General features: G+C 42.8%; 1 protein-coding gene across 1 annotated transcript; it reads left to right on the forward strand.

Moving 5' to 3' along the window:
- Window positions 1-15,746: 15,746 nt before the first annotated feature.
- On the forward strand, window positions 15,747-59,143 carry LOC129854988 (protein inscuteable homolog). Its single transcript, XM_055922209.1, has 12 exons — window positions 15,747-16,163; window positions 32,575-32,923; window positions 34,467-34,519; window positions 34,635-34,758; window positions 36,638-36,751; window positions 46,855-46,980; window positions 53,455-53,626; window positions 54,218-54,396; window positions 54,711-54,777; window positions 55,737-55,892; window positions 56,728-56,804; window positions 57,712-59,143. The coding sequence occupies exons 1-12, from the start codon at window positions 15,757-15,759 to the stop codon at window positions 57,838-57,840; spliced, it is 1,953 nt and encodes a 650-aa protein (XP_055778184.1). The 5' UTR covers window positions 15,747-15,756; the 3' UTR covers window positions 57,841-59,143.
- The last annotated feature ends 12,946 nt before the right edge of the window (window positions 59,144-72,089 follow it).

The following is a 72,089-nucleotide window of genomic DNA, read 5'->3' on the forward strand; positions in this document are numbered from 1 at the left end:
CCTCCCTCGTCTGTCCCCATAGCTCCACAGGAATCAGCGACTTTTGATAACAGCAACTTCAGAGGCCACCCCCCAAAACAGGCCACCCCTCCCCCCTCCAATGCATTCTCCCACCCACTCATTTCCAGCATTGCTCCGCAAGAGCCTCTGCCTGTCACATCAGCATCCCGTTTGACACCTTTTTGTGTCATTAGCTGCCCAGTGCGACTTTCTGTGGTTAGTGCTGTAGGACCTGAACTATAATAGCTATTGTATCAAGTTATTGTTTGATAGTGGATAATGGAATTTTAAAGGGTGCACTTCCAGGACTATAAGGTACTTCGTGAAAATACAGTGACCATGAGATTATATCAAGCTGTAACCCTTACCCTTTACATTCACTTCAAATACTTTTCAATTCGACCATATTTGAATACCATCAAAGATTTCATAAACCTCTTAGGCGTCAGGTAAAATTATGAATTGAATGTTGTGCATCTCCTACAGAAATGTTTGTGTTTTACCCAAAAGGCTCAGACTTTTCTTTTTCCATCTACGCGGGCTGGCATCGGTGTCTCACATGGGTCCGGCGGACCTGCTCTCACCTGGGGCCAAAGCCAGGCCACTGGTACTTTTCAGCTGTCATTTACATAGACATGACAAACTGTGGACTTTAACACCTTCTCACAAAGAAAATGTTTTGATTATGCAGAGGTTGTTGATTCTGCTCTTCACAAGTCCTCACTGTCATCAATTATAGCTATGGAAAAACAATTTCTGTAGTGTAACACTGGTGTAAGAGTAAAAAAGTAGCTTTTCACCTGAAAAGCTGATTACGTGAAGCTAGGCTGACTGGGAGCTGTCGCTGCTTCCCGTGGTCCCTTACTCTGTTTGACTGCTCTGTCTGAAATGATTGAGCTGAATTTTGAAGGCTATATTATTTTGACAGACCAATTTAAAGGCCTCATGTGGGAGGTGTGAGAATTAATAAAACATGGCAGTGTTGCTATTTCAACACAAAGCCCCATTTAGACACACTAATACAAAATAGGGAGACACGTTGAATGTCCACAACTGATTCTCATTGCACACCTTTTTAATAACAAGTGTTGGAGAACTTTTCTCGAAATTCAACTTTATTTACTTTACTGTACTTTATTAGGCTTAGTTGACAGGGACAATGCACATTTACGTAAATGTGCCAGAGTTACTCAGCCGTCTAATTTTCAACAGTAGTCCCAGGGCTGGAAGATAAAAAGTATTTCCTGTATTCGGAAAGAGTGCTGCTTAAATATTATACCCAATCTTTTCTGCTGGTGCAAATGTGGTGCAATCCTAACTACCAGAGTTGAGCTCCAAAAACATCATAGCTTTCCACTTCTAAATGCGAAGCTTCTTAGTTCACCCTTACCTTATGAATCGGGAGGTATTTCAACTAAACAAGGGAAGCTTAAGTGGACAGGCTAGCTCCGTTCCCATGTGACCATCTCATACAACAACACAGTTTAAGCACAAACAGAATATAGAGATTGTCCTTAGCTGAAATATTGTGGTACTTTCTCTTTAGCATTTCATTCACATACTTGTTCTCACTCTCTTACTCCTATGGTGATATGTAAACTAGCTAGCTATGCTAGTTATCCCTATGGCTCCTCCTGGACACAAAAGCTGTGGAAAGTTCGACTGCTATGTAATATCTGTAATATCATCATGTGACACGGTAGGAATCTTAGTTTTGGTCAGTGTTTCCCCTAGGGCCCTTATTAAGGCGGATTTTCAAAAAGTATAAAATCACCCCTTAGACCTGTGTAGAGGAGAACTCTTATACCTGACGTTTGTGTTTATGCAAGCATGCATGCATGTGTGTGTGTGTGTGTGTGTGTGTGTGTGTGTGTGTGTGTGTGTGTGTGTGTGTGTGTGTGTGTGTGTGTGTGTGTGTGTGTGTGTGTGTGTGTGTGTGTGTGTGTGTGTGTGTGTGTGTGTGTGTGTGTGTGTGTGTGTGTGTGTGTGTCTGTGGTGTTGCTGCAGTGTTTGAAAACCATGCTGTTTTAAAGTACTGTTTGAGGTGTGGTCAATTGTACTAAGCTATGTGTTTACTTTGATTATCAGTGTCTGATTATTCAAATGTGACAGACTATTTCTATAATTGGGCCCAAAACCTTTAGTTGGTGATGGGGAAATTAAGAGTCCTGAAGCACTGAGGCTTTCCAGCCAATTGTGTCAAAAATAAGTTAATTACACAAGGCTTTGACCAACACAGTGTACAGCAGTGGCACCTTGTGGTCAAAAGAATTTAGAGCAGCCAAATTATTATAGATGACGTCCCACACGCTGCAGCATGTGCGCAGAGTAGCCTTTTTGTCTTATACCGAAATCAATACCAAACCAATCAGGTGGTTGTTCGTTGAATCAAAGCTTCGGATATCAGTGATCACATGCTTCTGATAAAGTGATACAGGCATCGGCACATCGCTTCGAATTAAACTGCTTAGCAATTTCGGTGCATGCCTTCCGGAGCTCCGGTATCAAACGTAAAATCACTACCTGTAGTTTGAAGATACAGTTATGTTACAGATAGCATAATATTTATGCTACGTGATTTCATACACATCATTTGCTCAAAACTAGCCAGCAGTTAACGAAGTCCATGGGCCTAATAGAAGCAATTTCCCCCCTCTGTTAGCATTGGCAAGCCATACGATAACTCAAACCTAAAATACCACTGCTACTGTTATCTGGGTAATGCACCACTTTTAGACTTACTTGATATCTGCTGGAGGGGATTTGTATATCCTGGAAAGAACCTGTAGATCTTTGCAACATTCTTAAAACTAGGGCAGGTTATTTAGCCGACTAGCTAGCACACTGATTATTTGGTCGTTTACTATTTGGTGTTAATCTGCTTAGCCACCTCTAGCATAGCTATTTTTTTGATATGCTGTCTTGGTTCTTTTCACGCAGTTTCCACCGGTGGAGTTATTGCAAGGTTCTGTCAGTATAATGTCATTGTAGACTCAGAATTATGATGGTTGCCACGGGTCGCACCGCAGATATTGAGATGAGTGCGATGCAATACTTTTCTCTCACACAGTATCTGTACATGGTCGAGCTTTATGCTTTAACAACGTGGTAGCTACGGGACCAGAACAGCAACATTTAGTCTCAGGCTTCTAGGCTCGTAGCTGTTGTTGAAATCGGTCCAAAATTCTGTTGACTTAGTGCATCGCTGAGTCTACCTTTAATTGTGTTAGCATTTGCCTAATCTTTCGTAGACAGACTATGTAAACATAAATGGTACCATAGAGCTGTCATGACACAACAGGGGACGCGTGAGATCAGCAAAATTAATTCCGGTGCTTTGGTTTTTCGTCACTGGTTATTTGGACCAATCACGATTTTGCAGGTGTAGCATCTTTCAAACTTGGAAGGGGAAGGAACATTTGGCCCATAAACTTGCCCGTGAATTGCAAAGAGAAAAGGTGGAGATCTTCGTTCCAGCTTAGTTCCTTGTTCTTTAAAACGTATGGACCCAGAACTTATTAGAACATCTGACCTATTACACAAGACTTTAGTTCTGGGTTAACCGAGATTAGCATTGACCAAATACAGTATCTTTGTCATTATGGCTAAATTCACCTTTAGCATTGAGACACAAACACCACCATGGTGGGCAGTGGCTATCACTAAACCTCCCATAGCACTTCAGTAGTCTGTTCCAGCATTGCTAGCTTTTGTTGATAGCATGCTATGGTTTTTGATAGCTGCCTCTGGCACTGTGACCAGGCTCTGTTAGCGCTGCCTATGGGTCTCAAGAGGACAGAGCCCACATTGAGACAGCCCACTGTGTCTAGACTAGAGCAGAGCAAGGTTCCGTCATGTTCCCACCACCCACCCAGCAATCCTTCCCAGGCCTTCCCCTCCCCATGACAGGCCTGTGGCTGAGGTTGTGACTACGGTCTCCTCCTGTGAACCTCCTCTCACAGCTGAGAGGACTGGCAAGACAGTATGCTGACCGGTCAACCCATACTGTGCATATCAGGTCTATTTAAAGTCCAGTGAGGGCAGATAGCTGCTTTAGTTAGATACTGGGAACCCACTCTCCCAAGGGAAAACAGGACTGTGAGGGATCGGTTTGAGAACTTTGTCTTGCACCACTCTGAACTTCGACAGTCACAACAAAAACGTTTCATCAGGGTTATTTTATTAGATGGTAAGTAGGTTTGTTTATTTCTTCTTAAACTGCAATTTTTAAGGCATTGCGATTTTATTTCCTTCAGCAACCTAATAAGGAGGCTATAAGGCTGTATTTAGCTTTGTGTTTTTGGCTTGTTTTTTACGACCCGATTGCTGAATGCAGTCAGTGGTTTCATGCAGAGACTGAAAAGGGCTGAATGTTCCCCCACAATGCCTTAAAAAGTCCTGAACATGTATTTTTAACTGACACTGCAATTACTAATACCACAGACAATGTTTACACTATCTTTCACAAAAGAAAGGAAAATAGCAATGACTGTGTGTGTGTCAATTGTAAGGTAGCTGAGTTTTTAAATGGCCGACATTCAGAATTTTTTTAGTAATCAGAATAAACTTACAGTTAGGTTGTAACCTTTTGTGCAGTGTATGTCACATGGTTTGCAACCCCATACTGTTAAGGTACTTGAATATGTTGTGAATTAGCTAGATGGATCTCGTGTACGAGGGATGGATACTACATAAGACATCACACATGCATACACACAAAGTGCCGCAATATATTAAAGTGCACACCAGAGTGATTTCCCTCTGCAGTCCTTAGACACAAAATCCACTTGCCGGTTATTTTACCCCACGTGACATGGCGAAAACAGAAGTGTCCTTTGTTTCTGCACCTAAGACAACCACCTTCTCCATTGCAGAAAGACATTGGGGCGTTCAGATTTCCCTCTAGACTTGAAAATAACTGACCATCCCAGGGAGCAAGATTTGTCACTTTTATTTGCAATCAGTAAAATGCCTATATGTCAGAACAATGACATGTTCTAATAGTAGCATGTTGTGCAAGTAACAACCTGGCGACGGTGGTAACACGTTAAAGGTATACTACCATCTTCAGGGTCATCGCTCAATACGTCTTTATGTTTATACAATCACTTATGTTGTTTACAAGTATATTAACTGAAGGTCATTTTTAAGTTGGATTTCATTAAAATAAAGAGTCACGCTTAGAAGGATTATTCAACAAGAACTTGAATTTAGGTACTTTTGAATGTTACTCTGTTATAACATAGTTATTACATAGTTACTAATAGTTACATAGCTACTAAGTCCTTGCAAAAAATGTTGGTCATATACACATATTTAGCAGATGTTATTGCGGGTGTAGTGAAATGCTTGTGGTGTAGTGAAATGCTTGTGGTGTAGTGAAATGCTTGTGGTGTAGTGAAATGCTTGTGGTGTAGTGAAATGCTTGTGGTGTAGTGAAATGCTTGTGGTGTAGTGAAATGCTTGTGGTGTAGTGAAATGCTTGTGGTGTAGCGAAATGCTTGTGGTGTAGTGAAATGCTTGTAGTGTAGTGAAATGCTTGTGGTGTAGTGAAATGCTTGTAGTGTAGTGAAATGCTTGTAGTGTAGTGAAATGCTTGTGGTGTAGTGAAATGCTTGTAGTGTAGTGAAATGCTTGTGGTGTAGTGAAATGCTTGTGGTGTAGTGAAATGCTTGTGGTGTAGTGAAATGCTTGTAGTGTAATGAAATGCTTGTGGTGTAGTGAAATGCTTGTGGTGTAGTGAAATGCTTGTAGTGTAATGAAATGCTTGTAGTGTAATGAAATGCTTGTGGTGTAGTGAAATGCTTGTAGTGTAATGAAATGCTTGTGGTGTAGTGAAATGCTTGTAGTGTAATGAAATGCTTGTGGTGTAGTGAAATGCTTGTGGGAAATTGACTACAGGCTCAGCCATAAACGTTCGACACTTCCTCACGCATCATTGGAGATCATGGACACCAAAGAGATCACTTTCAGTATGCCAGCGCTTGACTTGTCACTTCCATATGCACCATGGGAGCTGTGACTGGATTGATTAAATCGGACACATTCGACACCTCTCCTCAATTTGTATGATAATTCAGATGAGTGTTTTTAAGGAGGCGACTTGTCTATTTAAATGGAATGTCTTTCTTTTTTGATTTTCTTGGCCACCTGTAGCAATAGTACAATGGTTTCGGTCCTTTTTCGATTGGATAACAGATGTTGCTTAAATATTGCCAAAGGGAAATTGTCTATATGTAATATCAACATTGTGTGAGTTTAATTTATTTAATATGTCCAATATATTGTGAATTCCATTCTATTATTTTCTGTTACTATGTAAAATGACTTGTGCAATATTCATATTAGCGATTAAACAACTAGAGCAAGATCTTTGTCTTGTCATCATGGGGTTGTGGTATTGACTGCATATTCATTTGGCACCGTGACACTATCAGATTTGCTCTCTCTAAGGTGCTTAGACTGCAACGAAACAGCTCTCACTTTTTCCACCCTCTTACTCACCCATCCCCTCCCCATGTCTCTTACCTTCACATAGTCCCCCCTTTCTCATCCATCCCCGGATGCCTCTTTCCTCCACATAGTCCCCCCTTTCTCATCCATCCCCCCATGCCTCTTTCCTCCACATAGTCACCCCTTTCTCATCCATCCCCCCATGCCTCTTTCCTCCACATAGTCCCCCCTTTCTCATCCATCCCCCCATGCCTCTTTCCTCCACATAGTCCCCCCTTTCTCATCCATCCCCCCATGCCTCTTTCCTCCACATAGTCCCCCCTTTCTCATCCATCCCCCCATGCCTCTTTCCTCCACATAGTCCCCCCTTTCTCATCCATCCCCCCATGTCTCTTTCCTCCACATAGTCCCCCCTTTCTCATCCATCCCCCCATGCCTCTTTCCTCCACATAGTCACCCCCTTTCTCATCCATCCCCCCATGCCTCTTTCCTCCACATAGTCACCCCCTTTCTCATCCATCCCCCCATGCCTCTTTCCTCCACATAGTCCCCCCTTTCTCATCCATCCCCCCATGCCTCTTTCCTCCACATAGTCCCCCCCCTTTCTCATCCATCCCCCCATGTCTCTTTCCTCCACATAGTCCCCCCTTTCTCATCCATCCCCGGATGCCTCTTTCCTCCACATAGTCCCCCCTTTCTCATCCATCCCCGGATGCCTCTTTCCTCCACATAGTCCCCCCCCTTTCTCATCCATCCCCCCATGTCTCTTTCCTCCACATAGTCCCCCCTTTCTCATCCATCCCCCCATGCCTCTTTCCTCCACATAGTCCCCCCTTTCTCATCCATCCCCCCATGCCTCTTTCCTCCACATAGTCCCCCCTTTCTCATCCATCCCCCCATGTCTCTTTCCTCCACATAGTCCCCCCTTTCTCATCCATCCCCCCATGCCTCTTTCCTCCACATAGTCCCCCCCCTTTCTCATCCATCCCCCCATGTCTCTTTCCTCCACATAGTCACCCCCTTTCTCATCCATCCCCGGATGCCTCTTTCCTCCACATAGTCACCCCTTTCTCATCCATCCCCCCATGCCTCTTTCCTCCACATAGTCCCCCCTTTCTCATCCATCCCCCCATGTCTCTTTCCTCCACATAGTCCCCCCCCTTTCTCATCCATCCCCCCATGTCTCTTTCCTCCACATAGTCCCCCCTTTCTCATCCATCCCCCCATGCCTCTTTCCTCCACATAGTCCCCCCTTTCTCATCCATCCCCCCATGCCTCTTTCCTCCACATAGTCCCCCCTTTCTCATCCATCCCCCCATGTCTCTTTCCTCCACATAGTCCCCCCTTTCTCATCCATCCCCCCATGCCTCTTTCCTCCACATAGTCCCCCCCCTTTCTCATCCATCCCCCCATGTCTCTTTCCTCCACATAGTCCCCCCTTTCTCATCCATCCCCCCATGCCTCTTTCCTCCACATAGTCCCCCCTTTCTCATCCATCCCCGGATGCCTCTTTCCTCCACATAGTCACCCCTTTCTCATCCATCCCCCCATGCCTCTTTCCTCCACATAGTCCCCCCTTTCTCATCCATCCCCCCATGTCTCTTTCCTCCACATAGTCCCCCCTTTCTCATCCATCCCCCCATGTCTCTTTCCTCCACATAGTCCCCCCTTTCTCATCCATCCCCCCATGTCTCTTTCCTCCACATAGTCCCCCCTTTCTCATCCATCCCCCCATGCCTCTTTCCTCCACATAGTCCCCCCTTTCTCATCCATCCCCCCATGTCTCTTTCCTCCACATAGTCCCCCCTTTCTCATCCATCCCCCCATGCCTCTTTCCTCCACATAGTCCCCCCTTTCTCATCCATCCCCCCATGTCTCTTTCCTCCACATAGTCACCCCCTTTCTCATCCATCCCCCCATGTCTCTTTCCTCCACATAGTCACCCCCTTTCTCATCCATCCCCGGATGCCTCTTTCCTCCACATAGTCACCCCCTTTCTCATCCATCCCCGGATGCCTCTTTCCTCCACATAGTCCCCCCTTTCTCATCCATCCCCCCATGTCTCTTTCCTCCACATAGTCCCCCCTTTCTCATCCATCCCCCCATGCCTCTTTCCTCCACATAGTCCCCCCTTTCTCATCCATCCCCCCATGCCTCTTTCCTCCACATAGTCACCCCCTTTCTCATCCATCCCCCCATGCCTCTTTCCTCCACATAGTCACCCCCTTTCTCATCCATCCCCCCATGCCTCTTTCCTCCACATAGTCCCCCCTTTCTCATCCATCCCCCCATGTCTCTTTCCTCCACATAGTCCCCCCTTTCTCATCCATCCCCCCATGTCTCTTTCCTCCACATAGTCCCCCCTTTCTCATCCATCCCCGGATGCCTCTTTCCTCCACATAGTCACCCCCTTTCTCATCCATCCCCGGATGCCTCTTTCCTCCACATAGTCACCCCCTTTCTCATCCATCCCCGGATGCCTCTTTCCTCCACATAGTCCCCCCTTTCTCATCCATCCCCCCATGTCTCTTTCCTCCACATAGTCCCCCCTTTCTCATCCATCCCCGGATGTCTCTTTCCTCCACATAGTCCCCCCTTTCTCATCCATCCCCGGATGTCTCTTTCCTCCACATAGTCCCCCCTTTCTCATCCATCCCCCCATGCCTCTTTCCTCCACATAGTCCCCCCCCTTTCTCATCCATCCCCCCATGTCTCTTTCCTCCACATAGTCCCCCCTTTCTCATCCATCCCCCCATGCCTCTTTCCTCCACATAGTCCCCCCTTTCTCATCCATCCCCCCATGTCTCTTTCCTCCACATAGTCCCCCCTTTCTCATCCATCCCCCCATGCCTCTTTCCTCCACATAGTCCCCCCTTTCTCATCCATCCCCCCATGCCTCTTTCCTCCACATAGTCCCCCCTTTCTCATCCATCCCCCCATGCCTCTTTCCTCCACATAGTCCCCCCTTTCTCATCCATCCCCCCATGCCTCTTTCCTCCACATAGTCCCCCCTTTCTCATCCATCCCCCCATGCCTCTTTCCTCCACATAGTCCCCCCCCTTTCTCATCCATCCCCCCATGTCTCTTTCCTCCACATAGTCCCCCCTTTCTCATCCATCCCCCCATGCCTCTTTCCTCCACATAGTCCCCCCTTTCTCATCCATCCCCCCATGTCTCTTTCCTCCACATAGTCCCCCCTTTCTCATCCATCCCCCCATGCCTCTTTCCTCCACATAGTCACCCCCTTTCTCATCCATCCCCCCATGCCTCTTTCCTCCACATAGTCCCCCCCTTTCTCATCCATCCCCCCATGCCTCTTTCCTCCACATAGTCACCCCCTTTCTCATCCATCCCCGGATGCCTCTTTCCTCCACATAGTCACCCTTCTTTTAGTAAATGTCCCTAATTCTCTTGTGAATAACACAATTTGTCAGAATTTTCTCGACACCAATATCAGCACAATGGCAACAATAACATTGTTCAATAGCCCCCCCCCCCCCCCCAATTCAATCTGGACACACTAATTTGCCTATTTGCCATTTCACACATGCTAAAGGAATACCAGGTGAGCTGTGTGTTTTGTACAGTGTATGCTCATGTGATGGGACCAGATGGGATTAAAAAAATTTTTTTTAAAGGGGTGGATCAGCTTAATATTGCGGAAAGAATGTTGCTTCCAATGTAATTGTCTGCATCATTTCCAATCCCCCATATTTTTGGGGGTAAATATATATATCCATACACGCATGCATACATATACACATATATACATACACATACCTATATAGACATACATACTTTTTTAATGAATATACCTTTATTATTATTCCCCGCAACCCTACCACCGATCCCCCAATTGGAGTAAACTGATAAACACTTCTGCTTTTACCTTCAATTTATACATCTTATACCCATTTTATACCCATTTTACAGATAGACAATAGTTCTCTCTTGTTTGTTCTTAGTCCTTCCTCTATTTCTGTTGTCCATCCAGTTTTATTTCCACTTGTAACTGTGCTATTTCACAAAAGCTCTGCACCTATACACATTTCACAGATCCCGTATGCCCTACATTGTTTATCTTGTTATTAGTCCCACCCTTCAGTTCCACTCAACCCTTCCCATCTATCTTCCAACATCATCCATTTCGGATTTTTATTTGCCATATATTTTTCAACTGTGCTGTGATGCTTCACAAAAGATTTGAACCTTCCTATTCTCATAGCTTCTACAGATTGTAAATTAAAAATAAACATTTTTGCTAAAATAATTATTATATTATTGATTGATTGACTATGGCTTTTCAAATCCCCCAGTATTGCTATCTGTAGCGTTAGTTCTAGGCAAATGTTGCAATTCTTCAGCCATTCCTGGACCTGTGACCAAAAACGAGCTACATATGGACAATACCAAAATAAATGATCTAATTACTCTGCCTCCTCACAGCAGAATCTGCAGAGCTGGGAAGATTGTATCCCCCATATACTGTATATAACATTCTATTAGTTGCAAGAATTTTGTACAGTAATTTAAATTGAAAAATTCGAAGTTTTGAATCCGGCGTTGTTTTGCGTATCAATTCATAAACCATGTGCCATGGAATGGGTACATCGAAAATCTCTTTCCAACTATTTAGCATATTTAAATGGCACAGCTGTCAGTTTTTTGGTCCTTAAATGAAATTGGTATATGTTTTTATTTATCACACTTTTCTTTAACCATTTATGTTCTTTAATATAGGGCCGACATACAAGTTCCTTACTTTTTTCCCTCTTCTACTTGCCTCTTCCATTTTTGTGGTAATGCTGCAATTAATTGGTTGTAATTTTGGGTAGAGCAGACATTTCCATATGTCTGTGTTAGCTGCATGTGTGACATAACTCCACCAGTCCTATTTATGATATCATTCACAAAAATTATACCTTTTTTTAAAATTTCTTTGATAAATACAGTTTTTTTAATCAATTACTATATTTGAATTTAACCACAATATTTGTTGTACTATTTGTTCCGTCCTTTCTGGTGGATTAAAACTGACATTGCAACCAACTTTCTAAGGCTTGTTTAAAAAATAAGGATATTCTGGAGATTATTTCCTTTTCAAACAACCGAAAGTGAGCAGGTGTAATCTGAATAAAGGGAAAAAGGCCCTTCTTGAACATAGGATGAGACATTCGTACCAATTTACTAGGGAACCAGTTTGGATTTAAGTATAACTTTTGTATGACTGATACATGTATGACTCTCCCCTTTAGTGAGAGGTCTAATGCTTTAATATTTAATAATTTCTGCCCTCCAAATTCATATTCGTTATATAAATAGGCCCTTTTAATTTTATCTGGCTTGCCGTTCCAAATAAAATGGAATATTTTTTGTTCATATAATTTAAAAAGCAGGTCACTAGGTATAGGCAAAACCATAAGCAAATAGGTAAACTGTGATATGACTAAAGAGTTAATCAGGGTGATTTTTCCACAAATAGACAGGTATTTTCCTTTCCATGGTAGGAAGATCTTATCTATTTTTGCTAACTTTCTATAAAAATGTATTGGAGTAAGATCATTTCTTTCTTTTGGGATTTTTATACAGAGTATGTCCACATCTCCGTCAGACCATTTAATTGGTAAACTACATGGCAATATAAAATGTGTATTTTTTAGTGATCCAATACGTAATATGGTACATTTATCATAATTTGGTTTTAATCCAGAGAGGATAGCAAAGGTATCTAGATCCTCTAAGAGGCCGTGGAGAGACTCTAGTTGTGGTTTTAAAAGAAAACATGAATCATCAGGGTACAATGACACCTTAGTTTTTAAGCCACGGATTTCTAATCCCTTAATATTAATGTTTGATCTAATTTTAACAGCTAACATTTCGATGGCAATAATAAATAGATATGCCGATAGTGGACAACCTTGTTTTACTCCTCTAGATAGTTTAAAACTTTCTGAGATGTAGCCATTATTTACTATTTTACACCTAGGGTTACTATACATAATTTTAACCCATTTTATAAGAGATTCCCCAAAATTGAAATATTCTAGGCATTTATATATAAACTCCAGTCGTACTTTATCAAAAGCCTTTTCAAAATCAGCTATGAAAACCAGGCCTGGTGTCCCCGATATTTCATAGTGTTCTATTGTTTCCAGTACTTGCCTTATATTATCTCCAATGTATTGTCCGTGTAAAAAACCTGTCTGATTAGGATGAATAATATCTGACAAAACTTTTTTTATTCTATGCGCCAAGCATTTTGCTAGGATTTTTGCATCACAACACTGAAGTGTAAGAGGTCTCCAATTTTTTAAATGGACTGGATCTTTATATATACCACTTGGGTCCTGTTTCAGTAATAATGATATCAGACCTTCTTGTTGCGTGTCTGATAATCTACCATTTATATAGGAGTAGTTAAAACAAGCTAATAATGGTCCTTTGAGTATATCAACAAAAAGTTTTGTATACTTCCACTGGTATGCCATCCAGCCCTGGAGTTTTCCCATCCTTAAAGGCCCCAATTGCATCAAGCAGTTCCTCCTCTGTAATTTGGCCTTCACATGTGTCTTTCTGTACAGATGTTAATTTTACATTATTAATAGGAAAAAATTCCATACAATTAGTTTGAGTTAGTGGAGATGGAGGAGCCTGAAACGAAAACATATTCTTAAAGTACTTTACTTCCTCTTTCAAAATATCATTTGGTGAATCATGCTTGACTCCATCATTTGTGACAAGTTTTAATACATTTTCTTTGGTAGCATTTCTATATTGAACATTGAAAAAGAATTTGGTGCATTTTTCCCCATATTCCATCCAGTTCGCTTTATTTTTATAATATATTACACTGGATCTTTCTTGAATAAGTTCCTCCATTTCTTTTTGTTTTTCCTCTAACTTATTCTGTGCCTCTATGGTACCGTTTTTATTGCTATCTAACTGTACTGTTAGTCCTTCAATTTCCTTTGTTAATATGGACTCTTTTGATCTAAATTGCTTTTGTTTTATAGATGAGTACTGAATTGCATGGCCTCTAAAGGCACATTTAAAAGTGTCCCATACAATAAGGGGATCTGCTGTACCCATGTTATGTTATAAACTATTCTGTCCTAGTTCTAAACAATTTATCATCTAGTAGACTTTGATTCAATTTCCATTATCCTCGCCCACGTGGAAATTCTGTAAGAGTAATATATATGCCAATTATGTGATGATCCGACCGCATTCTGTCCCCTATCAACACTTTTTAAACTTTTGGTGCCAGAGAGAATGGTATAAGAAAGTAGTCAAGACGACTAGCTTGATTAAGCCTCCGCCATGTATATCTCACTAGGTCAGGGTATTTAAGTCTCCATATATCCACTAATTCCAATATATCCATGACATTCATGATTTCCTTAAGTGCCTGAGGGTGATAGTTTGTAGTATGATTTCTTTTCCGGTCCATAGAGGTATTTAAGACCGTATTAAAATCTCCCACTATAATAATAGAGTCTAGTGTTGCTTGTAGAGTTGATAAATTCTTATATATATGTTCAAAGAAGCTTGTTCGGACCGTATAGGTTAATAAGCCATATCTGTTTATTGTCCAATAACATATTTAAAATAATCCATCTACCTTGATGATCTGTTTGGACAATTTGCACATTTGGATCAAAATAATTGTTAATTTAAACCATCACCCCTTTTGAATTTCTTTGCCCATGGGAGAAATATATTTTGCCCCCCCAGTTCTTTTTCCACAAAACTTCATCTAAAACTGTTGAATGGGTTTCCTGTAAACAATAGATATTATAATCCTTCTCTTTTAGCCAGGTAAATACTGATCGTCTTTTCTTATTATCTGCTAAGCCATTACCTTTGTAACTGGCTATACTTATTTCACCACTTACCATAATGAGACACAACTTTCAATTATTTTTATCAAAATATATGTTTGTGAACGTCCTATTAAAAAGTAACATAATGATTGAGTGTCTATATAGTTGTACCATGATATTTGCATTTCTACTAAGTAAACCTCCAATTGGTCCCTACTATTCCACCCGCTAAAAGCCCTCATCTCGAGATGGCTTGTCATCCCAATGCCCGGCAGACCACCCTCGACCCCCTGTATCCCAATAGCCCTGAACCGACTGGGATCCATGCTTTGAAAAGAGCACACAGTGCCATTTACCAAATTGAAGTAGATCAATTGCCATATGCATTTCCATCGCTCTCACCTCGATTTTTATTATATATAGCTGTGGATCATCCTCTATTGTCCCTAACATCTTTTACTTCTTCCTTCGCAACAGTTGTGGGATACACACATGCACCCACACACACTCAGCCCTTACCCCCACACAACCATAAGCTCACTTTCTCAACAATTGCACCATCCCAGAGCCCAACTCAAGATAGGTCATGATTTACAGATGGGATGACCAGATGGGAATTAAATAAAGGGTTTACAGCCCTGCTCTTTTATACTTTATGTTAGTAACATCTATTGATTCAACAACACTCTCTCACCATTTAATAAGGCAAACCACTGCAGCTAAGCCTGTTCCATGTCACTGGGCCAGAGAAGTTGTGGCTACGGGTATCATATGTAGCTACTATATGTGCTAATCATAGTCTCACAGTAAACATGACATCTGTCATCATTCCACAGCAGGATGTCATTAACTAAATGGATTACAATATGAGACCTGCCCCCCCCCCCCCCCCCCCCTCATGCCTTGACAGGGTTTAAAAATGGACTAATCTAAATGGGATACATCAATAAAAAGGGAGAATAAAGTTGCAGGCACTTAAGCGCTCCCTTGCTTTGGCTCAAAGTGGAGTCACTGGCTGGCAGCCAGCCAATAAATTAGAAGATAAGAAATATTACTCCACTGGCACAATGGGGCCTGTAGCAATTCAAAACCGGGGCGCTTTATTGATAATTGAATTACTCTGAGAGTAAAAAGACAAGACAAGAATAGAAGGCTTTGGGTGTAGATCAATAAGGAGCGATTGTAGTGGATGCGGTGCCATGGCAAGCTACACAGCCAGAAAGGCAGTGTGTGTGCGTCAGCTCGTGCGCATCTGTCTGTGTATGATCATGTTAAGTGTTCAGGTCTTTCCATTAAAAATTTTGATTTAGGGTTCTAATAAAGTATAAAATTGTCAAGCGGATAAATGTTGCGATAAATTGGGTTTTACTCACTCTACATTACTATATGGTGGAATAGAGAGAAAACAATGTGTGCTTATGGTTTGTATAATAATGATCATATCTAATGTTTTTTATTGCAGGTGCTGTGCTGAAGTGGTATGGACACAGATAGAATGGCTAGTCGGCAGAACTCCAGAATGGCTTGTTCTCAGAGCTCCAAGATGGCTAGTCCTCAGAGCTCCAGGATGGCCAGTCCTCAGAGCTCCAGGATGGCTAGTCCTCAGAGCTCCAGGATGGCCAGTCCTCAGAGCTCCAGGATGGCCAGTCCTCAGAGCTCCAGGATGGCCAGTCCTCAGAGCTCCAGGATGGCTAGTCCTCAGAGCTCCAGGATGGCTAGTCCCCAGAGCTCCAGGATGGCTAGACCTCAGAGCTCCAGGATGGCTAGTCCTCAGAGCTCCAGGATGGCTAGTCCTCAGAGCTCCAGGATGGCTAGTCCTCAGAGCTCCAGGATGGCTAGTCCTCAGAGCTCCAGACACAGTACCTCTGTTTCATCATCTCCAATGAGGTAAGTGCACCCAACTTGCACCATGCCGATATGACATAAAAATATTATTCTGTAGCTATGGGAGTGTCATCCTCCCATCACGGTCCCATGAGACAGACACACATATTCAAGCACACACAGATCTACACATGCATACACAAACACATGCATACACAAACACATGCATACACAAACACATGCATACACAAACACATGCATACACAAACAAACAGGCTGCACAAGGGCACAATAATGTTGTGTACACCGATGCTACTAATAATACTGCTCCTGCTAAGAAATAACCTCAGCCTTTCATCTGCAAGTGGGTCTAAAAACACATGGCCCGTGTACCAAATGGCACCCTCTTCCCTAGGGGCCCTGGTAAAAAGTAGTACACTACAGTGCCTTTAGGAAGTACTCACACCCCTTGACATATTCCACATTTTGTTGTGTTATAGCCTGAATTCAAAATGGATTAAATACATTTTTTCCCATCACCCATCTACACACAATACCCCATAGTGAAAGGGAACCAAGTTTGGGATACCCTGTTTTAGGTAATTGTCCTGCTGAAGCTGAATTCATCTCCCAGTGTAATGGCAGCCTTCCCTCTCTTCACGAGAAGAGAGGGTGTAACAGGGATCGGACCAAGACGCAGCGTAGTTGGTGCTCAACATATTTAATAATGATAAACAGTGAACACTTAACAATTACAAAATAACAAAATGTGGCAAACCGATACAGTCCTTGCTGGTGCAGAGAAAACACAGAGACAGGAAAGAACCACCCACAAATCCCAACACAAAACAAGCCACCTATATATGATTCCCAATCCGAGACAACACAAAACACCTGCCTCTGATTGAGAACCATTAGGCCAAACATAGAAACAGACAAACTAGACACACAACATAGAATGCCCACCCAGCTCACGTCCTGACCAACACTAAAACAAGCAAAACACACAAGAACTATGGTCAGAACGTGACACCCAGTGTCTGGTGTTAAGCAGACTGAACCTCTAAGATTTTTCCTGTGCTTAACTCCATTCGGTTTCTTTTTTATTCTGATAAACTCCCCAGTCCTTAATGATTACAAGCATACCTATAACATGATGCAGCCACCACTATGCTTGAAAATATGGAGAGTCGTACTCAGTAATGTGTTGTATTGGATTTGCCCCAAACATAACACTTTATATTCAGGACAAAATTGCTATGCCACATTTTTGGAGTATTATTTTAGTGCCTTGTTGCAAACTATGCATGTTTTGGAATATTTTTATTCTTTGCAGGCTTCCTTTTTTTTCACTCAGTCAATTCTAATATTTTTGGTTATGGAAAATATATTTCACAGGGTTTTAGATGGTTTAATGATTCTCTACACTATACATGCTTGTTTTGTCACAAACTGAAATTTGGCGAACTATTAGAATTTGAGCAACCAGGAAATGGAGGAGCGATTTCCGCACAGTATATCTTTAAAAACACTTTTACAACTAAACTTGTTTAGGCTTGCCATAAAAAGCCTGGAATAATTAAGGACTCAAGAGATGTTAGCTTCTCAATTGTCATTCATTTGTACAAAATTCAAAAAACATAATTCCACTTTGACATTATGGGGTATTGTGTGTACACCAGTGACAATTGTTTTTAAATACAGGCTGTAACACAACAAATGTGTAAAAAGTCAAGGGGTGTGAATACTTTCTGAAAGCACTGTATGTAGGGAATAAGTTGCCATTTGGAACACAGCCATTGTATTTTTCCTTTTCTCCTGTTGATAATGTGCTTTAATTGTGACAATATATAGATTTTGATGTGAGGGCACTTCTCTTCGAGTGAGGAAAAAGGTACACAGTGGTAGTAGTGGCATTCGTGGACGACAGGAAAAGGTGGGCCGAACAGGCCCCCATTAACGGGGCTGTAGCGGAGCGAGAGTTTCAAGTTCCTTGGTGTCCACGTCACCAACGATTTATCATGGTCCAAACACACCAAGACAGTCGTGAAGAGAGCACGACAAAAACTTTTCCCCCTCAGGGGACTAAAAAGAATTTGGCATGGGTCCCCAGATCGTCAAAAAGTTCTACAGCTGCACCATCGAAAGCATCCTAACCGGTTGTATCACCGCCTGGTATGGTAACTGCACGGCATCTGACCGTAAGGCGCTACAGAGGGTAGGGCGTACGGCCCAGTACATCACTGGGGCCAAGCTTCCTGCCATCCAGGACCTATATAATAGGCGGTGTCAGAGGAAAGCCCATAAAATTGTCAGAGTGACAATTGTGTGACCCAGTGACCCAAGTCATAGACTGTTTTCTCTGCTATCGCACGGCAAGCAGTACCGGAGCGCCAAGTCTAGGACCGAAAGGCTCCTTAACAGCCCCCCCCCCCAAGCCATGAGACTGCTGAACAATTAATCAAATGGCCACCGGACTATTACATTGACCCCCCCCCCCCCCTGCTGTTTATTATCTATGCATAGTCACTTCACCCCTACCTACATGTACAAATGACCTCTAACCCGCACACTTACTCTGTACCGGTACCCCCTGTACATAGCCTCGTTATTGTTATGTTCTTGTGCTACTATTTATTTTACTTTAGTTTATTTGGTGCTTGTAAGTAAGCATTTCACGGTAAGGTCTACACTTGTTGTATTCGGTGCATGTGACAAATACAGTTTGATTTGATATGGTGTCATTTTGCAGTCTCTGCCTGGGTTTGAGAGGTAATGCACCACGGCCCTGCCACTGTTAGTAATGTGGCTCTGGCTGCAATCAGGGTGGGATGTGTTTCAGTTGCCCAGACACACACAGTGTAGAAACAGACTCAATCCGCCCATGCACACAAACGCACTGCGAGGGCTGTTTTGTGTACTGAAGATTCCAACATATGGCACTTGTGTACGACTAGGCAGGAACGAGACATGCTCTCACACAATCCCTTTTCATACAAAGAACAAGCACATGGCACATCATAAAAAAAGAACATACACATAGGCGGATATCACAAACATCTGCATCTAGACATTAGAGCTGGACTCCTTAATGGTGAAACTGCCACGTCTGTTTGGGATATTACAACAAAGTTACTGCAAACAACAAACCCATTTTTTCCCCCACTGGCATCATTGCACGCGTGATAGAACAGAAGAATATGTACCGCAAAGAAAATATATATATAATAATTACCACGCTGCTCGACACACCTCCGTTTATTCCACAAAACAAAAACAATGACAAAAGGTGCTGGGGCGGACAGTGGTGCCATTTCCCATCATCCGGATTCCATCTTTAACCTATAAATTAACAGAGGATATTATTCCTGCATGCAAACGATTTGGTTGGTCACCCTCTGCCTCAGGTTTCAGCCAGATGTGTGGGTGTACTTGTGTGTGTGTGTATGTGCTTTAGAGATTTAATTTGATTTAACTAGGCAAGTCAGTTAAGAACAAATTCTTATTTACAATGACAGCCTACCAAAAGGCAAAAGGCCTCTTGTGGGGATGGGGGTTGGGATTAAAAATAAAAATGTAGGACATAACACACATCCCGACAAGAGAGACGCCACAACACTACATAAAGAGATAGCTAAGAAAACAACACAGCATGGCAGCAACACATGACAACACAGCATGGCAGCAACACATGACAACACAGCATGGCAGCAACACATGACAACACAACATGGCAGCAACACATGACAACACAGCATGGCAGCAACACATGACAACACAGCATGGCAGCAACACATGACAACACAGCATGGCAGCAGCACATGACAACACAGCATGGCAGCAACACATGACAACACAACATGGCAGCAACACATGACAACACAGCATGGCAGCAACACATGACAACACAGCATGGCAGCATCACATGACAACACAGCATGGCAGCAACACATGACAACACAGCATGGCAGCAACACATGACAACACAGCATGGCAGCATCACATGACAACAACACGGTAGAAGCACAACATGGTAGTAGCACAAAACATGGTACAAATATTATTCAGCACAGACAACAGCACAAAGGGCAAGAAGGTAGAGACAACCGTACATCACGTGAAGCAGCCACAAGTGTCAGTAAGAGTGTCAATGATTGAGTCTTTGAATGAAGAGATGGAGATTAAACTGTTTAGTTTGAGTGTTTCTTCCAGCTCATTCCAGTCGCTAGCTGCAGCAAACTGAAAAGAGGAGCAACCCAGAGATGAGTGTGCATTGGGGACCTTTAACAGAATGTGACTGGCAGAACGGGTGTTAAATGTGGAGGATGAGGGCTGCAGTAGGTATCTAGGGGGTCTTGGCCTAAGAGGGTTTTAGGGGGAGTGAGGCCTAAGAGGGTTTTATAAATAAGCATCAACCAGTGGGTCTTGCGTTGGGTATACGGAGATGACCAGTTTACAGGTGTAAACTCGTCATCTCCGTATACCCTGTAAACTGGTCATCTCCGTATACCCAACGCAAGACCCACTGGTTGATGCTTATTTATAAAACCCTCAAAACCCTCATAGCCTGAGCTATGTTGTTGATGTAAATTGAGAAGAGCCTGGGGCCTAGGATCAAGTCTTGGGCTGTTCCCTTGGTGACAGGCAGCAAAGACCCCTTAGAGACACCAATACTTCTTAGCCGGCCCACAAGAATGGAATGGCCAACCAAATCAAAAGCTTTGGCAAAGTCAATAAAAATAGCAGTACAACATTGCTTAGAATCAAGAGGAATGGTGACATCATTTAGCACCTTTAAGGTTGCAGTGACACATCCATAAGCAGATTGCATACCAGAGAAAATACTATAGACATCAAGAAAGCCAGTATATTATTGACAAGTCTTTTGAACACTTTTGATAAACAGGGCAAAATAGAAATGTACCTATAACAGTTAGGATCAGCTTGATCTCCCCCTTTAAATAAAGGACGCACCGGGGCTGCCTTCCAAGCAATGGGAACCACCCCAGAGAGGACAGACAGATCAGAGATAGACTTGGTGATGATAAGGGCAGCAACCTTAAAGAAGAAAGGATCTAAACCATCTGACCCAGATGTTTTTTTGGGGTCAAGTTTAAGGGGCTCCTTTAGCACCTCAGACTCAGTAACCGGCTGCAGGGAGAAACTTTGTAGCGGGACAGGGGAAAAAGATCGAGGAGCATTGGGGCTGGTCACATTAGAAGTGCTGAGAGTTGACGTTATGTGTGCTAGCGTGCATAGGATTACTGTGTGCGAAGTGAGTATATAGAGCCCATTACAGCTGTCAGTCTGCTCTGTGCTAATGGAAACATCTGGAAGTCTGATGTCTGCCCTGAGGCAGGGCAGTTTTTCCCCCCCATGTGCTCCTTCAGGAGGAGAGCATGCAGCAAATCTCACTTATTAAAGCACAGCAGGCTGTAAGTCACATTCAAAAGTACTTGACGTACTTCAGGATTCCTTTTGAAGCTCCTAGTGGAGAAAACAGCCTCACTTAGAAGTCTGGATTGGTCAAGATTTGGGACTCGTCACTGTGCACTTAAAGGCTTTAAAAACACACTCCATTGAAAACCTTCTAAATCCCCAAAAATGTAATTTAAAGGAGTTAAACTTCGTACATATGCTTCATCTTATTTATATAAGTGATATAAAAAAATTAAACAGATTGGCAGTCAGATGTTCAGACGTTTACCCTTCAACACATTCGTCTTCAGTGAGGATTTATGGAGGTTAGCATTCAATGTTGTATTACCGCCACAAACTGGACTGGTGTATAAATACATAATATTTTGTGACACATAATATAAAAACTTACCCTACCATCTAAGAGCCAGATCGCAATTTACTGGGGGGAGATGTGGTCCAAAATAGCGGAGGGTTGTCAAACTTATTTTTTTGCTTTGGAGAGGGTTGTGTGGTTTTTTAGTGGGCAAAGGGGAGGGTAGTGCGTTTTTTTCCCTGGTTGACATTCATTCTTTAGTTGGTTTTACTATGTCATTTCGAACCATCGTGGCCACATTTCCTCCTCAGCTTGCATGCTCCTCCCCTATATCAAGGTGATTTGGTACATCCCTTATGCCCTATGGTTTTCCATGTGCTAACTTTTACTATACCACAGGTATACAATCCAGGTCAGTAGTCTACTGGTCTAACAGCCTATCCTGGCCTATATCCACCATTCATAGTGAAAATAATGGCTGGTGGACCGTTTGTCCAGATCTGCAATAGGCTAACTAGCAATCATAACACATATATAAGCATTCAAAGCTGCATACATTTTCAATATGAATCGACAAGATCAAATAGGAATAGCAGATAGGCAGAGGACAGGCCAGGTAGATCATTGGTCGTGAAAGAACAGTGAAGACATTTAACACACAGCTCAAAAATCCCCCCTATTGATCTTGTTAATGGGACAATACAAGTATCCTCCCTAGACTATAGTAGCCTATGTGAGTGCAACATTCTACTCTAGGCTGCAGTGAAAATGTCATTTGAATAACAGCGTAAAAGCCCTGTGATTTGAATGTTTCATTCGTTTTGGATCTGTTGTCGGTCTACTCGATAGTTTATAAGGTCTAGAAAGGCACAGTAGGACAGTCTGGCTGTATTCTTACTTCTGATACTGAATGCGCTGTCTGTTTCAGATCATCATTCTTCCAAGTCGTCCTAAAATAATGTGGTCACATATGCTCTGTCCCAGCAGGCTGGTTTTCAGTAAAGCTCTGATTCCTCTCCAATCTGAGCGGATGTTCCTTGCACACCTAGAACGCTTCAATATAGCCTAAATATTTAGAATTTTACTTTTAAATGTATTACTTTTTACATGTGGCATAAACACAACCAGTTACAATGTTTTAATCTGATTAGGCTACTTCAAAAGTCTCCTGTAGGCATGCGCACGTTCATCCAAAACTCCAGCATCATCAAAATGGCTTGACATTAGCCAGGTTTCCATCAAACCTTTTTATGCAGTAAAGTAGCCTACATGTCAGATAGAAGATGGCATGACATCATGGGAAAGCATGCAGTTTATTAGGCTACAGATTAAATAAATGATTAACTTCACAGAGTGTTGGACGTGCACAGTGATGAGGTCGATGCTCCTTTCAATATGGAGGGTCTTATTCTGGTGACATGATGATCGATGCTTAGCTGCCAGTGTCTCGAACGCCCTCTCCGCCTCCGCCGTCCAATGAAGCCGCTGACGACATCCTCTCAGTAGGGAGGTAAGAGGCCCGAACACCGTGCTGAAGCCCCGGATGGCCCTCCGAAAATAGTTGCGAACCCCAGGAATCACTGGACTGCTTTCACGGAGTTGGAGGTGGGCCATGTTCTGACTGCGCTGATGCGTTGCTCCTCCATCTCCACTCCCTCTGTGGATATGAGGTAGCCCTAAAAGGACAAGGACCGCTGGAAAAACAAACATTTCTCTTGTTTAACATATAGATCATGCTCCAACAGTCTCCCCAGCACAGATCTGACTAATGAGACATGCTGGACGCAGTCAGCAGAATAGACCAAAATGTTGTCTATATAAACCACTATGCCCCGTCCCAGCATGTCCCGAAACACTTCGATAATAACGGCCTGGAAGACTGAAGAAGCATTAGACGGGCCAAAGGGCATTACGAGATACTCGTAGTGGCCTGTGGTCGTGGAAAAGGCATTTTTCCATTCGTAACCTGCACGAATGCGCACCAGATTGTAGGCGCTCCTCAAGTCCAGCTTCGTGAAGTACTGCGCCCCGTGCATTTGTTCGATGATGGCTGGGATGAGGGCTAAAGGATAGCTGAACGGAGCCTCGGTGGTCTGGACTTTCCACCGTTGTGGTGTTGAGAGACACCGCGAGACACCTCCTCTGACACTCCTGCGACCAACCCAGCAGTCTCCTCTCGGACCAGGAAATAACAGAGATATGCCAACTCAACCAGGGGAGACCTAAACCAACAGGGTTATGCCAACTCAACCAGGGGAGACCTAAAACAACAGGGTTATGCCAACTCAACCAGGGGAGACCTAAAACAACAGGTTATGCCAACTCAACCAGGGGAGACCTAAACCAACAGGGTTATGCCAACTCAACCAGGGGAGACCTAAAACAACAGGTTATGCCAACTCAACCAGGGGAGACCTAAAACAACAGGGTTGTGCCAACTCAACCAGGGGAGACATAAAACAACAGGTTATGCCAACTCAACCAGGGGAGACCTAAAACAACAGGGTTATGCCAACTCAACCAGGGGAGACCTAAAACAACAGGTTATGCCAACTCAACCAGGGGAGACCTAAAACAACAGGTTATGCCAACTCAACCAGGGGAGACCTAAAACAACAGGTTATGCCAACTCAACCAGGGGAGACCTAAAACAACAGGGTTATGCCAACTCAACCAGGGGAGACCTAAACCAACAGGGTTATGCCAACTCAACCAGGGGAGACCTAAACCAACAGGGTTATGCCAACTCAACCAGGGGAGACCTAAACCAACAGGGTTATGCCAACTCAACCAGGGGAGACCTAAACCAACAGGGTTATGCCAACTCAACCAGGGGAGACCTAAACCAACAGGGTTATGCCAACTCAACCAGGGGAGACCTAAACCAACAGGGTTATGCCAACTCAACCAGGGGAGACCTAAAACAACAGGTTATGCCAACTCAACCAGGGGAGACCTAAAACAACAGGTTATGCCAACTCAACCAGGGGAGACCTAAAACAACAGGTTATGCCAACTCAACCAGGGGAGACCTAAAACAACAGGTTATGCCAACTCAACCAGGGGAGACCTAAAACAACAGGTTATGCCAACTCAACCAGGGGAGACCTAAAACAACAGGTTATGCCAACTCAACCAGGGGAGACCTAAACCAACAGGGTATGCCAACTCAACCAGGGGAGACCTAAAACAACAGGTTATGCCAACTCAACCAGGGGAGACCTAAAACAACAGGTTATGCCAACTCAACCAGGGGAGACCTAAAACAACAGGTTATGCCAACTCAACCAGGGGAGACCTAAACCAACAGGGTATGCCAACTCAACCAGGGGAGACCTAAAACAACAGGTTATGCCAACTCAACCAGGGGAGACCTAAAACAACAGGTTATGCCAACTCAACCAGGGGAGACCTAAAACAACAGGTTATGCCAACTCAACCAGGGGAGACCTAAAACAACAGGGTTATGCCAACTCAACCAGGGGAGACCTAAAACAACAGGGTTATGCCAACTCAACCAGGGGAGACCTAAAACAACAGGTTATGCCAACTCAACCAGGGGAGACCTAAACCAACAGGGTTATGCCAACTCAACCAGGGGAGACCTAAAACAACAGGTTATGCCAACTCAACCAGGGGAGACCTAAAACAACAGGGTGCGTGGGTGTGTCAATAATCAAAAAGGTGATCTGTTCTAAATTAGTGTAATTTCTGAGGTAGGGTAGGCACTTGCCTTTGTTGGTCTATTGCTGTAATATAGCCTGTTCAGAACTTTTGTCAAGTTTTAAACCATATTTCATTCCGTTGTCCAAATTTAGTTCCAACTGAACTATAATAGCCTGCTCCTGTAACAGATGCATATGTACTCTCCATGCATTGTGTTTTCTCAAAATAAATCACTTCGGCCAGTGGTCCCAGTTGAGCATCATTTATTTCTGTTGTTAAATTGGAAACAGCACGTTAGTTGTGCAGAGCTTAACGGTATTGATGGCTGTCGATGGCAAAATCCCTTGCATCACATTTTCCTACTGGGCGAACAAAATACAAAAATACAAAAATGCAATACAAAATATAACATGTGTAAATACCTGCTGTTAAATGGGAAACAGCACGTTAGTTGTGCAGGGCTTAACAGTATTGATGGCTGTCGATGGCAAAATCTGTAGCATGAAGGCAACTGTGTTAGCAGTGGCTTATGTGACCATGAAATCGGTGTATGCTAGCTAACACACTTATTTACAGCAATCATATGTCAAAGCACATCCCAGAAAGCCTCTCAATCCCTAACAGGTACCATATACCCACACATGTATAAATCAGTAACATACAGCAAACTTGTACACATAATAAAATAGAAAACAGTATTCAGAACGTCACCTACGCCTTGCATCACATTTTCCTACTGGGAAGACCTGGCGTTCGCGATCTCCCCCTATCTGCAAGCGGGGCCAATCACAACACACCTTATTGTCATCAGAGTTGAACTAACCAATAAGAATGCTTGAACATTAAATACAGATTTCTTTAGAGGCAAGTGGAAACATAACCAACCCTGTTACACTCCTATAAACAATGGCCTCTCAATCCCATTTTATTAGGGTCAGATTGAAATCTGCTTGGTGGGGAGGAGTGGTCCACCTTTTTTTAACTAGGCAAGTCAGTTAACAACAAATTCTTATTTTCAATGACAGCCTAGGAACAGTGGGTTACCTGCCTTGTTCAGGGGAAGAACGACAGATTTTTACCTTTTCAGCTCGGGGATTCGATGTTTCAACCTTTCAGTTACTAGTCCAACACTAACCACTAGGCTACCTGCCACCCCTGCTTTGGGGAAGGTAGTGCATTTTCCCCCTGTTTTACAATTGCTCTTCTGTTCTTATTTTCCCTATAAACAACGGCTTGACTTACTTTTGCTATTACCCTAATAAGGTTTGGAACCCTTTGTGAAGTTTTGTTATGGTGTGGCTATTATTAAGATTTAACTACTACAAGCCTGTGATATGAAGGCAGTGTGCACCAGCGCTCTGACTGACAGTTGAATTTGGGGCGAGGAAGAATGTTTTGTGTCCACCAGAGTTACTCCTATAATCTAACAATATAACGCGTATCTTTATACAAAATATTATGAATGAAAATGAACAAACTAACCTCCTTCTCCGAGTCTAGATCTGTATAGCAGACGCAGTAGCCATCTAACACAATGAAATGCATGGCGCTGGCATATCTCTATCTCTCTCTTGGGATAGGCCTAAGCGTCTCTTCCTTTACTGTATACAAACAGGAGACTTTGGGAAAAGGGCAGGCAGCCATTTTTTTATTATTCATCTGGAGCCTCCCAGCTTAACTGCTGCTGTTGTGGCAAAGGCTGTTTTCCCACATGGTGTAATGTTTTTCATGTGTATTTAATGTTCTGAACCCAATAGCAATACATCCTTTTCCTCTGCTGCTCCAAAGCCACAAGGACCTTCAAAATCTCAGCTCATTGAGCCCACATTGTCCCTCCGACTCTGTCCTTTTTTAATGTGGTTCTTCTGTGGTATCTCAATATTTATACTGAACAAAAATATAAATGGAACATGCAACAATTGAAAGTATTTTACTGTGTTACAGTTCATGTCAGGAAATCAGTCAATTGAAATAAATACATTTCATTCAATTTTCTAGCAACAGCTGTGGTGGACAGTCCTGCAGTCATCATGCCAATTGCACGCTCCCTTTAAAACTTGTGACATCCGTGGCATTGTTGTGTAACAAAACTACACATTTTAGAATGGCCTTTCATTGTCCCCAGCACAAGGTGTACTTGTGTAATGATCATGCTGTTTAATCAGCTTCTTGTTATGCCACACCTGTCAGTTGGATGGATTATCTTGACAAAAGATAAATACTCACTAACAAACATGGATGTAAACAAATTTGTGGACAACATTTGAGAGAAATAAGCTTTTTGTGCATATGGAACATTTCTGGGATCTTTTATTTCAGCTCATGGAACATGGGACCAACACTTTACATGTTGAGTTTATAATTTTGTTCAGTATATATGTGGTGCCAGACGTTACATGGTGACATTCATGCAAACCAGACATTGACACACATGGTACAATAGAGGTTCCTATTAGCAAAAGTGTGGACTAGTCACATTACCTTTAAAAATCTGATTCTACTGCTTGCATCAGTTACCTGATGTGGAATAGAGCTCCATGTAGTAATGGCTCTATATAGTACTGTGCACCTCCCATAGTCTGTTCTGGACTTGTGGATTGTGTAGAGACCTCTGGTGGCATGTCTTGTGGGGTATGCACAGATGTCTGAGCTGTGTGCTAGTCATTTAAACAGACAGTTTGGTGCTTTCAACATGTCAATACCTCTCACAAATACAAGTAGTGATGAAGTCAATCTCTCCTCCACTTTGAGCAAGGAGAGACTGACATGCATATTATTATTGTTTGCTGTTGGACTAGTAACCAAAAGGTTGCAAGATTGAATCCCCTAGCTGACAAGGTAAAAATCTGTCATTCTGCCCCTGAACAAGATGAAATATCTTCACACCTAGAACAGCCTCCAGGCTTCCATCATAACGGTCAATTTTGAAAGAGAGAAAAAAATAATTACACGGGGGCATATTGGTAAATCTAATCCAGTCTGAATCGTCCTCTGGAAAAACAGACATGCTGTGGTAATAATTACATAACCAACGTTTCAATTGTAATACAGTTGTATAGAAATCCTGTGCGAATAGGGTTTAGTGATTTTTATATAGAATCATAGTGAGGATGAACCTTCATGAATCCTGCCCCTTTTCAAGTTCTGGAAGCTGGCTGACAACCGGGCCCTAACTCTCCAGCTCTGTATTTCTCTGTATTTTTGTCACTGCGTCTTCGAGTGTGTCTACTCTCCAACCACTGTGTAAATGACTCTCCCTGATCCCCCCAGATGACTCTCCCTGGTCCCCCCCAGATGACTCTCCCTGGTCCCCCCCAGATGACTCTCCCTGGTCCCCCCAGATGACTCTCCCTGGTCCCCCCAGATGACTCTCCCTGGTCCCCCCAGATGACTCTCCCTGGTCCCTCCAGATGACTCTCCCTGGTGCCCCCAGATGACTCTCCCTGGTCCCCCCAGATGACTCTCCCTGGTCCCCCCCCAGATGACTCTCCCTGGTCCCCCCAGATTACTTTCCCTGGTTCCTCCAGCCTCCGGAGGAGAGCGTCACCTCATCTTCACAGCTCTCTGTCTATAACACAGCTGCTGGCACGGCCGATCTCGTCCTTGGCCCCGAATGTAAATATTTGTTATCTCCCGCAAACTTGAGTGGACTATTTCATCCCTGTTTGGAAACAAACCTGTTATAACGATGATTTGCCTAAGCGTTTTACTGCAGGTTTTATGTGTGTACATTTCTGTCCTTCTGGAAACTTTATTCTGAAATGATCTGGACTTATATTGTGTCTTTGTGCCGTCGTGGGTTTTTAAGCAAATACACTGTTCATTGATCACATTTCCTGACTGAACCTTAGAATAACTTCAGACCACATGATGATAATCACAAATTGTAGCAGGAATTATATATAATCATTTCTTTCAGCAAACTTCAGGACGATCATTGACGGCATTAGATATAAACACGGCATGAGTATTGAACTACACATCCAAACGTGGAGTTTTTCCTGTTTTATTTTTTGTTTTGTTTTTATACAAAAATGAGTCATGTTCACCTGGTGAAATGTTTCTAGGGTATCTGCAAGGCTTGTGATACAAATGGTGGGCAATTAAATCCCCTGACCCTTCCAATCTCCCCTCACCTGTGACACATGACTAATTGGTGCCCACCGTTGAGAGGGGGGTCCAGGTGGGTTGCTGCTCACCTGATTGCTGGGGTGACCTGATGGGTTGCAGTTTTCAGTAGCCATGGCTGTGTCGTGTCTGCGTCATGAAGACGGGTGCACCATCAAACCATTAGCAGGTGGGCACACAAATACACACAGCTCTACGGGGCTAATTAACTGGGTCACTATTGGCACCCACAGCTCTATCTGGACCATCAAAGGAAACCTTTTATGTTTTTACTTTATGAAAAATTCACATGAGGAAAAAAGGCCCAGCTTTGAGTTCAGCGAGTGAGAGCCGCTTGATTTCCCTCAAGAGCGGCTCCTATTTTCCTCATGTCTCTCCCAATGGAGGAAATCAATCACATGATACTTATTGAGAGTGTGACCTTTGACCTTGAGAGTACCACCCCTGTTCATTAGGAAACAATTCAGAGCATCTCTTCTCTCCAAATTGAGTGGGTTTGGGGGATAGGTATTTGAACTGGTGATCCTCCTTATTATGGATGACGTCTGAAATCTCTGCTTACAGCTTACTTACCATAACGCATCCCCACGTCATCCCACCTCTGCACGGAGGAGAAGAGTGGCAGGGTGGTGGAGATGTCGATTCTCCAAGTGCGGGAATAGAGTTCTGATTTTATTTTGTTGACATGGCTTGGTTTATATATGTGTGTGTGTGTGTGTGTGTGTGTGTGTGTGTGTGTGTGTGTGTGTGTGTGTGTGTGTGTGTGTGTGTGTGTGTGTGTGTGTGTGTGTGTGTGTGTGTGTGTGTGTGTGTGTGTGTGTGTGTGTGTGTGTGTGTGTGTGTGTGTGTGTGTGTGTGTGTGTGTGAGAGAGAGAAAGGGAGAGAGAAAGAGAGAGAGAATGGGAGAGAGAGGGAGAGAGAAAGAGAGAGAACAGGAGATAGAACAGGAGAGAGAAAGAGAGAGAGAATGGGAGAGAGGGAGAGAGAAAGAGAGAGAACAGGAGAGAGAGAGAGAAAGAGAGAGAGAGAGAATGGGAGAGAGAGGGAGAGAGAAAGGGATAATGCCTATAGTTGTGTATAGTTGTTTTAACCATTGACTATATCAAACAGTACATATTCTAATAGCCATATTCCAAAGGGGATATATTCAGTTATGTCTCTTTGGATGATTTTCATTTCAGTGCTCCTAAAACAATAGTCTGGGGAAATCAGATATCACCCCACTTGTGACCTCATAAAAGCAATTGATTATTTTCTTTAGTAAACAGACCTTCAATACTGGCTGATGTTGAAAATACGCTTGATTGGAATTGTGCCTTCTTAATGGCACAATGATGTTTACATAGGTCTGTGTTAAAAGCTGAAACTCGATACGTGTTCCCAAAGGTCAATAAAAATCATGGCCAAAGAATAGAGCATCATTACCATGGTCCTTCAGCTCTGAATTAGGCTTTGACGATAGAAATCGGATTTTTGTTTGTTTATAGGTCACACATAATGAAGCTTCCTTTTATGACCAAATGACAACGGGGTATTATTAGAGATCTCTGTCAACACAAGAGGCACATATTCCATCTGATGCAATATCCAGTTTTACCCGTTGACTCTGCATTTTCCGTGGATGTCAGATAGCCTGAGTTTAGTGTAGAATATAGATTGGTGAACCTCCACCCCCTTGTTAACTCAAAGCAGAGGAGGGCGTTGTAGCGATCAACCTCTCAGCCTCCTTAACACTGGGTTGATTTCACTCATCCAGGGAAACTCCCAGGAAGCCTCCAGTAAGCCCATATTCATTAGGTTCAATAAACCTGAAGGGAAAGAAGTGTTTGGTCTGTTTGACCCAGTGGATAATGCAGTCTCTCCGACATGGTGAAACGATAGGTTTTGACTAACGATTCCTAACACCACCAGTTATTGGTGGGTAGTTGACCTCACTCCCACACTATTGATTTTGAGATGCCTGGGTAATTCATTTGAAAACTGGGCTGCTGCTGGGGAAAGCAACTAAAGGATAGTGCAACAATGATGAGATCTCATTTCATGGGCAGTGAACTAGACGTTGTGTATGGATATCTAAGAGTCAACTTGCTCTCATAATAGAACCATAAAGAAATTCAGATTCGCAACAGCCTAGTTTACAGTAAATGCAAGCACGTGTTAGGATAAGGTTAGGTTTAGGCATGCTAGCACGTGTTAGGATAAGGTTAGGTTTAGGCATGCTAGCAAGTGTTAGGATAAGGTTAGGTTTAGGCATGCTAGCAAGTGTTAGGATAAGGTTAGGTTTAGGCATGCTAGCAAGTGTTAGGATAAGGTTAGGTTTAGGCATGCTAGCGAGTGTTAGGATAAGGTTAGGTTTAGGCATGCTAGCGAGTGTTAGGATAAGGTTAGGTTTAGGCATGCTAGCGAGTGTTAGTATAAGGTTAGCTTTAGGCATGCTAGCGAGTGTTAGGATAAGGTTAGGTTTAGGCATGCTAGCGAGTGTTAGTATAAGGTTAGGTTTAGGCATGCTAGCGAGTGTTAGGATAAGGTTAGGTTTAGGCATGCTAGCGAGTGTTAGGATAAGGTTAGGTTTAGGCATGCTAGCAAATTGTTAATGCAATGGTTAGGCTAAAAGTTAGAAAACAAAAACACCTGGATTCAAACAGCATCGGCCCACATGGGGATATTCCAGTATACTTGTTTCATTAGAGTAACGATATTGGGACAAGTTACAAATATGTCTCAGTGCTGCCATCTCTGTCATGGCCACCCAAAGTATATGCTCTAAACTAATCTTGCCTGTGTGTGTGTGCTGTATCGTGTGTATGTATAAATGTATATCTGTACACACGTGTGTGTGTGTGTGTGTGTGTGTGTGTGTTTGTGTGTGTGTGTGTGTGTGTGTGTGTGTGTGTGTGTGTGTGTGTGTGTGTGTGTGTGTGTGTGTGTGTGTCTGTGTATGAGCAGCAGGATGCACTCACTCCAGGTGGACTCGGTGCAGCGCTGGATGGAGGACCTGCGTCACATGACGGAGGTGGAGTGCATGTGTGTTCTGCAGGCCAAGGCCATTGGCGTGGAGGAGGATGCCCAGGGTGAGCTCATCGTGGCCACGCGGGACCATGTGGCCCGCGACAACCTGCAGACGCTGCTGCGGCGGGCGCTGGTGGTCAGCACGGAGCTGGGCAAGATGTTCCAGCGGCTGGAGAAGGGCCTCTGGCAGCGGGTCCACAGCACGGCCGTCCGGGCCAACTGCCACGTGCGCTCACTGGTACACGAGTATAGCGCCGCCCGTAACACCCCCTCAGAGATGCAGAAGGTGAGGATGGAGGGAGAAGTGGACTGGTCTGGGTAGGAGGGAGGAGGGTGGACTGAAAATATACCACGTTTCAATACCGAGAATAATTCAGATATTATCCAGAGAGTCCTGGGAAATACTGCAAAATGGGAAGTCCATTTAAAGCGGTTCAAAACCAAGATATGGTCACTATGCCAGGGTTCTCCCCAAATAAGAGGGGCTCTGCGACCCTTGTCAGCTTGGCTGTGCCACTATGTAAAGATTTCAGAGCAAATTAAACTGATATTTAGTAATAATAGGGTAATTATCTTTGATCAATAATTACATTGTTGTGAATTGCGAAACAGGCCGTTCACAAATTCAGAGCATTATCATGTTCCTCAATGAATTCAGCACATTTCAGCAGTAGGCTATCTCAATACAGACTGCGCTCAGGACGCACCCCAAGTAGGCTGTAGGTATTGTCAAATCATAGAAACTTTTTAACTCCCGAGTGGCGCAGCGGTCTAAAGCAATGCATCTCAGTGCTAGACGTGTCACTACAAAACTTGGTTCGATCCCGGGCTGTATCACAACTGGCCGTGATCGGGAGTCACATAGGGCGCCGCACAATTGGCCCAGCATTGTCCGGGTTCGGGGAGGGTTTGGGTTCTTAACTGACTAGTTAAATAATTTAAAAAACAGCAGTCAAACAAAAGTCAAATGACCAAAGTTGCTAAGCTTGCTAGATAACCTCCTCCAACTAATGACAGAATATCTCCTGTATTTGGCCAGATGGAGTTGATGATTATACAGATAACAGTGCAGCTCATGAATAACGGGGAGGTGAAGAGAGGATATGGTTTAAATATCAATGTATCTTAACGGGGACCAACTCTAATATCTGCCCTCATACAGTTTGTTGATCACACATTCTCTACCGAAGCTCTCATATGGGCAGCAATGCGAGACAGCGCAGAGTAGCGAGGGAAATGTTTTAGCTGTATTTTGACATGCGTAGGCAAAAGACGTGGTTTGATAATGTAACCTATGGATTACAGAATAAAGTTAGGAATTTGTATGCGCGATAGGAGTCAGCATTTGGGTTGTTTCGCTTCTTCTCTGCTGTACATTTGAACATTGGCTGCATGTAAATGTTCATTATTACAGATCAGCTATTCATGCCAAGAGCAAAATTTGGACTAAAATATAATGAAAAGGAGTCTCTGAGAGCCCCCTGTCTGGTTCCATCTTGGATGGGCTGTTGAAGACATTAGCTGCCTCTGATGAGCCTCTCCCTCCAGTAGTTCATGCAGGTTTCCCGTCAAGTGGAATCACAGTTGCGCCGTACGATACGGAGTACTCACTTCATCCATTTTAAAATGATGCTGAAAGTCTTGCTTCTGTTACATATAGCTACTCATCCCACAGGACATTTTGTGCGGTTCTCTGTGTGCATAAAGGGATGACCACTAATTGGAGAATGACATTGTTTTCTGCTTTGCGTGGGTGTTCTACTTTCTGTGTGTGTCTAGTGTTTGTCTCATTGTAACCTGAAATGTGTGTTCCTCCTCTTTGAGTGTAGTATGAGAAGTCTTTGCTTGAGAAGTGCATGGAGCTGACCACCATAACAGAGAAGTAAAACATTCATACAAAAACTTTTACTGACCTCTGAAAATTGTCGTACACATTTGAATACAGTAGCTCACTAAGTGTTTATGTTCAAGGTTTATCCAAACCCTCTCTTCTACAGATGCCTTCATACTGAGGACGAATTCTTCCTGAAGTCCATGAGGGAGGCCATTAACGAGATTCTCACCGATGTCAGCGATTCATTCAGCCACATGATTGACATGGCCCTGGCCAATGAGATCCAGGTATGAGGCTTTGACCACACCCATAACTCTCTTTTTTAGTCATAATTAGGCCTTAAAATCAAATCAAATCCAAATTTTATTGGTCACATACACATGGTTAGCAGATGTTAATGCGAGTGTAGCGAAATGCTTGTGCTTCTAGTTCCAAACGTGCAGTAATATCTAACAAGTAATCTAACAATTTCACAACAACTACCTTATAAACACAAGTGTAAAGGAATGAATAAGAATATGTACATATAAATATATGGATGAGCGATGGCCGAACGGCATAGGCAAGATGCAGTAGATGGTATAGAGTACAGTATATACATATGAAACGAGTAATGTAGGGAATGTAAACATTATATAAAGTGGCATTGTTTAAATTGACTAGTGATACATTTATTACATCCAATTTTTTATTATTAAAGTGGCTAGAGATTTGAGTTAGTATGTTGGCAGCAGCTATTCAATGTTAGTGATGGCTGTTTAATAGTCTGATGGCCTTGAGATAGAAGCTGTTTTTCAGTCTCTCTTAATTATAATAAATTATCACAACAGTATCAACTGCAGTGGTGTAAAGTACTTAAAAGTGGGTTCGTAAATTCAATCTGGAGTGCGCTCAGAGTGCCCTCTGGGCGTTTGTAAATTCAGAGCGTTGTCTAGCAACAACGGCAGTCAAGCACCCAAGCTAACGTTGGCTAGCTTGCTAGTTATTTCCAGACACAAATGAGAGAACACCTCCCTCCAACCATTTTACTGGCCTTAGCAGAGCTGGCCAGGCTGATTTCATGTTATCAAGGGTGTTGGTGACTGTAACTGTGCTGCTGGAAACAATTTAATGAAGTTTTTTTTGTCAACGTTTAATGACACCGGCACTATTCAACGGGTGTTGAGCGTTCGTAAATTTGTCAGTTATTCTGCACTCTGGTACACTCAGACGAGAGTGCTCTGAAATCGGAGTAGATAGCCAGAGTGAATTTCCGAACGCACCCTAAGTAAAAATACTTTAAAGTACTTTACTTTACTTTACTATTTATATTTTGGACAACTTTAACTAACTCCAATGCATTCTTAATGAAAATAATATACTTTTTACTCCGTACGTTTTCCCTGACACCCAAAAGTACATTTTGAATGCTTAGCGGGACAGGAAAATGGTAAAATCTACGCACTTATCAAGAGAACATCCTTGGTCTTCCCTACCGCCTCTGATCTGGCGGAATCACTAAACACAAATGCTTAGTTTGTAAATTATATCTGCGTGTTGGAGTGTTCCCCTGGCAATCCGTACATTTTAAAAACAAGAAAATAGTGCCGTCTGGTTTGCTTAATATAAGGAATTTGTAATTATATATACTTTTACTTTTGATACTTTAGTCTATTTTAGCAATTAAATGTACTTTTAATACTTAACTATATTTAAAACCAAATGATTTTAGACTTTTACTTAAGTAGTACTTTACTGGGTGACTTTCACTTTTACTTGAGTAATTTTCTATTAAGGTATCTTTACTTTTACTTATGTATAATAATTGGATATTTTTTCCACCACTGATGAACTGTTATTAACGAATTGCATATTGAGTTCAATAGAAAATGTAACCCTTATTCAAATAATGAATTTACGCTCAGTTTAAATATCCATAATATAATCATAAATTAGTTCTAGTATTGATCTTCTATATCGTATAAATTCAGAATTTCCTCCTTTCACTGAAATTTAGCTTTGATGTTTCCCTTTCGGAAAGAGATGTCTCAATGGTATGTCAGGGGTTTTGTCATGGCACTCGTGTGTGTGTGTGTGTGTGTGTGTGTGTGTGTGTGTGTGTGTGTGTGTGTGTGTGTGTGTGTGTGTGTGTGTGTTTGTGTGTTTGTGTGTGCCGGTCCTCTCCAGATCCTGATCAGGCAGATTGAGTTGTCAGACAGTATGTACACCATAGGCAGTGCCATCAGCAACCTGCTCTCCCTCACCCAGGACGGCCCGCAGCTCTGCAGAATCATCGCTAAGGTGAGACACACCCCCTCAGACAGACACACCACCTCAGACAGACACACCTCCTCAGACAGACACACCCCCTCAGACAGACACACCCCCTCAGACAGACACACCCCTCTGTCTGCATATACGTAGGATGACGGTCATCTAAGGGATGATGTTCTGGGCCGTGTTCATTAGGGAACACAACTGATATTTTTTTTTACATATCATGCAACGGTAATGCCTAATGAACATGACCCTGCTACAATCCCCATGTTCACACAGTTCCACCTCTCTTGGCCATCCACTTCCCCATCCCTCCACATGAACCATTGGCCCAATCCCAAACAGATCCATGGGCCCCTGTAAATCCCTGTTCACTCTTCCTTGCAGACCATAAAGGAGCTAAGGATCGGTTTGGGATTGGGCAATCAGTCCTGCCCACCTACCACCCACCCAACTACCATACTATACATATACAGTATATCTCTACAGCTACATAGTCATATGCTCCAAGAGATAAGAGGGGACAGGCCAGACACTACATCCCTGTGGTCATTAGAGGGGACAGGCCAGACACTACATCCCTGTGGTCTTTAGAGGGGACAGGCCAGACACTACATCCCTGTGGTCATTAGAGGGGACAGGCCAGACACTACATCCCTGTGGTCATTAGAGAGGACAGGCCAGACACTACGTCCCTTTGGTCATTAGACAACCAGATGCTTCCAGGATGCTCTTGATAAGACTCTTCCGTGTGGGAGACTCAGCCCATCAACACACACACACACACACACACACACACACACACACACACACACACACACACACACACACACACACACACACACACACACACACACACACACACACACACACACATGCATGCATGCTTGCATAAATTGATACACATTACACACAAAAGCATAGCTTACTTGTTGCCAGATGAGATCAGTAGTGTCAGTTCCCATTAGGAATGGGAATTGATCACGCAGACTGGCTGCCTCTGTTAAATCTATCGCTCCCCTCTACCTTTCCTCATACAGCATCTCTGGTTGGTTAAGAAATCATTCCTGGGCCTCCCGAGTGGCGCAGCGGTCTAACGCATCGCATCACAATGCTTGAGGCGTCACTACAGATCCGGGTTCGATCCCAGGCTGTATCACAACCGGGAGTTGTGACTGGGAGTCCCACAGGGCGGCACACAATTGGCCCAGCTTTAGAGGATGGTTTGGCCGGGGTGGTTATACTTGGCTCATCGCGCTCTAGCAACTCCTTGTGGCGGGCCGGGCGCCTGCAGGCTAACTTCGGTCGTCAGTTGGACGGTGTTTCCTCTGACACATGGTTGCGTCTGGCTTCCGGGTTACGTGGGCGGGTGTTAACCTGTCTAGGATGAGGGTGCCGCTAGCGGCACTCCCCCCCCACCCCCACTGAAAAACCAGTGCCGCAAAATTCAAAAAATATATATTTTTAAAATATTTAACTTTCACACATTAAAGTCCAATACAGCTAATGAAAGACACAGATCTTGTGAATCCAGCCAACATGTCCGATTTTTAAAATGTTTTACAGGGAAGACACAATATGTAAAGATGTACATCTATTACCTAAAAACACATTAGCATAATCCACCATCTTTTATTTGTCCACCAACACCAGTAGCTATCACCAATTCGGCTAAACTAAGATATTTATAGCCCCTAACCAAGAAAAAAACTCATCAGATGACAGTCTGATAACATATTTATGGTATGGGATAGGTTTTGTTAGAAAAAAGTGCATATTTCAGGTAGATGGCATAGGTTACAATTGCACCCACCGTCACAAATGGACTAGAAAAACTACATAGAGCAACGTGTTTACCTACTTACTAATCATCAAACATTTCGTAAAAATACACAGCATACACTAATCGAAAGACACAGATCCTGTGAATACAGACAATATTTCAGATTTTCTAAGTGTCTTACAGCGAAAACACAATAAATCGTTATATTAGCATAGCACATAGCACATAGCAGCCCAGCATTTATTCTAGCCAAAGTGAGCGATAACGTCAACATCGCCAAAATATATTAATTTTTTCACTAACCTTCTCAGAATTCTTCAGATGACACTCCTGTAACATCATATTACACAATCCATATAGAGTTTGATCGAAAATGTTTATATTTAGCCACCAAAATCATGGTTAGACAATGTGAAATGTAGCCCAGCTGGTGAGAAAATGTCCGTGCGCCATATTAGACAGTGATCTACTCTTATACATAAATACTCATAAACGTGACTAAAAAATATAGGGTGGACAGGGATTGATAGACAATTTAATTCTTAATACAATCGCGGAATTACATTTTTTAAATTATCCTTACTTTTCAATACAGTTTGCGCCAAGCGAAGCTACGTCAAAAAACATGGCGTCCTAAGCCACTAACATTTTTCGACAGAAACACGATTTATCATAATAAAAATGTCCTACTTTGAGCTGTTCTTCCATCAGTATCTTGGGCAAAGGATCCTTTCTTGGGTCTAATCGTCTTTTGGTGGAAAGCTATCCTCTTGCCATGTGGAAATGCCAACTGCGTTCGGGATGAACTGGAAGCGTGCCCAGCAATTCACAGCGTTTCAGAAATAAATGTCCCAAAATCGCACTAAACGGATATAAATTGCTATAAAACGCTTTAAATTAACTACCTTATGATGTTTTTAACTCCCATAACGAGTAGAAACATGACCAGAGTAATATTACTCCCTCCACTAATGCTTGGAACAAGTGCGGGTCGATGTCCTCCAGGCGCATTACGCAGCAAGAAAAGAGTTCCTAGCTACAGGGTTTTTTAATTTGTAGTGCCTGTGAACGCGCAATCGACCCCATTCAAATCGTCATCACGTAAAGGCATCCAGGGGAAGACGTAAGCAGTGTCCGTATACTCATAGCAATAACTGCGGCCTTTTAACTGACTCCAGATCAGGGGCCAAAATTTCTGAAATCTGACTCCATGTCAGGGAAATTGCTGTAGAATGACTTCTGTTCCACTTAGAGACAAAATTTCAACTCCTATAGAAACTATAGACTGTTTTCTATCCAATAATAATAATAATATGCATATTGTACGATCAAGAATTTTGTGGGAAGCCGTTTCAAAAATTACACGATTAGCATAAATAGTGACAACAGCGCCCCCATCCTCAACAGGTTAAGAAGCACGATTTGGCGGGACACGTTTCGAAAGACGCATGACTCGACCTTCGCCTCTCCCGAGCCTGCTGGGCAGTTGCAGCGATGAGACAAGACCGTAATTCGACTGCAATTGGATTCGCATACCGCCCCAACAGATTCACAGATGACGCAATCTCAATCGCACTCCACACTGCCATTTCCCACCTGGACAAAAGGAACACCTAAGTGACTATGCTGTTCATTGACTAAAGTTCAGCGTTCAACACCATATTGCCCACAAAGCTCATCACTAAGCTATTTACTCTGGGACTAAACATCTCCCACTGCAACTGGATCCTGGACTTCCGGACGGGCCGCCCCCAGGTGGTAAGTGTGGGCATCAACACATATGCCACGTTGATTCTCAACACTGGGGCCCTTTACTCCTTTACCCCTCCTTTACTCTCTGTTCACCCACGATTGCGTGGCCAAGCACGACTCCAACACTATCATTAAGTTTGCTGACGACACAACGGTGGCAGGCCTGATCACCGACAACGATGAGACAGCCTATAGGGAGGAGGTCAGAGACCTGGCAGTGGGGTGCGCCTTGAGGTCGGATGCCAAGCAGTTGTCTTAACAAGTGGTGATGCAGCCAGTCCAGATGCTCTCAATGGGGCCGAGCTCCCTGCCATCCAGAATCTCTATACCAGGCGGTGTCAGAGGAAGGCCCTAAAAATTGTCAAAGTTTCAAGCCACCCAAGTCATAGACTGTTCTCTCTGCTACTGCATGGAAAGCAGTACCGATGCACCAAGTCTGGAACCAACAGGACCCTGAACAGCTTTTACCCACAAGCCATAAATTGCTAAATAGTTCATTAAATAGTTAACCAAATAGCTACCAGGACTATTTGCATTGACCCTTTTTGCACAAACTTTTTTAACTCATCACATACCTTGCTGTTACTGTTTACTATCTAATTATTTTACTTACCTTTATTTCAACAGGGAAATCATATTGAGACTAAAGTGTCTTTTACAAATGAGCCCTGTACAATACAAAAAAGAAGCATGTTGTCACGCCATGACCTTAGTTATCTATGTTTTCCTGTATTATTTTGGTCAGGTCAGGGTGTGACGAGGGTGGGTTCGTGTCTATGTGTAGTTGCCTGTCAGCACTCATATTGTATAGCTTCACGTTCGTTTTGTTATTTTGTTTAGTTTGTTCAGTGTTCAATCGTTTTAATAAATACAGTGTTCGCATACCACGCTGCGCCTTAGTCTCCTCATTACAACAAACGTGACAGAAGAACCCACCATAAAAGGACCAAGCAGCGTGAAAAGGAGGAGCAGAGTTTAATGGGGAAATGGACCTGGGAGGAGATACTGGATGGAGTAGGACCCTGGACACAGCCGGGGGAGTATCGCCTTTCTAAAGAGGAGATAGAGGCAGCGAAGGCGGAACGGCGATACTATGAAGAGAAGTACCGAGGGGACAGGACTCTGTCATGGAGGCAGGTAGAAACAGCACAGGAGGAAGGGCAACGATATGAGGGGACACGGCTAGCACGGAAGTCCGAGAGGCAGCCCCAATGAATTTTTTTTGGGGGGGGCACACGAGGAGATTGGCTGAGTCAGGTTGGAGACCTGAGCCAACTCCTCGTGCTTACGGTGGAGAGCGTGTAACTGGTCAGGCACCGTGTTATGCAGAGATGCGCAAGGTGTCTCCAGTTCGCATTCTTAGCCCGGTGCGCTCTATTCCAGCTCCTCGCATTTTCCGGGCTAGAATGGGCATCCAGCCAGGACGTATTGAGCCAGCTCTACGTTCCGGATCTCAAATGCGTCTCCACGGCCCAGTCCAGAGTCCAGAGTCCAGTACGTCCTGTTCCTCCTCCACGCACTCGCCCTGAGGTGCGTGTCCTCTGCTCGGTACCACCAATACCGGCACCACGCACCAGGCCTCTAGTGCGCCTCCAGAGTCCAGTACGTCCTGTTCCTCCCCCCCGCATTCGCCCTGAGGTGCGTGTCCTCAGCTCGGTACCACCAGTTCCGGCACACGTATCAGGCTTCCAGTGCACTTCCATAGTCCAGAGCTTTCGGCGACTGTACCCAGTCCAGAGCTTCCGACAACAGTACCCAGTCCAGAGCTTCCGGCGACAGTACCCAATCCAGAGCTTCCGGCGACAGTGTAGTTGTGTAGTTTCCTGTCAGCACTCGTATTATATAGCTTCACGTTCGTTTTGTTATTTTGTTTAGTTTGTTCATTGTTCATTAGTTTTAATAAATAGAATGTACGCATACCACCCTGCGCCTTGGTTTCCTCATTACAATGAACGTGACACATGTACAACAGGCATGTATAGATACTGTCACGACTTCAGCCGAGGCAGGCTCTCCTTCCCGTTCGGGTGGCGCTCGGCGGTCGTCGTCACCGGCCTACTAGCTGCTACTGACTCTTTTTCCTCCCCCTCCTTATGTGTTTATGGTTATCACCTGGTTTGAGGGAATTGGCAATCAGGGTGGCTTTATTAGTCAGCCAGCCTGTCTGCTTCTTTGTGCGGGATTGTTCGTCTGTTTCTTTGGATTTCGGGAGTAGTTCGTGTTTGTGTACTGGTTTTGTCTTCATGTTTGAAGACAGGTGTTTCTTTGACACCCAGTAGTCCGGTTTGGACATTTTTGGTATTGAAGCTCTGCTGTTCCTGCGTCTGATTCCACAAACACCCCGACACCTAGAGCGTTACAGATACACATAAACAAAGACAATATACACATTAAATACACATATAGATACATATAAATAAAGATCATTTACACATTAAATACACATATAGATACACATAAATAAAGACAATAAACACATTAAATACATATATATAGATACAAAACACAGTCAATTAAAACAAACACATACTCCGTTATTATAAAACGCATCTGTCAGTTGTCTGAATTTACCGAAGGACTCTAAAGCATCCAATGTAATCGTCTTTTGGAGATGATTCCCAACATAGGGTGCAAGGAAATGAATGGCCGATTTAGAGAAATATTTGTGCATATAACAGTTATATGTACATATGTGCCTCAATAACCTTGTACTCCGGCACATTGACTCAGTACTGGTACCCCTTTTATATAGCCAAGTTATTACTTTGTACCCCTGCGCATTCACTCAGTACTGGTACCCCTTGTATATAGCCAAGTTATTACTTTGTACCCCTGCACATTGACTCAGTACTGGTACTCCTTGTATATAGCCAAGTTATTACTTTGTACCCCTGCACATTCACTCAGTACTGGTACTCCTTGTATATAGCCAAGTTATTACCTTGTACCCCTGCGCATTCACTCAGTACTGGTACCCCTTGTATATAGCCAAGTTATTACCTTGTACCCCTGCACATTCACTCAGTACTGGTACTCCTTGTATATAGCCAAGTTATTACCTTGTACCCCTGCACATTCACTCAGTACAGGTACTCCTTGTATATAGCCAAGTTATTACCTTGTACCCCTGCACATTGACTCAGTACTGGTACTCCTTGTATATAGCCAAGTTATTACCTTGTACCCCTGCACATTCACTCAGTACTGGTACTCCTTGTATATAGCCAAGTTATTACTTTGTACCCCTGCACATTCACTCAGTACTGGTCCTCCTTGTATATAGCCAAGTTATTACCTTGTACCCCTGCACATTGACTCAGTACTGGTACTCCTTGTATATAGCCAAGTTATTACCTTGTACCCCTGCACATTCACTCAGTACTGGTACTCCTTGTATATAGCCAAGTTATTACTTTGTACCCCTGCACATTCACTCAGTACTGGTACTCCTTGTATATAGCCAAGTTATTACTTTGTACCCCTGCACATTCACTCAGTACTGGTACTCCTTGTATATAGCCAAGTTATTACTTTGTACCCCTGCACATTCACACAGTACTGGTACTCCTTGTATATAGCCAAGTTATTACTTTGTACCCCTGCACATTCACTCAGTACTGGTACCCCTTGTATATAGCCAAGTTATTACCTTGTACCCCTGCACATTCACTCAGTACTGGTACTCCTTGTATATAGCCAAGTTATTACTTTGTACCCCTGCACATTCACTCAGTACTGGTACTCCTTGTATATAGCCAAGTTATTACTTTGTACCCCTGCACATTCACTCAGTACTGGTACTCCTTGTATATAGCCAAGTTATTACTTTGTACCCCTGCACATTCACTCAGTACTGGTACTCCTTGCATGAAGCCAAGTCATTGTTACATATTGTGTATCTATTATTACTTTAAATACTACATGTTTTACTTTTGTCATATTTTTCTATTTTCTTTCTGTCTGCATCGTTCGGGAGGGACCGTATGTAAACATTTCACTGTTAGTCCACACCTGTTGTTTACGAAGCGTGTGACGAATAACATTTGATTTGATATAAAGCAGAGGTAAACCTCCTTCCTACCTTTGTCATCACTATTTTACTGTAACAGTACCAGTTACCAGTCTCCTCAAAACATATGTTATTTATTTCAAGGGACTTCCTGGTCAAATAAAAGTTCAATTAAATTAAATAAAAATAGCTAACCTGAGAAGGCTAACAACACCTGCGTCACAGAAAAAGAATGAAAGCATTACAGGACTCCAGATTGAAAATAATAACTTGTTTTGGGGCTCTGACGCTCTTTAGAATGGTTGGAAGATGTCATGAAGAATACTGCTCAGGGATTGGCTAAAATGGATGGTGCGTTTGGTCTTCTAGGGACTGTATTGCGTGGGCAGATCAGGGAAGAGCGGTTAGGGTGTAGGGGGCAAGACGATTAGCCACTCCAGGCTTGGCTATGGCCCTATCTGTGCATGAGACTTACCAGCACCTCCTATAATAGGTCTTATTAGAATAATGGCGGTAGTTATAGGACCTTTTCTTGCAGGTCATTCTATCAATCTCCATGTTGAATAGAATTCTGTCAGCAAGTGGTTTTGCGAGAGGAAATGACTGCTTGTGGATACTACGGATTGCTTATGTTTGTTAGGGGCAATTCCACGTTAACATATTGATGCTGAGACTAAGATTTCTCACTTTAAAATGTATGCCAGACACAAATCTATGATTGTTAAGTTAATCAAACCATACAACTCTATGCACAATGACTACTTTTAACAATTTCCACAGGACATTTTACAAAAACACATTTACTTGAAGAACAGTACAGATGCAAAGTTTTGTAACAGAATGACGTTTTTTTGCTGTATGTGTGGTGGAATTGCCCTTATCTGCATTTAAAAAGAGATAAACAGCCATTATAGGCAGCATATCAAACAAGAGAATAATGATTAACAAGTTTATTAATCAGACACTATTAAAGGTGCACTATGCAGAAATTGCATATTTTCCTGCTTGCTAAAATTTTAATAGTTAGCCTAATGTCAGTTTATGTGACACAACAAACAGTCATTTGTGTAGAGAATCATTGTCTCGTCTAAACCGCTGTGAACTATATTTTCCACAAACAAAAATATTGTATTTTCAGCTGTTTGAAGCTGGTGTACAAAACTGAAAATAAAAGATGCAAAAACTAAACTTAAGCGCACACAGAACAGATCTACCGCTTCTTATACTTGGTTTCAATGAGAATGACAGATCTAGTACTTACATTTCTACGTCAATTTGGTCAGGTCTCCCAAAAGTTACATATTGTAGCTTTAAAGGTCGTTTTTATCTCAATATCAAATCATTTCTGGGTAACAATTAATAACCTTGCTGTGATTGTTTTCAAATAAAATGGTCAAAAATAAACAAAAATAGCTTCTTAGCAAATATACATTACTCAAGCAAGAATTTGGCTAGGACTGTCTGGGAATGGCCTGAGTGAGGAGGGGAAAACTGAAAACTAAATGTTATTGGCAGAGATGCTCTTTCTTATTGGTCTATTAACTAATTTACCGCCTGGTGATGTCACCAGGAAGGCTAAAACTCAACCCTGCCAAAACAGGCTGAAATTTCAGACAGTCTTTTTCAAACAGCTCTTCCACTGGAGCATTATCATCATTTTATATATATATATATATATAAAACACAGAAATATCTTGTTTTTGACTGCACTGGGCCTTTAACCCGTAAGAGTCTAAGCCAGTGGAGGGGTGGGGTACTATTAAGCTGTACGGAATTGTTTTAAGAAGGTCATACGAAGGTTAATTTTTGTCTATTTGAATTCGAATTTTTAAACCCCTTGAAGTATAAATTTTTTTTATGAAAAAATTATTTTAAATTAATGTTGGGGCCTTACTGCTTTTATCCCAAACAAACACATTAAAAAACAGATTCACTACATGGAACAACAGATAGTCCCCCCCAAAAAGGAGGTTTGTTCTGAAGTGTCTGTCCTATATCTGAGAGATATACAGGACGTTGGTGGTACCTTAATTGGGAAGGACGGGCTCGTGGTAATGGTCATAATAGTTTGTAGGCCAAACCGTTTGGACGCTACAGACTTTTTTGTGAGAAGAGGGATTTTCTGGATGTCTCATGTTCTGACAAACACTGCTCAAGCTCTGTCACTTTTCACCGCAGACGCGGAAGTGTTACATAGGCAGATGCGTTGGATTGAGACGCATCCAATGCAAAAAAAACCTCTGATATATCTAGCTTAAACTGACAGATTTTTGGGGGGATGTTTTTAATATGAGGGTGCGGACATTGACCTTAGGGTTAACGTGAGTCATTGACTAGCCTGTCAGGTTGGTAAGCCTACTGAGCACTAATGGCTTGACTATTCGGCCTGGTTGGATAGTCAATTGTTGGCAAGTCTATTTGGCACTTTTGGCTATTGGAAGGTTTGAGCTAGCACAGTCTGTTTGGCTTGAGGGACTATCAATTTGACATAAGCTCAGGCTAGCTTGTTAAGCACTGAGCATTGTCTGCGATGCTAATCTGAATGATGATGCTAATGGTGTTGTTGTTTTTGTTTGTCCACAGGAGGGCGCTGTGGTGGCCTTGTTTAAGATCTGCCGGCAGGACTGCTTCAGCGACCTCTACCCACACGCCCTGAGGGCGGTGGCCTCCATATGTTGCGTGGAGGAGGGCATCAATCAGCTGGAGAAGGTAGTGTAGTGCATAGACACTAGCACACACACACATTCAGAGGTTGGTTCTCACCGATGATGGCAGTGGCATATGTCCAGCATGCTCTCCAGAAATCTGCCAGGTGCTGGGTGGAGGTGTGGTTTGTCAACACTACTGGTGTCTGATACACAAACAAAAAGATTTGCACAGAAACATATGGATGCAGGTGCAAACTGACACACACATGGAACCATACAACCATAAAACCATACAAACGTACACAAAAATGTATTTACTAATAAGCAGCAGAACACAGACAGACCAACAGACAGATAGACAGACAGACATCTTTCCATTGGTCTGCTGGAGTGAGAGCTTCGGTGGGAGATGTTTAGTTTTCCAGTGGGCATGTATAAATGCTCAACTACTACATGCCTCACTATTAGGCCTCACACGCACAGCATATTTTTACAGGGGCGCAAGTTTATTTTCACAGGTGAAAACATGCTAACAATGAGAGTAGCGGAATGCTTTTAATTTTTTTAAATGTATTTTAAAAATATTTTCTTTAGGAGGTAGATCAGCTTTAACATTGCAGATAGACTGTAGCTTCCGTCAATGTAATTGTCTGCATCATTTCCAATCCCACATATATTTTTGGGGTAAATACATGTATTTATATACATCAAATCAAATGTATTTATAAAGCCCTTCTTACATCAGCTGATATCTCAAAGTGCTGTACAGAAACCCAGCCTTAAACCCCAAACTGCAAGCAATGCAGGTGTAGAAGCACGGTGGCTAGGAAAAACTCCCTAGAAAGGCCAAAACCTAGGAAGAAACATAGAGAGGAACCAGGCTATGAGGGGTGGCCAGTCCTCTTCTGGCTGTGCCGGGTGAAGATTATAACAGAACATGGCCAAGATGTTCAAATGTTCATAAATGACCAGCATGGTCAAATAATAATAACCACAGTAGTTGTCGAGGGTGCAACAGGTCAGCACCTCAGGAGTAAATGTCAGTTGGCTTTTCATAGCCGATCATTGAGAGTATCTCTACTGCTCCTGCTGTCTCTAGAGAGTTGAAAACAGCAGGTCTGGGACAGGTAGCACGTCCGGTGAACAGGTCAGGGTTCCATAGCCGCAGACAGAACAGTTGAGACATACATACATACATATACACTACCGTTTAAAAGTTTGGGGTCACTTCGAAATGTCCTTGTTTTTGAAAGAAAATCAACTTTTTTTCTCATTAAAATAACATCAAATTGATCAGAAATACAGTGTAGACATTCTTAATGCTTATTTTATTTTTTATTTTATTTTCCTTGTTGGACATAAAAGACTTTAAAAACACCAGCAAATCAGCTCCAAGTTATTTTAATTTAGGAAATCTGTTCCCAAGTCTTACCACATATAATAGAGAGAGACGTGATCGTATACAAATGTAAGCAAGAATTTAAATTATTTTGTTTTAATAAAACGTTATATCTGTTTGGGCTTCTTGTAGTCATTATGCAGTCTACAAATTATTTGTAATTCTAAACTGGGTGGTTCGAGCCCTGAATGCTGATCGGCTGACAGCTATGGTATATCCCCGTGTGGCTCAGTTGGTAGAGCATGGCGCTTGCAACGCCAGGGTTGTGGGTTCGATTCCCACTGGGGGCCAGTACAAAAAAAAGTATGAATGTATGTACTTGTAAGTCGCTCTGGATAAGAGCGTCTGCTAAATGACTTAAATGTAAATGTATATCAGTCCATATACCATGGTTATGACAAAACATTTATTTCTACTGCTCTAATTACGTTGATAACCAGTTTATAATATCAATAAGGCTCCTTGGGGGTTTGTGGCATATATATCCAGGCACTTCGTATTGCGTGGTGCTTAAGAACAGCCTTTAGCCGTGGTATATTGGCCATATACCACACCTCCTCAGGCCTTATTGCTTAATTATGTTCCTGCCCCGACCATCACTCAAGAAAAAAATCAGTCTGAATCAAGTTGATGATCCCTGCTATATACACTGCTCAAAAAAATAAAGGGAACACTTAAACAACACAATGTAACTCCAAGTTACATTGGCCTGCTGGAGGTCATTTTGCAGGGCTCTGGCAGTGCACCTCCTTGCACTAAGGCGGAGGTAGCGGCCCTGCTGCTGGGTTGTTGCCCTCCTACGGCCTCCTCCACGTCTCCTGATGTACTGGCCTGTCTCCTGGTAGCGCCTGCATGCTCTGGACACTACGCTGACAGACACAGCAAACCTTTTTGCCACAGCTCGCATTGATGCGCCATCCTGGATGAACTGCACTACCTGAGCCACTTGTGTAGGTTGTAGACTCCGTCTCATGCTACCACTAGAGTGAGAGCACCGCCAGCATTCAAAAGTGACCAAAACATCAGCCAGGAAGCATAGAAACTGAGAAGTGGTCTGTGGTCACCACCTGCAGAATCACTCCTGTTTTGGGGGGTGTCTTGCTAATTGCCTATAATTGCCACCTTTTGTCTATTCCATTTGCACAACAGCATGTGAAATTTATTGTCAATCAGTGTTGCTTCCTAAGTGGACAGTTTGATTTCACAGAAGTGTGATTGACTTGGAGTTACATTGTGTTGTTTAAGTGTTCCCTTTATTTTTTTGAGCAGTGTACATTTTACAGGCAAAGTATATTTTACATTTGTTATGTTGTTGTTATTAGTCCAACCCTTCAGCTCCATTCAACCCCTCCCATCTATCTCTTAACTAAAGGATTGGCCCCTTTTTTTTCACCTAAAATGACATACACAAATCTAACAGCCTGTAGCTCAGGCCCTGAAGCAAGGATATGCATTTTCTTGGTACCATTCACTTTGTAGTTTGTGGAAATGTTAAAGTAATGTAGGAGAATATAACACATTAGATCTGGTAAAAGAAAATACAAAGAAAAAAACGACCTTTTTTTCTATTTGTTTTGTACTATCAGCTTTGAATTGCAAGAGAAAAGCCATAATGTATTATGCCAGCCCAGGTGCAATTTAGATTTTGGCCACTAGATGGCAGCAGTGTATGTGCAAAGTTTTAGACTGCAAGGAACCATTGCATTGTGTTCAAAATGTTGTATCAAGACTGGCAAAATGTGACTAATTTGTTAATTAATAACTTTTCATGTTCAAAACTGTGCACATTTCTCAAACAATAGCATGGTATTCTTTCACTGTAATAGCTACTCTAAATAGTACAGTGCAGTTAGATTAACAATCATTTAAGCTTTCTGCCAATTTCAGATATATCTATATCCTGGGAAACGTTCTTGTTATTTACAACCTCATGCTAATCGCATCAACTGTCCCGCAGAAGAAGTTAACACCATCCAGATTAGATTTCTATTTGCCATATGTTTTTGAACTGTGCTGTGATGTTTCACACAAGTTCTGAACCTTTCTATTCTCATAGCTTCTACGGATTGTAAATTAAAGATAAAATGTTTTGCTAAATGTATTATTATATTATTAATCAATTGACTATGCCTGTTCAAGTCACCCAGTATTGCTATCTGCAGTGTTAGCTCTGAGTAAATGTTGCAATTCTTCAGCCATTCCTGGACATGTGACCAAAAATGAGCTACATATGGTCAGTACCAAAATAAATGATTTAATGACCTCGCAACAAAATATGCAGAGCTGGGAAGGTTGTATCCGCATATATATAACATTTTGTTGGTTGCAAGAATTTTGTATAGTCATTTACATAGAACAATTTAAAGTTTTGAATCTGGTGTTGTTTTGCGTGTCAATTTGTAAACCATGTGCCATGGAATCGGTACATCGAAGATCTCTACCCAATTATTTTGCAATCTATATGGCACAGCTGTCCATTTTTTGTCCTTCAATGAAACTGGTATATATTTTAATTTATCACATTTTTCTTTAAAAACCTCTACGGGATCAGTGTCCCTAAACCGGGATGGTTGTTGCTAACATGCGCTAATGTGACTAGAATGACACCGTAAGTATAAGCCAAATTTCCAGGACATAGACATTTCTGGGCAGAAAGCTTAATTACTTGTTAATCTAACTGCACTGTCCAATTTACACTAGCTATTACAGTGCAAAAATACCATGCTATTGTTTGAGGAGAGTGCACAACAACAAAACGCTTTTATCACGGCAACTGGTTTGATACATTCACCTCTGAAGGTAAATCATGTATTTACATTCAGTAATCTTGCTCTGATTTGTCATTCTGAGAGTCCCAGAGATAAAAGGTTGCATCATTTTGTTTGATAAAATCAATTTTTACATTCAAATGTTGGAACTGGGATCTACAGTTTTTATTTTTTATTTAACCTTTATTTAACTAGGCAAGTCAGTTGAAAGATATGAATGAGAAGTTCATCTCAGTGCAGCTTATTTCGGGGAGATGGACGGGAGAGGTGGGCGGAAGATGGGATTGTTCCCGTCGATGGGCCGTGCCGGCACGCTGGTGAAGTATTAGCAGACAGGAATACGGAGTTGTCCTATCATCAAGCTCATAGTGATGTTCTACAGGAAATGTCGCTGACAAGTGTGTCTAGGATGGATACTTTGTATGAGCGAAACAATTCTACTCACGCTGAAAGTTTTTCGTAGACATTTTCACAGAGAGACAAAAAAGCTAAAAGTGACAATTATTGCAATGTTTTTCTGTTTGGGTACTCTGTATTTTAACACTGGTCGCTTCCATTATAGACTTGACCGTCAAATCCTTCAAAAGGTAGAGTTATACAGGTTATCTGTTTTGAGGTAAAATCTTTTGCTAATATTAATAAAAGGTTTAGTTTTATTCCACAGTATATTTGCCGGGTCACCGGCACTACTGCTCAAAGATGCAAGGTCTCTAAGGTACTGTTTATTATGGTAGTGGGAAGTGCACCAGAACTTTGTCTGCGCAACATTGCCACCATGTGGATAAATATTTTATTTCCAAACCTGGATGAAAAAGTTCACTGTATAGACAAGTATCACTCTACTCAACTTCCTTTGGTTTTCTCTGTGTCTCTCTTTGTGTCTCTCTCTGTGCTTCTCTCTCTGTCTCTCTCTCTCTCTCTCTATCTCTCTGTCTCTCTGTCTCTCTCTCTCTCTCTCTCTCTCTCTCTCTCTCTCTCTCTCTCTCTCTCTCTCTGTGTCTCTCTGTGTCTCTCTGTGTCTCTCTCTGTCTCTCTCTGTCTCTCTCTGTCTCTCTCTGTCTCTCTCTGTCTCTCTCTCTCTCTCTCTCTCTCTCTCTCTCTCTCTCTCTCTCTCTCTCTCTCTCTCTCTCTCTCTCTCTGTTTCTCTCTGTGTCTTTCTGTCTCTCTCTCTCTCTCTCTCTCTCTCTCTCTCTCTCTCTCTCTCTCTCTCTCTCTCTCTCTCTCTCTCTCTCTCTCTCTCTCTTTCTCACACACATCTGCATATACACAGAACCATGTTATGTGTGTATTTTACTTTGCCTACCCCTAAACAACGCCCCCGAACATATGCACATCAACCCACACCTCTCGACCATCTCAAACAATGTCCAATTAGAATTCAGATAAAAGCAGGAGGGGGGTGAACATCCACACTTTTTTCCCCCATCGTGACTAATTATATAATCGCCAAGCCCAGCGCTTTTTCTACCGTTATAAAATCAGATTTTATTGGAATACTCCTGTTTCACTTAACTATATTACGAGACAAAGACATTGGGTCTGCACCAACGAGGTGACAATTTTGAGAGACACGTGAATCACATTCCCCCAAACCTGATGTGCACGTGTTGGGGAAATGGTAGGCGAGATCTGTGAGCCCTCAGCCCCAGAGGGAGATGGCCGTAACATTGTAGTGGTGTTGTTTAATCGTGATGGCTTTATGGGCAGAACTGCTAAGTCTCAACCGGGTTGGCACCGGACACTTAACCAGGGATAAGCTGGACACTTTATCAGGGTTGACCCAGGACACTTAACTATCTGTCTGGACCGCCTAAAAATAGAGCCTACTATAGAGGGATTCTTAGATGAATCAAAGGCAGCTATCAATCCAATGAGATGCTCGGGGCTTGTTACATCATATGTGGTTATACTGTACTTGGCCAGGTTCTTCTTCTTTTTTATGTTGGACTTCTTCGATGAATTCCAAATGGACTTGTGTGTGTTGTACTGTGTGTGTGTGTGTGTGTGTGTGTGTGTGTGTGTGTGTGTGTGTGTGTGTGTGTGTGTGTGTGTGTGTGTGTGTGTGTGTGTGTGTGTGTGTGTGTGTGTGTGTGTGTGTGTAGCCTGGTGGAGAGGAAAAGGAAAAGGGGGATACCTAGTCAGTTGTACAACTGAATGTATTCAACTGAAATGTGTCTTCCTCATTTAACCCAACCCCTCTGAATCAGAGAGGTGGGGGGCTGCCTTAATCAACATCCACATCTTCAGCGCCCGGGGAACAGTGGGTTAACTGCCTTGCGTATTATCCTTATGTTTAGTATTAGATGATTGGACATAACAGAATGTGCTTGTCATTGTGTGCTATGCATGTGCGTCACCCTTCATATAGGTGGATGGGATCCTGTGCTTGGCGGACATCCTGACCGATGAGAACAGAGCTGAGTCGGCGAGGGCAGAGGCAGCGGCAGTGGTGGCCCAGATCACCTCGCCCCACCACACCTCCACCCAGCACCTGGGCAGCTTCCTGGAGAGCATGGAGGACATTGTCACCGCTCTCATCAGTGAGTGCATGGCTGCTCTACTGCATGGCTGCTCTACTGCATGGCTGCTCTACTGCAGGGCTGCTCTACTGCAGGGCTGCTCTACTGCATGGCTGCTCTACTGCATGGCTGCTCTACTGCAGGGCTGCTCTACTGCATGGCTGCTCTACTGCAGGGCTGCTCTACTGCATGGCTGCTCTACTGCATGGCTGCTCTACTGCATGGCTGCTCTACTGCATGGCTGCTCTACTGCATGGCTGCTCTACTGCAGGGCTGCTCTACTGCATGGCTGCTCTACTGCATGGCTGCTCTACTGCAGGGCTGCTCTACTGCATGGCTGCTCTACTGCAGGGCTGCTCTACTGCATGGCTGCTCTACTGCAGGGCTGCTCTACTGCATGGCTGCTCTACTGCAGGGCTTTGATATGGCTAGATCAGTGTGTTCATTCTGAAACACTTTAAAGGAAAAATAAGAGAACGGGCAGCTCCTTCACTTAGTTTTGGGATGGGGATGCAGAAATGTAACCACTCAAATTCAAAGGTAGAGCTATGAATGTAAGGTCCATGAGGTCAAGGTGATATTTGAAGATGAATGTTTGTGTGTTTCCTCCAGAGTTGTGCGGGAGTGCCTCCTGTGGCGAGGTCTTCCTCCTGGCGTCTGCTGCCCTTGCCAACATCACATTCTTCGACAGCATGGCCTGTGAGATCCTCCTCCAGCTCAACGCCATCCACATCCTCCTCCAGGCATGCAAAGACCGCCAGAGAGTTGATACTCCCTACTCTAAAGATCAGGTAGGGGACATGCTGATCTACATGTAGATCATTGCTCAACCAAGACCATGGTTTTAGTAGTGATTGGTTAAAATGCTGCGCACGGGAAAGGGATGGGACCTACCCTGTTACATATGTATGTAAACACCTTCATGTAAATTATCTTCCTAATTTCCTAAGAGGGCATTCCATAAAAACAGATTTACCATCATTCAAAGTACTGTAGAATTTGAGTAATTCATGCCCAGCACTGCCATATTTTACAAGGAGGCATGCTAAAATGTGTTGAGTGTTGTCAAATCTCTGGTATGCCCTGTTGACTGTGGTCCGTTTAGGTGGTTACCATCTTGGCAAACCTCTCTGTTTTCGAGCAGTCTGCACCTGAAGTCCTGCAAGAGAAAGGTACGCAAAAACCTGTTTTTACCAGTATTTGATGTATGTGAAGGAGACTAACATCATGTTAAACATCTCCACACATGTATTCACTGGTCATGACAGAGACATTGATTAATATCAAAGGAGGGAGATGACAGAGAGATGACAATCAGAGATACATTTTTTTTATTGCAATTCTCTTATAATCCTCAAGATGACAACGTAAACCCACATTTCTGCCATGTTGCCTGCTTCCTCAACCCTCTTAGTCTCTGTCCACTGACTCTTTCTTGTTGATGTTGTGTATTAAAGCCCCTGACTCCATGTTTGATTAGTCTTTTTCTCCTGTTTCTCTCGTCCTATGTTTGTCTGTGTGTGATGTGTCTACGTCCCCTGTCTGTCTGTGTGTGATGTGTCTACTTCCTCTGTCTGTCTGTGTGATGTGTCTACGTCCTCTGTCTGTCTGTGTGTGATGTGTCTACTTCCTCTGTCTGTCTGTGTTGTGTGTCTACTTCCTCTGTCTGTCTGTGTTGTGTGTCTACGTCCTCTGTCTGTCTGTGTTGTGTGTCTACTTCCTCTGTCTGTCTGTGTGTTGTGTGTCTACATCCTCTGTCTGTCTGTGTGTTGTGTGTCTACGTCCTCTGTCTGTCTGTGTGTGATGTGTCTACGTCCTCTGTCTGTCTGTGTGTGATGTGTCTACGTCCTCTGTCTGTCTGTGTGTGGTGTGTCTACTTCCTCTGTCTGTCTGTGTTGTGTGTCTACATCCTCTGTCTGTCTGTGTGTTGTGTGTCTACTTCCTCTGTCTGTCTGTGTGTTGTGTCTACATCCTCTGTCTGTCTGTGTGTTGTGTGTCTACATCCTCTGTCTGTCTGTGTGTTGTGTGTCTACTTCCCCTGTCTGTCTGTGTTGTGTGTCTACGTCCCCTGTCTGTCTGTGTTGTGTGTCTACGTCCCCTGTCTGTCTGTGTTGTGTGTTGTGTCTGCTAGGTGTTGAGAGACTGCTCCAGCTGCTGGGTGAGAAGCCGTCCTCCTCTAGTCCATCGGAGGGCGCCGCGTGCGAGAGGGTCCAGCAGAAAGCCGCTGTCACACTGGCCCGTCTGAGCAGAGACCCGGACATAGCCCAAACAGCCATCCAGCTGCAAGGTAGAGGCCCTCGCTCTGAAGTCAAGTTTCCCCTAGGTACAGATCTAGGATCAGCCTCCCCAAATTCAAATCTTAACCATTAGTGGGGGAAATGCTAAACTGCCCCAAGATCAGTGTCTAGGAGCAACTTCCCCCTACTCCATATGCTTCTCTGCTACCTAAGCAGATAGTATTTAGACCACTTCAAATCAAATCAAATTGTATTTGTCACATGTGCCAAATAACAGGTGTAGACCTTACAGTGAAATGCTTACTTACAAGCCCTAACCAACAATGCCATTTTAAAAAAAAGACCTTAAAGAAAATACAAATAAGAAATAAAAGTAACAAATAATATCAAATAATATCCTATTTCTTCTTATTTGCATTCAATAACTCGACTAGGATGACCTTTCTTTGAAGTATTTTAGCGCTGTAAATCTTTATCTCAAACAGCATTTTGGTGTGATGAACGCATGTGTGTACCACTCTCAATAGAAGTTCACTCTGGGGTGGAAATGTGTTCCTAGGGAAGAGTTTCCTCAGGTCAAATCAGTCCCCATACTTTTCAACCCTTTTTTACTCTCTTAATCACAGTAGTCATAGGAACTACAGGAGGTTGGTGGCACATTAATTGGGGAGGCAGGCTCATAGTAATGGCTTTAATGGATTTAATGGAATGGTAAACGAACTCAACCAAATACATGGTTTCCATGTGGTTGATACTATTCCATTGACTCCATTCCAGACATTGTTATGATCCGTCCTCCTCTCAGCAGCCTCCTATGGTAGGAACTTTGTGTAGGTCAATGGACAACACAGTTTCTAAACTGACCATGGTCTTCCATTTCTCCAGCTGTCCCTCGACTAATCCAACTGTGTCGCTCACCAGCGGAGCGGAACAACAGTGACTCTGTACTAGTTGCATGTCTGGTAGGTGTATTTAAATAAGTGTTTGTATGGTTGTCTGTCTACAATAGTTGTTTTTCTGAGAATGTGTTTGAATGTGAACCAAAAATGTAAATAATATATTTCCTATACACATGGGCTACACTGTGTGAAGTACATTTTTTCCAGTGCATAAGTGTGTCTAATAACTTAATGAGAGGTTAATATCCACGGGGCAAAAAGACAGCAGTCCTTGATCTGAACCAGTCTTCTCACCATAAGGAGATCCCACTATATAAGGAAGCAGGTTGTGTTTAAACATATCATACCTATTCCTGTTCATCCTTTATCATTCAGTCAGCCTGATCATAATGGATAAGGCCAGATCACAGGCTAGATAAAGAGCTCTTTAGACCTGTGTAAAAGAGTCAGAGGCTTAATTAATATTGCTGGACGGTTCTTGCACATAAGGGCTCTCTCCTTCACTGTTTTACACTGCTTGTTATACTCAAGTACATTTAATAGGATTATTTGTTATCACCATTGCCAGGGGTTATAATGGAGATTTTGTCAGTGTTGAACCAGCCTTCAAAGACGGTTGGCTTCCAGAGAACATTTTGTTAACTAATATGTAGTAGATATTTGACATTCCCCTGTTGGAGTAGAACTGTAGTCTTATTTCATACTGCCATGCTCCCTCTCAGTTGTACTGTAACACAGAATACTGAAGCAGTCCTGCACTGCACAGTGTCAGTCAAACCTCAGCCCATCAATAAATAGCTGAAGGACTTATATCTGATAATCAGCAATATCTCGATCTGTAGTCTATATTGAACTATATCTATAGTGATCAATATTGATTTATTCTGTGCTACGTCATACGCTACAGTGCAGTCGATTAAATAGGTGTTGAATATCTTCAGTGATCCACCCCTCTCCCTGTGCTCTGCAGGCTGCCCTGAGGAGGCTGGCGACGGGGTGTCCAGACAGCATCGAGGCCACCGACCACCAGCAGCTGATCAAGCCCAGACTGGTGGACTCTTTCCTGCTGTGCTCCAACATGGAAGAGAGCTTTGTATGAGAAGAGAGCTTTATAGGATGATCCAGAGCGGAGGGGTTGGGTGCACAGGCACTGGAGGAGTCTCAGTGACCACTCACTCCAGCCTGAGACTTAAAAGCACACAAGACAAAGGAGGGGTTGCTGAAATCAGTCCCTATATCCCAAAGCACACATTAAATGTATACCCCAAAATCTGAGCATAAACGGAATTGCTGTTAATAATTACAGAACTGACATTCTCGGAGTATAAAACACCGAAACTCGGGGACATGTACATGTAGGCAGCATGCATGAAATGGTACTCATTGGTTATAACTCATCTCATAGCAACATTCATAGTGTACATGGGACCACCATGCATGAAATAAAAAGAATCAGTATTTTGTGTCAGCTGCCAATTTAATGGGTTGTTAAAATATTAGAAACTACTATTGTGTTCTGTTACTTATAGATAAGAATATGTTTAATGAGTTGTTGGTGGAACATACAGTATCTTCAAGGTATTTGATTACATTATCTCAAGTCTGTAGACTTAAATGTAATTTCCCTGTCTTGTTCAGGTGAGGTAGTAATATAGGTTCCTGATTTTAGTGTGCTGTTGTGAGCGGAAGGTGACTCCTAAAGGAGGTTTACTTGGAAACGAAGTGCTTTGAAATCTATAATATTGTATCTGTATTTCTTGTGTAACGGATGTGAAATGGCTAGCTAGTTAGCGGGTACGCGCTAGTAGCATTTCAATCAGTTACGTCACTTGCTCTGAGACTTTAAGTAGGGTTGCCCCTTGCTCTGCAAGGGACGTGGCCTTTGTGGAGCGATGGGTAACGATGCTTCGTGGGCGACCGTCGTTGATGTGTGCAGAGGGTCCCTGGTTCGCGCCCGGGGCGAGGGGATGGTTTAAAGTTATACTGTTACATTGGTGCTGTGACCCGGATCACTGGTTGCTGCGGAAAAGGAGGAGGTTGAAAGGGGGGTGAGTGTAACGGATGTGAAATGGCTAGCTAGTTAGCGGGTACGCGCTAGTAGCATTTCAATCAGTTACGTCACTTGCTCTGAGACTTTAAGTAGGGTTGCCCCTTGCTCTGCAAGGGCCGCAGCTTTTGTGGAGCGATGGGTAACAACGCATCGTGGGTGTCAGTTGTTGATGTGTGCAGAGGGTCCCTGGTTCGCGCCCGGGTCGGGGCGAGGGGATGGTTTAAAGTTATACTGTTATACTTGCCTTGGATCTAAAACATTGTATTTGCTACAAAGAAACATACATGTGTTGTAAGCCACAATCTCTATTAAATTACTATTATAATGTATGACATGCACATACTGTAATAAAGGGAAGAATATCTTATAATGGAATGTTGTATTTTTGTCACTGTCAAGACAGGTATCCATTCAGAAAGGGACCCCGTTGGAACTTCACTGCTGTGCTAAATGTGACCAGAGAAAACTAAGTGAAAACAAGAGTATCATGCCACACCAAAGGTAGAACTTGGCTCATCACAGCGAGACCACGTCAGAGGAGATTACTGTTAAATAATCAATGATGCCTTGTGTCCCTTCATAAGGCCTAATGAGGGTCCAAAGTCTGTAGCCATGCTTCTCTCACGAGAGCTGCTACAATGCCTGACGTACAGCACATCTCCAAGGAACAATGCTCCAGTTTCTTCTTTTATCACCAACAAAGATGGTGGGGGATGAACAAAGCCTTTGTCCGTGACTCAGAGAGAGAGAGAGCGGAGAGAGAGATGGAGTGGGTCCAAAGGTCCACTAGTGGCTTTGAACTATCAGGTCATGGATGTTTCAGAACCATGGGGACATGCACCATTCCTCCACTAGTACAGTATGATAGTAGTGGGGAGAGCAGCACGCTTTGTATTGTCATGTGTTTGATGAAAGTTCTCTCAACCTTTTCCTGTCCTTGGAGAGACAATTGAGGCCTTTCTCTCTGTGTCTGTTGCCTCATTTCACCTTAGGGCACAGGCTCAGCTCTGACTCTTTACTGTGGTCCAGCGTTGAAACAGTCAAGGCTGTGTGTGGTGTCTGGAGGAGGCATAGGGCTGTGAGGAGGCATAGGGCTGTGAGGAGGCATAGGGCTGTGAGGAGGCATAGGGCTGCGAGGAGGCATAGGGCTGCGAGGAGGCATAGGGCTGCGAGGAGGCATAGGGCTGCGAGGAGGCATAGGGCTGTGAGGAGGCATAGGGCTGCGAGGAGGCATAGGGCTGTGTTCAGAGAGCTTTGTGATGGACTCGGCTCCTGCTCTCTTTGTTGGAACCAAATTAAATATGTAGAGAGTGTGAGAGAACGATACACAGAGGAGAACAATACACAGAGGAGAACAGGACACAGAGGAGAACAATACACAGAGGAGAACAGGACACAGAGGAGAACAATACAGAGAGTAGAACAGGACATAGAGCAGGGGTGTCAAACTCATTCCACGGAGGGCCTAGTGTCTGCAGGTTTTTGTTTTTTCCTTTCAATAAAGCCCTAGACAACCAGGTGTGGGGAGTTCCTAACTAATTAGTGATGTTAATTCATCAATCAAGTACAAGGGAGGAGCGAAAACCCGCAGACACTCGGCCCCCCGTGGAATGAGTTTGACACCTATGACATAGAGGAACAGGGCACAGAGGCGAACAATACACAGAGGAGAACCGTACACAGGGTAGAACAGGACACAGTGGAAAACAGGACACAGAGGAGCTGAAAAAACTGGTTCTGTGATTGGAGCTATTTTGGCCAGGACCACAGCCAAGTATTGCAGCCTACAGATCTATGAGACTGACATTCAGGGCTCGGTTCAATCCATATTGCGTTACAGCATGATTGAAATGTAAAAAATGAGCAGTGCTGGCTCAATAGGGAATTTCCTTTAAATTTCAAGCGCACTATCTGTAGTGCGCTACAGTGATACAGATTGAATAGAGAATTTTCAGTCAAGGTTGAATAAATGCAGTGAGACACTTTCCCACCAGTCTGCAGCAACTGTCAGGAGGAAGATTAAACGGGGATGATAAAATAGGCGTGGCTTATTGGGTGCATGGCTTTCAGCTAGGTCTTTTTGGCCACCCGTGAGAGTAAATGTCATTCCTGTTCATCATGTTATTTTTGTACACAGTAAATAGAAAAGTTGGTAACTTAACCAAGGTGGTAACTACACCAACTAAGTGATGCACAGCATCACTTGTGAAAGCCTCTTTAAGCTACAAAAGTGTCCGTGCTTTTTAACACAGCATTTTGTAGAGCAGAGCTGGGCAACTGACGGCCCACACCCCTTTTGAAGGCATTCGGATGAATTAAAAACTCGGGGGTCTCAATTTACTTTTGTGAGTTAGAATAGTAGAATACACGAGGTGCATTTTCAGAATTTGGTTGAGCATCAGCAGTTTTCCTCTTGTTAAGTCAGTCAGTGATAGTGAATTAGCCCATGTCAGCTAACATTCTGCTTAGATAGCTGGCCGCTAAACTATCTAAACTCATTACAATGGTCGAATTACCAGCCGGAGTGTCCCCTCTGATTTGTTAGTCAGTCTCACTTTTTTCCGTCTCGGACAGAGATGGATATACCTTTACTCCTGCTACGTTAGGTTAGATACACACAGACCGCATAGACCGCATGAGAAAGGAATATACACAACACAACAACAAGAGACAGTTTGTGAAAGTATGCATTAGTAAAATGATTTTGTCTGTCAGCTCTGCAGCTAGCCTACCTAAATAATATGACTAAAGACATAAAAGTATGGGGAGTACACCGACTGTTTGGCTGCTATTGCCTGAGCAGAGAGGATCTGATGACTTTAAAGAATGAACAATTATATAGTTATATACACAACTGAAACATTTAATTATCTCATAGTAATTTCCTATTTTTTTATTGATGTCTACCCAATGCGGACCTGACAGAGACAATGGAATATTTCTATGTTTTTTGGCCCCAGTGATGTACTGGAACTGTACACACTGCCCTCTGTAGGGCCTTACTGTCAGATTCTGAGCAGTTGCCATACCAGGCAGTGATGCAACCGGCCAGGATGCTCTCGATGATGCAGCTGTAGAACCTTTTGAGGATCTGGGGACTAATGCCAAATCTTTTCAGTCTCCTGAGAGGGAAAATGTGTTGTCGTACCCTCTTCACAACTGCCATAGTGTGTTTAGACCATAATAGTTAGTTGGTAATGTGGACACCAAGTAACTTGAAACTCGACCCGCTCTACTTCAGCCCCGTTGATGTTAATGGGGGCCTGTTCAGCCCTCCCTTTCTTATAGTCCACGATCAGCCCCTTTGTCTTGCTCACATTGAGGCAGAGGTTGTTGACTTGGCACCACACTGCCAGGTCTCTGACCTCCTCCCTATAGGCTGTCTCATCATTGTCGGTGATCAGGCCTACCACTGTTGTGTCGTCAGCAAACTTAATGATGGTGTTGTAGTCGTGTTTGGCCATGCAGTCGTTGGTAAACAGGGAGTATAAGAGGGGACTAAAAACAGACCCCTGAGGGGCCCCCGTGTTGAGAATCAGTGTGGCAGATGTGTTGTTGCCTACCCTTACCACTTGGGGGTGGCCCGTCAGGAAGTCCAGGATCCAGTTGCAGAGGGAGGTGTTTTGTCCCAGAGTCCTTAGCTTATGGTCAGATTTGCCAAATGGAGGGCGAGGGAGAACTTTGTATTTATTTGAATAGGAAAGTCAGTTAAGAACAAATTCTTATTTACAATGACGGCCTACACCGGCCAAACCCGGACGACGCTGGGCCAATTGTGCACCGCCGTATGGGACTCCCAATCACAGCAGGTTGGGATACAGCCTGGAATCAAACCAGGGTGTCTGTAGTGAGGCCTCTAGCACTAAGATGCAGTGCCTTAGACAGCTGCGTCGCTGCATCACTCGGGAGACCAGAAATGTGTCTCTGTGTGTGTAGCAAAGGTAGTCTAGAGTTATTTCTAAGTTTGCCTGCATTAAAGTCCCCGGCCACTAGGAGAGCCACTTCTGGATGAGCATTTTCTTGTTTGCTTATGGCCTTATACAGCTCATTGAGTGTGGTCTTAGTGCCAGCATCAGTTTGTGGTGGTAAATAGACAGCTATGAATAATATAGATGAGAACTCTCTTGGTAGATAGTGTGGTCAACAGCTTATCATGAGATATTCTACCTCAGGTGAACAATACCTTGAGACTTCTATAATATTATACATCGCGCACCAGCAGTTATTGACAAAAAGACACACACCCTCGTCTACCAGACGTAGCTTCTTTGTCCTGCCAATGCACAGAGAAGACAGCCAGCACTATATTATCCGTGTCGTTGTTCAGCCACGTCTTGGTAAAACATAAGATATTACAGTTTTTAATGTCCCATTGGTAGGATAGTTTTAATCATAGATTGTCCAGTTCGTTTTTCAATGATTGCACATTGGCCAATAATTGTTTTATTTATTTAACCTTTATTTAGTAGGTCCTATGATTGAGTGTAGTCTGGCCCAGGTGTGTGAAGGTGAACGGAAAGGCACTGGAGCAACGAATCCCCCTTGCTGTCTCTGTCTGGCCGGTTCCCCTCTCTCCACTGGGATTCTGCTTACTGGTGCTCTTCCATGCCGCCCCTAGGAGGGGTGTGTCACTTGAGTGGGTTGAGTCACTGACGTAATTTTTCTGTCTGGGTTGGCTTTAGTAGTGACACATTTGCTGTGTCACTACTTTCCCCCAGTGTAAAAACCTGGATATTCCCATCCATGTAAAAGCTCTGAATCCCAAGTAATTACTCCACGTGCTTGACATACCTCACTTTGTTTGGAGCCGACTTGGCCATCACTTTGCCCCAACATCAGCCAGCACCAAGGTAAATCACTTATCTGCTATGACACCATCTCTAGGCTCCAATAATTCCACAAGTTATGACAGCCTTGTGATGTATCAACCAGTAATCAATCCTGTGTAGAGCTTAGACATAAATGGCTTCTACCTCTTTTATCTGTTCAGCTGCAGCATCCAGGGCACCTGTTGTTAACTTCTTTGGGTTGCAAGCCCGAAGCCGGGCACAAGATGACAACAGCCACTTCAAGTGCAGGGCGCGAAATTCAAAATATATTTTTTTGAAATATTTCACTTTCACACATTAACAAGTCCAATACAGCATATGTAAGATAAACATCTTGTGAATCCAGCCAATATGTCCGATTTTTAAAATGTTTTACAGCGAAAACACCATGTATATTTATGTTAGCTCAGCACCAAATACAAAAAAGGACAGACATTTTTCACAGCACAGGTAGCATGCACAAAGCCAACCTAACTAACCAAGAATCAACCAAACTAACCAAGAAACAACTTCATCAGATGACAGTCTTATAACATGTTATACAATAAATCTATGTTTTGTTCGAAAAATTTGCATTTTTGAGGTATAAATCAGTTTTACATTGCAGCCACCATCACAGCTACCGTCACAAATAGGACCGAAGCAGCCAGAGTAATTACAGACACCAACGTCAAATACCTAAATACTCATCATAAAACATTTCTGAAAAATCGATGGTGTATAGCAAATTAAAGACAAACATCTTGTGAATCAAAACCAGGTCCCTTCACGCGCTCCCCAGAAAACAGGAAACTGGGACACGTCATACAAAGAGCATTTATTCGACCCCAGATCAAGTTATGCACTCAATTTCTTCTCTCACTGCCTGTCGAAATCTAGTGGAAGACGTATGAAGTGCATGTATTCTAATAAATATCAAGGACCTTTATAGGCAGGCCCTAGAACAGAGCATCGATTTCAGATTTTCCACTTCCTGTCAGGAAGTTTGCTGCAAAAGGAGTTCTGTTTTACTCACATATATAATTCAAATGGTTTTAGAAACTAGAGAGTGTTTTCTATCCAATAGTAATAATAATATGCATATTGTATGAGCAAGAATTGAGTACGAGGCCGTTTGAAATGGGCACCTTTTATCCGGCTACTCAATACTGCCCCTGCAGCCCAAACAGGTTAAAAGAGACTTGATTAGATTCCCTTGATTTAGATACTATTTCAATTCTGTTTGGACATTGTTCATAATGTCTACTTCAGGGGCAGTGGTAATAACAATAGGTGACCTTATTAAAGCCTAAACTGAGTTTACTTGAGTTAGGCTAACTCTCCACTCTGGTCGAGCTCGTGTATATATGCATATATAGGGGATGCTGGCCCATGTTGACTCCAATTCTTCCCACATTTGTGCCAAGTTGGCTGGATGTCCTTTGGGTGGTGGACCATTCTTGATACACACGGGAAACTGTTGAGAAAAACCCAGCAGCGTTGCAGTTCTTGACACACTCAAACCGGTGCACCTAGCTCCTACTGCCATACCCCGTTCAAAGGCACTTAAATACTTTGTCTTGCCCATTCACCCTCTGATTGGCACACAATCCATGTGTATGTGTGTCTAATGGCTTATTATCCCACCAGGGGGAAATCCATGTGCATGTGTGTCTAATGGCTTATTATCCCACCAGGGGGAAATCCATGTGTATGTGTGTCTAATGGCTTATTATCCCACCAGGGGAAATCCATGTGTATGTGTGTCTAATGGCTTATTATCCCACCAGGGGGAAATCCATGTGTATGTGTGTCTAATGGCTTATTATCCCACCAGGGGGAAATCCATGTGTATGTGTGTCTAATGGCTTATTATCCCACCAGGGGAAAATCCATGTGTATGTGTGTCTTATGGCGTATTATCCCACCAGGGGGAAATCCATGTGTATGTGTGTCTAATGGCTTATTATCCCACCAGGGGGAAATCCATGTGTATGTGTGTCTTATGGCGTATTATCCCACCAGGGGGAAATCCATGTGTATGTGTGTCTAATGGCTTATTATCCCACCAGGGGGAAATCCATGTGTATGTGTGTCTAATGGCTTATTATCCCACCAGGGGAAAATCCATGTGTATGTGTGTCTAATGGCTTATTATCCCACCAGGGGGAAATCCATGTGTATGTGTGTCTAATGGCTTATTATCCCACCAGGGGGAAATCCATGTGTATGTGTGTCTAATGGCTTATTATCCCACCAGGGGGAAATCCATGTGTATGTGTGTCTAATGGCTTATTATCCCACCAGGGGGAAATCCATGTGTATGTGTGTCTAATGGCTTATTATCCCACCAGGGGGAAATCCATGTGTATGTGTGTCTAATAGCTTATTATCCCACCAGGGGGAAATACGTTTGGTGCTTAAAAAGAACGTACATAAAACATGAAAACGCAGAAAAATAAACACAGAAAAATATACAACTATTTTCATAATGTTTGAATGTTATTAATTGCAGCATCTTTAACATAGCTGATGTGTATTGAAATTGAATAACATTAACATTATAATGCTGAATATGTCAAAAACAGGTTCTGAGAGTTCAGGCCACCACACAGATGAGGTTATACAGGTTTCAAGGGTTTTTATTGAAACAATAATCTTGGGTTCACACCATTCACACCAACAATACATTCAGTCCCAGAGATAGCCAATGCGGCTGGAGGGTAGTTAAGATGGCTACCGCCACCAACCGTCAGTTGCTCATCTGCCGTTGGTACATTTGTCGGTAGTCAGTAGCCTTATAATCAAATGTATTTATAAAGCCCTTTTTACATCATGGACTTCCCTCCCTGTCCCTGTCCACAGACCGGGCTCAAGCCAGTGATCCTCTGCTCACAAACACACGTGACCTCCTTCCTTGTCAACGTACCAACCATTTGAGCTTCCGAAAAAATAGCATTGAGGCAGGTCTTCTCCCCAGTTATTCCAATGAACCCGAGACAGGACAACTCGGATCTTCAGTCAATTGCAGTCAATTGCACCTAGTCGCAGCAGTGTAGTCGGTTTGGTTGAAATATAAGCTAAATACAAATGTATCCCAGAGTATCTTAAATGTAAGGCCTTCAACCCTTCTCATAGCATGAACCCATCTTTTCCGCTCTTCCATGTTGCTCGGAAAAGCATGGAAACTTAGGTACGGCTGCTTTTGTTATTGGTGTAGAGAGGTATGCTACACTTGGTTACCAAGGAAGGGACTGGAACTTGGCCCAACAAACGATACACATTCAGAAATCCAGAAGTATGATAATCACCTATTTCACTATGATAGCAAGGCGTGCCTGTTGGCATATTTTACATCATTATCCAGTCTTTTCTGCAGCACCCTGCACAATACACTTACCTCTTCACTCCGGAATGATGGAGTCTTGACCACCCACACGCTGTCTTCCACTAAACAATCATTGTGGAGAGGAGTGAATGGACTTGATATAGGATAAAGACAATCATATCAAGTCCATTCACTCCTCTCCACAAATCAATCTACATAAAGAAGCTTTGGATGTCATTGATCACGTAGCGCCATTGTTTTGACATCCGCCTCGCAATGATGTTTCGAAACATTAGTGTCCAATGGTCGATACAGTGTCAAGTGCGAGTGTTGAAAGTATTCTTCTGTCATTAGCCCAAATATTGGGGAGCATTTATGTCCAGTCTCAAACTTGAGACCAATTACGGCATGTTTCACCATTGGTTTGACGGCTAATTAAAATATTAACATTTTGTTTATTTAGTTTTACTTGGGTCCTTGGTGGTATTGTCGCCATATGAGGACCCAGAGGAATTTTAATTGCTTTAATACACTTAAACATCAACATTGCATTAATCGGAAAATGTCTGTGGTCAGTGTTTGGTCAGGGTCAGTAGAGGGTAAAACCTTGCACGTAAATGCACAGCATATTCTGTAATTGTTGTTTTGCTGTTTTTATCTCTGTAAAAGTTTCAGATTTGCAGGGTGACTGAAGAAAAAATTGCAAGTCCCTTTTGGAAAATACATTACATAGCAATAGCAGTATATGTTTGTTCTTGAAATATTACCGGTGCTATGCACGAGCATCGCAGCCTGCCCTACTCCTCTAAATGAAAAGACTGGACTTCCGGCGGAATGCACACACAATATGCCCGCTGTGTCCTTGTCGTTATACTACACTGCTTGGGTTTCTTAAAACACTCCTAAACTGAAGCAACATTTCAGTCTGCTTTTGGTTCAGTAAATTCCTCATGGACTGCCTTGAATATTTGTGATTGTTGCCTGAGTGCTTTTTGAGTGCAAGAGTAGACTAGCATGGGGTCTGGCTGTAAGGTTTGGAATTGATTCTGAAATAACTCTGCATTGTTTTCTCTGATTAACTTTAAATGTGTGCATGTCTGTGTGTCATAAAAAGTGTACCTTCATTTCTTAACATTTTTGTCTTGTACTGGAAGGAAAACAAAGAGGATGATGGCCACTACTCAGTAAATGAAAAATGGTGAAAAAAATGTAGTGGGGCTTACTTTTACTGTCAAGACAAAAGGGAGGAACTTGATTTTAAAAAGCATTTATTATATTGCCATTTCTGTAGAAATATTAAAAACAGCAGGACAAACCAAAGTCAATGAGTTTCAGACTGCCTTTGACAGGGCATAAAGGTTTGAATGAACTTATGGGGGCTCTATAAATCACCTTTAACCTTTGACCAATCAGATTGTGTGCCCGGAACCACCCGTTTCACACCAAGTGTTTTAAATCTTGTTATTGGAAGGAGTCCACTGCTATGGGACTACTGTAAGTTTCAGCCGAACACATCTCGTCTGAAATATCTAAATAAAATCACTCCCCACACAAGACCGCCAGGTCTCAAGTAAATAACAAAACACCTCTAATCAAATGAGTAACAAAGAACAATCTGGAAGAAGTGTTCAATGACCATCTAGCCAGGCCCATTTTATTCCTTCACTTCCCACATTCATCTGTTCTTCCCCAGACCACACCCAAACCCTCTAAACTTCGTGCAGACTCTCCTTCCCTTGGCAGTCTGTCCCTGGGCCCCTTAAAAGACCACCAGAGCATGTCTCCTCCACTTAGTTGTGTCCCCCCAGAACCAACCCCTGAACAAAGGTTTTCACCCCCCAATACAAGGCCCTTGCTTCCCTCTCTTTCGTTCACTCTAACGTCCCGAAAGATTTGTGTTTCCCTGGCTCGCTTGCCTGCATCAATGCTTACACAGTGACTGAATTGTTGTTTAGCTTCTGGATTGTTGTTCTAACTGCTTACAGTTACTGACTGTAGGGTATTCTTTTGAATACCAGATACGGTAATAATGCCTTTAAACAAGTAACTTCTGTTTGGCCTCCATTTTGATTAGTGACAAACCAACGTGTTTTAGTTTGAAGTACAGTACACGCTGTAGCAGGAAATAGGAAGCCATTTTGATAAATGCATTAACACCGTTAACATTTGACAAGTTTGGATTTTGGAGAAAGGTTTTACAGTAGCCTGTTTCTTCCACAGTTATTACGCCCTGAAAAGCAACATATCTCTGTCTGATACGCATTTTACAACCCTCATGTCCCAACTTCCCAACAAAAACATGACTGTGTTTGGTTTGTTAGATGGCCCATGCCGTGTGTTAAATGGAATGGTTGAGCTTCTGAGAATGAAGCCTGAATCCTGCTAAACCACTGTCACCACTGTCACAACCGCATTTTACAACCCTCATGTCCCAACTTCCCAACAAAAACATGACTGTGTTTGGTTTGTTAGATGGCCCATGCCGTGTGTTAAATGGAATGGTTGAGCTTCTGAGAATGAAGCCTGAATCCTGCTAAACCACTGAATCCTGAATCCTGCTAAACCACTGTCACAACCAGTACTTAACTACAGTCAATGGACATAGTCTGAGGACTTCATTTGACATTTAAAGACATACAACAGCAACTCACTTGACTTTGGTACAAAACAGTATATTCTATCACAGGTAGTTAAAACAGCAAAAAAAACAGAACTATGTTTGTAGTGTGGTAACCAGTTCTTTGACCACACTGTGCTACTTTGGTGAGTAAAAAGTCATGCTTCATATCCTTTCATTTTATGGAATGCACTGGATTGAAGTGTTGGGGAAGCTACTCTGAAAATATAGTTTACCAAGCTACCAATTACTTCGCACTGGTAAAAGTTAAGCTGCACAAAATCTACCCTTAAGAAGCATATAGTGTACTTAACTAAAGTTACTTTGAAAAATGAGTTGACAAACTACTTAGTGAAAGATGATCATGTGTAAATCTGAAATATTATAGACGACAAATCGCAAGAACAGATCACTTTGGGCTCATATGTTAACCTGTCTAGGATCAGCGTGGCGCTAGCGGCACACCCCCCCCCCCCCCACTGAAAAACCAGTGCCGCGAAATTCAAAAAAAATATTTTTTTAAAATATTTAACTTTCACACATTAAAGTCCAATACAGCTAATGAAAGACACAGATCTTATGAATCCAGTCAACATTTCCGATTTTTAAAATGTTTTACAGGGAAGACACAATATGTAAAGATGTACATCTATTACCTAAAAACACATTAGCATAATCCACCATCTTTTATTTGTCCACCAACACCAGTAGCCATCACCAATTCGGCTAAACTAAGATATTTATAGCCCCTAACCAACAAAAAAACTCATTAGATGACAGTCTGATAACATATTTATGGTATGGGATAGGTTTTGTTAGAAAAAAGTGCATATTTCAGGTAGACTTCATAGTTTACAATTGCACCCACCATCACAAATGGACTAGAATAATTACAATGAGCAACGTGTTTACCTAACTACTAATCATCAAACATTTCGTAAAAATACACAGCATACACGAATCGAAAGACACAGATCCTGTGAATACAGACAATATTTCAGATTTTCTAAGTGTCTTACAGCGAAAACACAATAAATCGTTATATTAGCTTAGCACATAGCAATTAGCAGCCCAGCATTGATTCTAGCCAAAGTGAGCGATAAAAGTCAACATCGCCAAAAGATATTAATTTTTTCACTAACCTTCTCAGAATTCTTCCGATGACACTCCTGTAACATCACATTACAACATGCATATACAGTTTGATCGAAAATGTTTATATTTAGCCACCAAAATCATGGTTAGACAATGTGAAATGTAGACAAGCTGGTAAAGAAAACGTCCTTGCGCCACTTAGACAGTGATCTACTCTTATACATAAATACTCATAAACGTGACTAAAAAATATAGGGTGGACAGGGATTGATAGACAATTTAATTCTTAATACAATTGCGTTATTACATTTTTTAATTTATCCTTACTTTTCAATACAGTTTGCGCCAAGCGAAGCTACGTCAAAAAACATGGCGTCCTAAGCCACTAAAATGTTTCGACAGAAACACGATTTATCATAATAAAAATGTCCTACCTTGAGCTGTTCTTCCATCAGTATCTTGGGCAAAGGATCCTTTCTTGGGAGAAATCGTCTTTTGGTGGAAAGCTGTCCTCTTGCCATGTGGAAATGTCAACTACGTTCGGGATGAACTGAAAAGCGTTCCCAACTTTTCACATCGTTGCAAAAATAAATGTCCCAAAATCGCACTAAACGGATATAAATTGCTATAAAACGCTTTAAATTAACTACTTTGTGATGTTTGTAACTCCTATAACGAGTGAAAAGATGACCGGAGAAATATAACAGGCTAAACTAATGCTTGGAACAGGAGAGGGTCGGTGTCTTCCACGCGCGTTACGCAGCAAGAAAAGACTTGCTAGCTAAAGGTTTTTTTCATTTGTAGGGCCTGTGAACGAGCAATCGAGCCCGTTGGAATCGTCATCACGTAAAGGCATCCAGGGGAAGACGTAAGAAGTGTCCGTATAGTCATAGCAACGACAGTGCCCGTTTAAATGACTTCAGAAAAGTGGCCAACGTTTCTCAAATCTGACTCCATGTCAGGGAAATTGCTGTAGAATGGGCTCTGTTCCACTTAGAGACAAAATTTCAACTCCTATAGAAACTATAGACTGTTTTCTATCCAATAATAATAATAATATGCATATTGTACGATCAAGGATTTTGTGGGAAGCCGTTTAAAAAATTAGCCACATTAGCATAAATAGTCTAAACAGCGCCCCCATCCCCAACAGGTTAATAACAGAATGTGGAATTTAGCCTATTAAACACAAAAACAATGTTTCAAGTGAGAATTCAGCAGGTCTGATGCCAAAAAAACAAAAACATTATTGCACAGCAAATTCTCCAGTGTTAAATCAACACTGAGAGTGAATCATTTAACACTGGGCCAGTGTTTATATGGGTTCACACTTTCCATTGTTAAATTAACACTGTGCTTAGTGCTGACTCTGTTACCCTTTGTCAGTGTTAGGGAATTAACACTTTTAGTGTTTTGCAATAACACCTCATATGGTATTTTTAACACTAGG

The sequence above is a fragment of the Salvelinus fontinalis genome, chromosome 5, assembly GCF_029448725.1.
Source record: "Salvelinus fontinalis isolate EN_2023a chromosome 5, ASM2944872v1, whole genome shotgun sequence".
Lineage (NCBI taxonomy): Eukaryota > Metazoa > Chordata > Actinopteri > Salmoniformes > Salmonidae > Salvelinus > Salvelinus fontinalis.

Bases quoted from the DNA above. Each gene is read 5' to 3' on its own strand.
- LOC129854988 (XM_055922209.1), top strand. From the start codon at position 15,757: ATGGACACAGATAGAATGGCTAGTCGGCAGAACTCCAGAATGGCTTGT. The intron at 34,520-34,634 runs GTAAAACATTCA...TCTCTTCTACAG, and splicing joins CTGACCACCATAACAGAGAA to ATGCCTTCATACTGAGGACG. The intron at 56,805-57,711 runs GTAGGTGTATTT...TGTGCTCTGCAG, and splicing joins CTGTACTAGTTGCATGTCTG to GCTGCCCTGAGGAGGCTGGC.